Source organism: Heterodontus francisci, unplaced genomic scaffold, assembly GCF_036365525.1.
Source record: "Heterodontus francisci isolate sHetFra1 unplaced genomic scaffold, sHetFra1.hap1 HAP1_SCAFFOLD_43, whole genome shotgun sequence".
In the NCBI taxonomy this organism is placed as follows: domain Eukaryota; kingdom Metazoa; phylum Chordata; class Chondrichthyes; order Heterodontiformes; family Heterodontidae; genus Heterodontus; species Heterodontus francisci.
In genome coordinates this window covers 9,426,579-9,498,667 of record NW_027141852.1, presented here as the reverse complement: position 1 = coordinate 9,498,667, position 72,089 = coordinate 9,426,579, and the positions used below count along the sequence as shown (strand labels likewise).

The window sequence follows — 72,089 nt, the reverse complement described above, 5'->3', positions numbered from 1 at the left end:
CTGGAGGTGTTATACACCTCTATCAATTCTCCACTCAATCTCCTTTGAGAAATGCAGAATAATCCTAGCTTTTCCAACCTAACCTTGTAACTAAAATCCCCCATCCCTGGATCCATTCTGGTAAATCGCCTCTGCGTCCTCTCAAGGACCCTCACATTCTTTCTAAAGTCTGCTGAGCAGAACTGGAAGCCACACTCCAATTGGGGCCTAACCAGAGTTTTATAATGGTTCAGCATAACTTCCCTGCTTTTGTACTCAATGCCTCTATTTATAAAGCCCAAGATCCCATATGCTTTGCGAACCACTCTCGCAATATGACTTGCCTCCTTCAAAGATTGATGCACATGAACCTCAAGTCCCTCTATTCCAGAACACTCTTTCGAACTGTGCCATTAAGTATATATTGCCTCTCCCTATTCCTTATGCCAAAATACATCACCTCACACTTGTCACTATTAAATTCCATCTGCCACCTGTCTGCCCATTCTGCTAGCCTATCACTGTCCTGTTGCAGGCAGTTCATATCATCTTCACTGTTTGCCGCTTCTCCAGGTTTGGTGTCATCGGCATATTTTGAGATTCTACTCTGTATTCCAAGATCCAAGTCAATTACCTTGAGCAAAAAAAGCAGTGGTTCTAGCACTGACCCTTGGGGAACACCACTGTCGACTATCCTCCAGTCTGACAAAGAACCATTTAATAAGACTCGCTGTTTTCTGTCCTTAAATCAATTTTCTATCCAATTGGACACTGACCCTCCTATACCACGAACCTCAATTTTGTTAACCACCCTTTTATGTGGTACCTTGTCAAACGCTTCCTTAAAATCCATATAAACAACATCCACTGCATTCCCTTCATCAAGCTGCTCTGTTAGTTCATCAAAAAATGCAGCTAGATTAGTCAAGCATGAACTCCTATTTATAAATCCATGCTCACTCTCCTTAATTAACTCGAACCTCTCAAAGTGACTGTTGATTTTTTACCCTGATTACTCTTTCTAAAACCTTACCCACCGCTGCTGTTAATCTAACTAGCCTGTAGTTACCCGGACTGTCCTTACACCCTTTCTTGAATAAGGGTGTCGCCTTTGCCACTGTTTAATCCTCTGGCACCTCCCCCGTATCCAGGGAAGATTGGAAGATTATAGCAAGCCCTTCCGTTATCTGCATCCGCATTTCCTTTCGCAACCTGGGATGTGAGCCATCCGGACCAGGTGATTTATCTTCCCTAAGCACAGCCAGCCTTTTTAGTACCTCCCTCTCCGAATTTGTACTCTCTCCATTGCCTCTACTTTCTTCACTTCAACTGATATTTTGTCAAATTCCACTTCCTTAGTGATCACTGATGCAAAGTACTCATTAAGTAGATTAACATTGCCCTGCACCTCTAAGCTTATATTATCCTTTTTGTCCCTAATAGGCCCGACTCAACCTCTTACTACCCACTTATCATTTACATGCTGCTCGAAGATTTTTGGGTTTCCTTTCATGTTGACTGCCAGTCCATTCTCACAGAAATAGAGAATAAGCAAATATAGAAGATGTAAGTATTTCCCATCCTTGATGAGGTGGAATATTTTATGTTGTGGGTGGTAATGTCTTGGCCCACGAGTGTGGTGGAAGCAGAGACAATCAATGATTTGAAAAGGAAATTGGATGGATACTTGAAGGAAAGAAACTTGCAGGAGGAAAGGGATCGAGCTGGTGAGTGGAACTGACTAGATTGCTCCGGGGAGAGCCAGCATGGACATGATCGGCCAAATGACCACCTTCGATGTTGTAAATGACTCTGTGTTGTTTCTCAAATTCAATCCACTGGCGCTTGGGAAATAATCTCAAAGTAAATTGTGCAACTGGAAAATCAGAACCAAGGCAAGGGACGCAAAAGGAAGCGAAATTGCTGAAACCCGGGATTGAACCAGGGACCTTTAGATCTTCAGTCTAACGCTCTCCCAACTGAGCTATTTCAGCCCTACATTAACAACGGCTTGGTGTCCTTGTTTTGGAAGAAAATACATACATTCAAGTTTTCCAAAAAATTAAAGAACACAACATGTGAGTAATATTCCCCATTGCTTTCTCAGTACTGATGGATTGTGAAGCGGGAGACAGCCAGAAGTGCCAATGAGCCGCACAGACCCTGAGCTGAGAATGAAATGAGATCAAATTCAATCTTTCATAGCGAGATGCTGCAGAGAGGTAAGAGTCCTGAATCAAAGCGAGATTTGCTCATTTCAAACACTCCCTGTACTCTCTGCTCATGAAGCCTTACAAAAGGGAAAAACAGAATGGCACTCAAACTCACAACCCTGCCATTAAAAGTCTCATATTCGACTGACAGAACTGTCACTTCTACTCGGTCTCTTATTGGATGGATGCAACTCCAACGCAGGGGTGGCATTCAAATCCTCCCATGGGTCCACATGTCAGACTGAGTTCCATGTTGTAGACTCAAGCAAAGGAAATCTGCTCACTTCCAAAACTATCAGCGAATTGAAGCTGATTACAATCAACATCATCAGAGGTCAGAACTACCTGGTGAAAGAAGACACTCTGAAGAAGGATCCACAATTATTCAAAGGCATCGACAAAGTGAAAAACAAGAAAATCGATGAGTCAATGCAAGCCAAACAACAGAAACACTGAAGAATTCCATTCCATTCCAGTCCAGAACCCAGTCCTGTTGTTTTTGGAGTCAGGTCACAATTACAGCAACAACTTTATATTCCCACTTGGCTATCTGTACATTTAGTTAATTGCAATTTTGTGGACAAGCTCTTTGAATCCAGTTGTCTGGTCCTCAAGCCAGCTCCGTATGGAAGTCAATTCCACCTTCTGCAAGGTTGAAACCATAGATAACCTTAATCTAAAAATGCCGGCAGACCAGGGCTCGTCCGGCACTTGAACCCAGGATCTCTCACATGTTAATTAACCATACTCCCAAAGCGAGAATCATACCCCTAGACCAAAGAGCCATTGACAGGTCAGGCTTTATTAGCTGCTGTGGAATTTCACTGGAACCCCCCAGCCATTCATCCATTTTTTTTCAGATCAAAGCAATATCCTGCAAATGCTGAAATAAAAACAGAAAGTGCTGGAAATGTTCAGCAGCTCTGGCAGCATCTGTGCTGTGAGAAACACAGTTAACGTTTCAGGGCACTCACCTTTTGTTTCAGCCATCCTTTCAGACTGCTTCTGTCCATCCAATCTCACTTTCTATTCTATCCACATTCTAACCATTCACTTCGTTGCTACATTTTTCATGAATTCCTCATTTCTTTTATTAATGACAATTTTGTATTTCTGGCCTTTGCTTCAGACACCACCACAAGTGGAATCATGTCTCCATCTACCCAATCAAACCACTTCGCTGTATCCTCACATTGCAATGTTTCTTTAACCCTGACAGACTGTGGAGATTCTGCTGCTTGATTGCAGTTCTTGCTTCCCGCCACTAGATGTCACCTCACTCCAATACAGTGAAGTTTACAAATCTGAGAGAGACACAACAGGAAATAATTGTTCACATTATAGTGAATGTGTGGGATTTAGAAATACTAGGAGTGGAGACGAGTTATTATTGCACTCTGCTATTACATCTTTTATAATGGACTCCAGCATTTTCCCCACGACTGATGTCAGGCTAACCGGTATATAATTCGCTGTTTTCTTTCTGCCTCTTTTTTTAAATAGTGGAGTTACATTAACTACCGTCCAATCCATTGGAACTGTTCCAGAGTCGATAGAATTTTGAAAAAAGACCAGAAATGCATCTGCTATTTCAAGGGCCACTTCCTTAAGTACTCTGGGATGTAGATTATCAGGCCCTGGGGATTTATCGGCCTTCAATCCCATCAATTTCCCAAACATTCCCTCCTCATACAGATTTCATACAGTTCCTCCTTCTCATTAGACCCAATGTTCCCCAACATTTCTGGGAGGTAATTTGTATCGTCCTTTGTGAAGACAGAACCAAAGTATGTATTTAATTGGTCTGCCATTTCTTTGTTCCCCATTATAAATTCCCCCGTTTCTGACTGGAAGGGACCCACATTTGTCTTCACTAAACTTTTTCTGTACACATATCTATAGAAGCTTTTACAGTCAGTTTTTATGTTCTCTGCGAGCTTACTCTCATACTCTATTTCCCCCTTCTTAATCAATCCTTTTGTCCTCCTCTGCTAAATTCCAAACTGCTCACAATCTTCAGGTTTGCTGCTTGTTCTGACCATTTTATATTTCTCCTCCTTTGATCTAATACTTTCCTTAATTTCTTTTGTCAGCCACAGTTGAGCCACCCTCCCTGTTTTACTTTTGCACAGACAGGAATGAACAATTGTTGTAATTCATCCATGCGCTCTTTAAATGCTAGCCATTGCCTATCCACTGTCAACCCTTTAAGTAACGTTCCCCAATCTATCATCGCCAACTCCCGCCTCATACCTTCATAGTTTCCTTTGTTTAGATTCAGGACCCGAGTCTCGGAATCAACTCTCTCACTCTCCATCTTAATGAAGAATTTTATCATATTATGGGCGCACTTCCCCAAGGGACCCCACACAACAAGATTGTTAACTAATCCTTTCTCATTACACAATACCCAGTCCAGGATGGCCTGTTCTCTAGAGGTGTTATACACCTCTATCAATTCTCCACTCAATCTCCTTTGATATAGGCAGAATAATCCTAGCTTTTCCAACCTAACCTTGTAACTAAAATCTCCCATCCCTGGATCCATTCTGGTAAATCGCCTCTGCATCCTCTCAAGGACTCTCACATTCTTTCTAATGTCTGCTGAGCAGAACTGGAAGCAACACTCCAATTGGGGCCTAACCAGAGTTTTATAATGGTTCAGCATAACAACCCTGCTTTTGTACTCAATGCCTCTATTTATAAAGCCCAAGATCCCATATGCTTTGCTAACCACTCTCGCAATATGTCTTGCCACCTTCAAAGATCGGTGCACATGAACCCCAAGTCCCTCTATTCCAGCACACTCTTTAGAACTGTGCCATTAAGTATATATTGCCTCTCCCTATTCCTTATGCCAAAATACATCACCTCACACTTGTCACTATTAAATTCCATCTGCCACCTGTCTGCCCATTCTGCTAGCCTATCACTGTCCTGTTGCAGGCAGTTCATATCATCCTCACTGTTTGCCACTCCTCCAAGTTTGGTGTCATCGGCATATTTTGAGATTCTACTCTGTATTCCAAGATCCAAGTCACTTACCTTCAGCAAAAAAAGCAGTGGTTCTCGCACTGACCCTTGGGGAACACCACTGTCGACTATCCTCCGGTCTGACCAAGAACCATTTAATATGACTCGCTGTTTTCAGTCTTTAAAACAATTTACTATCCAAATGGACACTGACCCTCCTAATCCATGAACCCCAATTTTGTTAACCACCCTTTTATGTGGTACTTCATAAAATGCTTTCGTAATATCCATATAAACAACATCCACTGCATTCCCTTCATCGGTATTCTCAGATAGTTTATCAACAAATGCAGTTAGATTCGTCAAGCATGAACTAACATTGATAAATCCATGCCCACTCTCCTGAATTAACTCAAACATCTCCAAATGACTTGATTTTTTCCCCTGAGCTGTTGATCTCATGCTGATAGCAAGCTCACCATGGAGCATGTATTTGGCAATGTGACCGTCATCCATTTGGCCCAGTCAACAGAGTCACCGCTGACTCATGAGGGCAAACATGCTGCGGATCCCTGCACGCTGGTGTACTTCCGCATTCGGCACTCTGTCCTGCCAGGAGATGCCCAGTATCCATCTGAGGCAGTGGAGGTGGAAACTGTTCAGCCGCTTTTTTTGGCTTGTATAAGTTGTTGCTGCTTCTCTACTATAAAGGAGGGTGCTGAGAACACAAGCCTGGGACACGTGGAGCTTTGTATTTTCGGTCAGTTTGCTGTCGGTTCACACTTGTCTTCTCAACTTTGACATGACAGCTGCAGCATTGGCAATCCTGGTGCTGATTTCAGCATCAAGGGCCAGATTGCTGGTGATTGTTGATTGAAGGTATGTGAAGCTGTTGACAACCTCCAAAGTGAGGTTGTCGATGTTGATGGAAAGTGGAGTCTCTACGTCCTGGCCCGTAACTTTCATCTTCCTGATGCTGATTGTCAGTCCAAACTCTTTGCAGGCCAGGGAGAACCGATCTACAAGCTGCTGTGACTGAACTTCATTATGGGATGTCAGCACAGCATCATCAGCAAATAGCAACTCACAGACTAGGAATTTACCCACTTTGGTCTTGGCGCACAGTCTTGCCAAGTTGAACAGCTTGTCGTCAGCTCTGATGTGCAGGTGAACACCTATATCTGAGTAATTGAAAGTGTACAATAGCAGCATGGAGAAGTATATGTCAATTATAAAGGATGTGATAACTGGACAGTTCGAAAATGATGACATGATTGGGCAGAGTCAACATAGATTTATGAAAAGGAAAACAGGTTTGAAAAACCTGTTGAGATTTTTGAGGATGTTACCTATAGAACAGATAAAGGAGAACCAGTGGATGTGTGGTATTTGTATTTTCCTTTGGTAAGGTCCCACACAGGAGGTGAGTAAACAAAATTAGAGCACATAGGCTTGGGGATAATATACTGATATGGATTGAGAATTGGTTAACAGACCGAAAACAGAGAGCAGGAATTACGGGTCCTCCTCAGGATGGCAGGCTGTTACTATTGGGGTACTGCAAGGATCAGTGTTGCAGCCACAGCTGTTAACAACCTATATAAATGATTTGGATGTGGGGATTAAATGTAATATTTCCAAGTTTGCAGATGACACAAAGCTCGGTGAAGTGTGAGTTGTGAGGAGGATGCAGAGAGGCTTCCAGGGGACCTGGAGAGACTAAGTGAATGGGCAACAACATGGAATATAATGTGAATTAGTGTGAAGTTATTCACTTTGGTAGAATAAACAGAAAGACAGAGTATTTCTTAAATGGTAAGAGGTTGGGAAGTGTCGATGTCCAAAGGGACCTGGGTGTCCTTGTTCCTGAGACACTAAAAGCTCTTGTGCAGGTGCAGCAATCAATTAGGAAGGCAAATGGTATGTTGTACCCACACGAGGGGTCATGAGTACAGGAGTAAAGATGTCTTGCTGCAATTGTCTAGAGCCTTGGTGAATCCGCACTGGAGTATTGTGTACAGTTTAGTCTCCTCATCTGATGAAGGATACACTTGCCATAGAGGGGGTGAAACAGAGGGTCAACAGACTAATCTTTTTTTTGCATTTATTTCATTTCATCTCAGTTTGTTCAGTTTGCTTACCTACTGTTTTTTTCAGGTTTGTACTTCCTGCTGTTCAATATTCAGTCCATTAACACCTAATCTGTACTAATGCTTTGTCTTTCAACACACCATTAACATATTGTTTGCCTTTGCTGCATGACCTTTTGGTCAGCTATGTGGCCTTGTCCAATCTACACCTTCTCCTTTGTTATCTCTTGCCCCACCCCCACCCCACTTGCTTATCACCTGTGACTTTTCTAATATATGTCAGTTCCAAAGATGGGTCACTGACCTGAAACGTTAACTCTGCTTCTCTTTTCACAGATGCTGCCAGACCTGCTGAGTGGTTCCAGCATTTCTTGTTTTTATGTCACCAGACTAATCCCTGGGATGGTGGGATTGTCTGATGAGGAAACTGGGCCTGTATTCCTTAAAGTTTCGAAGAATGAGAGGTGATCTGATTGAAACTGACAACATTCTTACAGGGCGTGACAGTGTGGATGTAGACAGGATGTTTGCCCTGGTTGGTGAGTCTAAAACCAAAGGACATCGTCTCAGAATAAGGAGTAGGCCATTTAAAACTGAGATGGGTGGAATTTCTTCACTCAGACGGTGGTGAATCATTGGAATACTGTGCCCCAGAGGGCTGTGGCAGCTCAATCATTGAGCATGTTCAAGACAGAAATTGATAGAAATCTTGATACTCATGACATCAAGGGATATGGGGATAGCATGGGAAAGGGGCTTTGAGGTAGGTGATCAACCATGATCGAATTGAATGACAGAGCAGGCTCGACGGGCTGAATAGCTTACTCCTATGTTCCTCTGTTCCTAAGAGAGTTGGCGCCAGCACGCAGCCCTGCTTTACCCCACTGCTGATCTTGAAAGCGTCTGATGTTGCTCCATTGTAACTGATGGAACTGTGCATGTTCTCGTGGAAAGAAGAGATGATGCCCAAGAGGTCAGGAGGGCAGCCTGTGTTCCATTGCAGTTTGAAGAGGCCGTCTCTGCTGACAAGATCAAAGGCCTTAGTGATGTTGATAAAAATGTGTGAGGCTCTGTGGCGCAATGGATAGCGTGTTGGACTTCTAAATAATGATTAAGACGATATTCAAATGTTGTGTGTTCAAATCCCACCAGAGTCAGATTTTGGACCAGAAACAGAGGAGCACAACGGAACAACAAATGAAGAAATGCGCCAAAAGCACAGACTCGGAGACAGAGCGAGAGAGAGAGGAGCAGAGCAGGGGGAAAAAAAAATCGAGGAGTGACGTCACAATGGAGAATGAGAGCAGGGAAACAGAGAGCCGCTGGGGTGAGGATACAGGATTTGGTTCTTTCTTCGGTGCAGTGGAAGGAGCTGTTTGGTGAGGATCTGGGAAGCTGTGACATCCAGGTAGTTGATTGGTTTGGAAGAACCGACCTGCTTGATGCACATCTGGTAAGTGATTAAGATCCATTTTAGTCCTAACGTTTAAAATAGTAAACAAACTAGTGGTAAGTTTAATAAAATATGCAATAAAATGAATAATTGAATAAAATATTTAAGTAGTTAATTGAAACACGTTAAGGATGACAGGACAGGTGATGTGTCACAGCTGCAGCATGTGGGAGTTCCTGGATGCCAGTGTGATCCAGGGCAAACACGTCTGCAGTAAGTGTTTGCGGCTCAAAGAGGGAGAAAAAAGGAATGTAGTGGTAGTAGGGGACAGTATAGTAAGGTGGATTGACTCTGTTCTCTGCAGCAAAAGCAAGAGTCCAGACGGCTGTGTTGCCTGCCGGTGCCAGGATTCAGGACATCTGCTCAGGGCTGGAGCGAAACATACAATGGGAGGGGGAGGATCCAGTCGTCGTGGTCCATGTCGGTACCAAAGACATAGGCAGGACAAGGATAGAGGTTCTGCAAAGTCAGTATGAGGAACTAGGCACCAAATTAAGAAGCAGAACCTCAAAGTTAATCATCTCTGGATTATTACCTGAGCCATGTGCAAATTGGCATAGGACAAATAAGATTAGAGAAAGTAATGTGCGGCTGAAAGACTGGTGTGGTAGTAGTGGGTTCTGGTTCGTGGGGCATTGGCACCAGTACTGGGGAAAGAGGTGGCTGTACCGTTGGGACTGTCTACACCTGAACCATGCTGGTGCCGGTGTTCTAGCGAGCCACATAAGGAGGGAAGTAGAGACGGTTTTAAACTGAATAGTGGGGGCAAGGGATCACATTTGGGAAGATATGGTGAATCAAGGAGGAGAGACAAGGCAAGAGAGAAAGGTATAAATATGGGAAATGATAAACAGACTGTGACAGGAAGGGACAGAATGTACAAATCTAAGAGTAAATCGACAGATAAGGCTAGAGGTGACAAAAATAATAAAAGGACAAAACTAAATGCTCTGTATCTGAATGCATGGAGCATTTGAAACAAAACAGATGAACTGGGAGCACAAATAGAATAAATAAGTACGATCTGATAGTCATTACAGAGACATGGCTGCAGGGCGACATAGATTGGGATGTGAATATTGGAGGTGACATGGCATTTTGGAAGGACAGGAAGATAGGAAAAGGTGGCGGGGTAGCTCTGTTAATTAATGATGGTATTAGCGTAATAGAGAGGGATGACCTGAGTTCTGGAGTTCAGGATGCAGAAGCAGTTTGAGTACAAATGAGAAATCATAAAGGCAAGAAGTCACTTGTGGGAGTGGTGTACAGGCCACCTAACATTAACCACACTGTCGGATGGGATATCAAGGAAGAAATAATGGCAGCTTGTCAGAAAGGTACTGTGATAATTATGGGGGATTTTAATCTACATAAAAATTGGAAAATTCAGATGGGCAGAGGTAGCGTAGATGAGGAATACATAGAATGTTTTGGGGATAATTTCTTGGAACAATACATTCTGGAGCCAACCAGAGAGCAGGCTATACTGGACCTGGCATTGTGCAACGAGATAGGATTAATTAATGACCTCATAGTTAAGGTGCCCCTAGGTAGTAGCGATTATAATATGATTGAATTTTACATTCAGTTTGAGGGAGAGGAGAGTGGGTCCCAGACTAGTATTTTAAATTTAAATAAGGGCAATTATAAGGTCATGAAAGCAGAGCTAGCTAAAGTGAACTGGCAAATTAGGTTAAGGGATAAGTCAATAGAGATGCAGTGGCAGACATTTAAGGGGATATTTCAGAATACACAGAATAGATACATTTCAACGAGAAAGAAAAGTTCCAAAGGTGGGACTCACCATCCATGGTTCACGAAAACAGTTAAAGATACTATCAAACTTAAAGAAAAAGCCTATAATTGTGCAAAGATGGGAGGCAGGTCAGAAGATTGGACAGAATATAAAACAAACAGCAAAGAATGACTAACAGATTGATAAGGAAGGTAAAATTAGAGTATGAGAGAAAGCTCGCAAGAAATTTCAAGACAACTAGTAAGAGTTTCGATAGATATTTTAAAAAGAAAAGAGTTAACAAAGCGACTGTTGGTCCAACAGAAAGTGTGTCTGGGGAATTAATAATGGATAATTAAGAGATGACAGATGAATTGAACAGATACTTTGCATCGGTCTTCACTATTGAGGATACAAATACCATCCCAGTATTAGCCGTATATCAGGAAATTGAAGGGATGGAGGAACTCAAGAAAATTACAATCACCAGGGAAGTGGTACTAAACAAATTGTTGGAGCTGCGGGTTGACAAGTCGCCAGGTCCTGAATTGGCTAGTGAGATAGTTGATGCGCTGGTTTTAATATTCCAAAATTCCCTCGATTCGAGAAGGTTCCGTTAGATTGGAAAAGAGTGAATGTAACTCATTTATTCAAAAAGGGAGGGAGACAGAAAGCAGGAAACGACAGGCCAGTTAGCTTAACATTTGTCTGAGGGAAAATGTTTGGAGCTATTACAGAGGATGTTATAGCAGGGCATTTAGAAAAAATTAAGGTAATCAGGCAGAGTCAACATGGTTTTTTGAAAGGGAAATCATGTTTAACCAATTTATTGGAGTTCTTTGAGGGAGTTACATGTGCTGTGGATAAAGGGGAACCAGTGGATGTATTGTATTTCGATTTCCAGAAGGATAAGGTGCCATATCAAAGGTTATTGCAGAAAATAAAAGCTCATGGTGTCGGGGGTAACATATTGGCATGGATAGAAGATTGGCTAGCTGACAGGAAACAGAGAGTCAGCATAAATGGGTCACTTTCTGGTTGGCAAGAAGTAATGAGTGGTGTGCCACAGGGATCTGTGCTGGGGCCTCAACTTTTTACAATTTATATAAATGACTTAGATGAAGGGACCGAAGGTATTGTTGCTAAATTTGCTGATCACAAAGATAGGTAGGAAAGTAGGTTGTGAAGAGGACATAAGGGGGCTACAAAGGGATATAGATAGGTTAAGTGATTGGGCAAAGACCTGGCAAATGGAGTATAATGTGGGAAAGTCGGAAATTGTCCACTATGGCAGGAAGAATAAAAAAGCATATTATCTAAATGGTGAGAGATTGCAGAGCTCTGAGATGCAGAGGGATCTGGGTGTCCGAGGGCATGAATTGCAAAAGGTTAGTATGCAGGTCCAGCACGTAATTAGGAAAGCTATCGAATGTTATCATTTATCACCATGGGAATTGAATACAATAGTAGGGAGGTTATGCTTCAGCTATACAGGACATTGGTGAGACCTCTTCTGCAGTACTGAGTACTGTACTGGTCTCCTTATTTGCGGAAGGATGTAAATGCATTGGAGGTAGTACAGAGAAAGTTTACGAGACTAATATATGGAATGGGTGGGCTGTCTTACGAGGAAAGATTGGACAAGCTGGGCTTGTCTCCGTCAGAGTTTAGAAGAGAAAGAGGCGACATGATTTGTTATTTAATTTATTAATTAACAAATTAGCTATCCTCCAGTCTTCCGGTACCTCACCCGTGGCTAACGATGATACAAAAATCTCTGCCAGCGCCCCAGCAATCTCCTCCCTGGCTTCCCATAGCATCCTAGGATACATCTGATCAGGCCCTGGGGATTTATCCACCTTAATGCGCTTCAAAACCTCCAACACCTCCTCCTTTGTAATGTTGATATGCTGCAGGATATCGCTGTTCCCTCCCTTGAACTCACTAGCTTCCATGACCTTCTCCACGGTAAATACAGACGAGAAATATTCATTTAAGACCTCGCCCATTTCGCGTGGCTTCACACATAGATTGCCACACTCTCCCTAGACCTACACTCGCCCTAGCTACCCTTTTACTCTTAATACACTTATAGAATCTTTTAGGATTCTCCTTTATCTTATCTGCCAGGGAAATCTCATGGCCCCTTTTCGCCCTCCTAATTTCCTTCTTAAGTATACTCCTATATCCCCTATACTTCTCGAGGGACTCGCTCGATCCCAGCTGCCTATACCTGACGTATGCCTCCTTCTTTGTCCTGACCAGACCCTCAATATCCCTCGTCAACCAAGGTTCCCTAAACTTGCCAGCCTTGCCCTTCCATCGAACAGGAACATGCTGGCCCTGAACTCTTCCTATCTCACTTTTAAAGGCCTCCCAGTTGCCAGACGTCCCTTTACCTGTAAACAGCCTCTCCCATTCAACGTTTGAGAGTTCCTGTCTGATGCCATGGAAATTAGCCTTCCCCCAATTTAGGACTTCAACCTGAGGACCAGTCCTATTCTTTTTCATAACTATCTTGAAGCTAATAGAGTTATGGTCACTGGTCCCAAAGTGCTCCCCCACTGCCATATCAACCACCTGCCCATTCTCATTTCCTAAGAGGAGATCGAGTGTAGCCCCTTCTCTAGTCGGGCCATCCACGTACTGCTTCAGAAAACTATCCTGGACTCACTTAACAAATTCTTCCCCATCTGATCCCTTAGCACTAAGGCAGTCCCAGTCAATATTAGGGAAGTTAAAATCACCTACTATTACAACCCTATAATTCCTATACCTATCTGTGCTTTCCCTACATACATGCTCCTCCACTTCCCTCTGACTATTGGGGGGCCTATAGTATAATCCCATCAAAGGGATCACCCTTTTATTATTTCTAAGTTCTACCAGTATGGCCTCACTGGACATTCACCCCGGGATATCCTCTCTAAGTACTGCCGTGATGTCCTCCCTAATCAATAGTGCAACTCCCCCTCCTCTCTTACCTCCACATCTGTCACGCCGGAAGGATCGGTACCGCGGAACATTGAGCTGCCAGTCCTGCCCATCCCTCAACCACGTTTCCGTATTAGCTACAATACCACAATCCCATGTACCGATCCATGCTCTGAGTTCATCTGCCTTACCTGTAAGGATACTTGCATTAAAGTAAATGCAGTTTAGCCCACCAGACCTTCCACGCTCCCTGTCCTGCCCCTGCCTGGCCTGCCTACTGGACTTGCTTGCTTTAACCTCTCCATTTGCCTCAACTATCTCATCGGAGAGACTACTACTTTGGGTCCCAACCCCGCTGCAAGACTAGTTTAAACCCTCCAGTGTATTACTATAAAATCTCCCAACAAGGATATTGGTCCCCTTCCAGTTCAGATGCAACCCGTCCCTCTTGTACAGGTCACCTCTGCACCAGAAGAGATCCCAATGATCCAAGTACCTGAAGCCCTCCCGCCTTCGCCAGTCTTCAGCAACGCATTCATTTGCCTAATCCTCCTATTCCTACCCGCACTAGCACGTGTCACAGGGAGTAATCCTGAGATTACAACCCTCGAGGTCCTGCTCTTTAACCTTCTGCCTAACTCCCTATATTCACTTTGCAGAACCTCATCTCTCTTCCTGCCATGTCGTTCGTACCAATATGGACCACGATCTCTGGCTGCACACCCTCCCCTTTCAGAATTTCCGGCAGCTGCTCAGAAACATCCTTGACCCTAGTATTAGGGAGGCAACATACCATCCTGGAGTCTCGTTTGCGGCCACAGAAACGCCTATCTGCACCCCTTATGATAGAATCCCCTATCACAATAGCTCTTCCACCCCTTTTCCTCCCCTGCTGTGCGGCAGAACCCTTTGTGGTGCCACGGACCGCGCTGTTGCTCTTTTCCTCTGGGAGGTCATCCCCCCAACAGTAACCAAAGCAGTATCTCCGTTTGAGAGGGGGATGGCCACAGGGGACTCCTGCACTACCTGCCTGCTCCTACTATTCCATCTGGTGGTCACCCATCCCTTTTCTGCCTGTGCATCCATTACCTGCGGTGCGACCACCTCACTAAACATGCTATCCATGACGTCCTCAGCTTCGTGGACGCTCCACAGTGAAACCACCCGCAGTTCCAGCTCCATAATGCGAGTAGCCAGTAGCTGCAGCTGGATACACTTCCTGCACACATGGTCGTCATGGAGACTGGGAGGGTTCCTGAATCCCCACATAGCGCAGGAGGAGCATATCACGGGACTGAGTTCTCCTGCCATGACTTACCCTTAGATTAATTAGTTACTCCCTTAATTAAAAAATGCTAATGACACTCGGGGCCTTGTTCTACCCAGTACAATCTAAAGTCCTTCATAAGTTACACTGAATAAAAAAAACACTTTAGTAGTACTCATCTTATCAGCAGAGGTTTTTTTATCAACTAAAAAACTTTGCCATTTTCTTTATGATATTTAAATACACTAACAGCAGTGACTCACCAACCAATCACCTTGCAGCTCTCCTCTGACGTCACAGTTGGCTTCTTTTTTTTCAAAACTCCAGCACACTGGAAGATCTCCACTCCACTCCTGGAAGGTAAGAGACTGGGCCTCGATCCTCGGATTGGATTTATAGGCTCCGCTGTCGGCGTTCTCCTCATATCGGTCCATATAGGTCTGCTCCGCTCCGCTCCTCTCCGCTCCCGGAAGGTAATTCACCAGCTTTTGCAGAAAAGTCGGTCTTAAGCTGTTGCAGTACCGGTTAGAAAGATAGTCTAAGCTATTCTGAAGTCATCTTCCAATGTCATCTACATGGAAGCAGGATTTTAAAGGATAAGATGTAGTTTTTAAAAGTCACTTCAATCTTACTCGAGTCTTGACAAACAAGCCAAGTAAATCTTGATAAAAAGTCATATATATTTAGAGATCTTTTAAAAACACTTCAATCTTGTTAATAAAAAGTCAGATGTAAATTTAAGAACTCTGATCAGGCCATGCTAAAAACTTACATACAATTAAGAAATAAAATACAACATTTAAAATGTCTGAAATCCTTTCTGAAAGTTGACAACTGCTGCTGCCGGTGTCTTCCTGGAATAGTGGAGCTGTTGTGTCAACAGAAAAGTCCTTCCCGAGCGGCCCCGAGCCTGTTGGTACCGGCTCTAATCCAACCCAGGTAAAAATCAGGGTACATTGTGGGCAATGAGCCCACATTGCTGAACTACAGGTCCCTGTCACTTTAAAGAGTGGGCTGTTGCGATTATGATCAGAAGCTCATTCTAAGCACATTTCTCACCACCACAACTTCCAGATGCTGGTGTTAGTGTGTGCATGTACTGGCAGTTGCAGTGCTGTTCAGACCCTCAACAGCAGTGAAAGTCTCAGAGTTCACCGCTATTGGGGCTGTAAAAGCCAGGCCAATATCTCACAGTCCTGTTAGATTTGCTCTCCCTCTGTACAAAATCAAACTCCACACATTGTCTTTCACTCACTCCTGTTTCCAGCCCTGATGGTGCAGAAATCCCCTCTCAAAGGTACACAATCCAGTTGATTTCTGATCAAATACCTCCTTCCTCATTCAATAGAGGAAACAGAGACATGAACAGGAGTCAGGTGCAAGAAAGTTTCACCAACAGAGCAAAGAAAGGCACCAACAAAAGTCACCCCTACTTTCCAAATCATTTCACTGTAATATTCTTTCACTTGTTTTGTCGGATGACTGCAATAAATCTGAAAATGAGCACCATGAGCTTTGTGTTCACTAGTCACTTGTTCTCCTGTGTTTGTCTGTCAGGTTTGTAATTCAGTTTGTATTGGATATTGAAGAGAATCTCTTTTCAAGATGATTGCACATCGTACTGTGTTCAAAGCAACCAACTTGGAAAATGGCAGAAAATGAATGTTTCAATACCTGTGTGACCAGATTCTTCCAATGCTTTTCAACAGCTAGATTGATGATGCTTGTAATCTGTATCCTGTGGAGAATGGGAGAGGAGAATAAAAACATGGTGCATGAACAGGACAGACTGTGTAAAATGGGAGCACAGAAATACTGCCACCTCATTGAAAGTTAATGAGATTTATTCTAAGTCAGACACCTGTCCACAATCAACAAGTGAATACATTAATTGTCCACTTTCAATCTAAATGGGACTGAGGTTCCAACAGAGAAGTTTTCTGGAAAACACCTGCTGCAGTTTTAACATTGATGAACTGGAACATCTTATACTAACTTTCAAATAACTGTAGTGATTGTATAGTTCTCATAGTGGAAAGAAGGAGTTGTTTATAAATATAAGCAGAAAAACACATTTGTGGATTGGTGAATGAGCTTTATCTTTCTGAAATGTATTTGTCCATTGGTTGCAGGTCACTGGAAATTCTTTTTTACATTTCAATTGTCGCAGCAGCAGTTAGCAGCAAAATGTCTGATTAATCAGAGTAGTGGGTCTGGGAAACACTTAAACAGCCGAGACCCTGTAAAACAGAACTCCAAGTAATAGTTTAAATAAGGCACTGAACTAACAGAGCGGTAAAGGCCTGCTCAGGTCAGGAAAAAAAACCCGACACGAACCTGACAGAACCACATTGGACTCGAGCCCGACCCGGCCCGAGTATCTCCATTTATTCCCACGCCCAAACCGACCCGAGCCTTACCCGACCACCGGAATGTTCACTTTACCTACCTCCCGATTCCGAATCTACAGGAAGCTGCAGCATGAGCGCAGTGACATCATTGAGATGCTCACTTGCTCACTGAGCAGACTCAGAGTTTCCCTCCTTGATGTCCCGGACTCCCAGCTTAGGTTGGCTTTTCAACTTTTGACACTTACTAAACTCAACTTCCCATCAGAGCAAAATGTAATACTTCCTGTGTGTTTCCGACCCGGACACAGCCCGACCTGGACCCAGCCCGACCCGAACCTGGCCCGACCTGACCTGAGCCCGAAAGCCAGACCCGGAAGAGCGACCCGACACGACCCGGACCCGACACAGGTCGCGGGTCTCGTCGGGTTCAGGTCGGGTAGCAGGCCTTCACAGAGTGGAGGTCAGATGAGGATTGAATTAATTTCAATCACTGAATCTAAACAAGAAGTAAATCTGTCAGGAATGAAACACTTTATTTGATTTGTGAGCTAGTGGCATAATGGTAGCGCGTCTGACGACAAATCAGAAGATTGTGTGTTCAAATCACGTTAGGCTCAGTTATGTTTTACAGCAGCTCAGGTTCCTGGATTTTATATCAGAAGAGAGTTCGATCGATTGGAATGTTTAGTGAATGGTTGAATTTCAAGATCAACTTCAATACATTAAAGTCCTGATTTCTGGTACCGTTCCATTTCCATGCTCAGTTCTTATTTCACACTGTTTTATATCAGAACAATGTTTCAGGGATGTGATGTGTCCATTGTTTGTACAATCGCTCTGTCACCCAGTGTGAGAAATAAAACACAAACCGCACAGCGTGCAGCTCAAACCCATACCTGGCTCTGTCTATAGGCCGCTTAGTTCAGTTGGTTAGGACGCAGTGTTGACAACAACAAGGCTGTGGATTTGATCCCCATGTGCGCTGTCACATGGTCAGTCATTAATTTGACACATTTTTGTAACACTTAAAATCCAACTTTTAGATGCAAACAAGTTTACATAAAATGTCAGAGGGAATTTATTTTGAATAACATCCATTGCATCTTTGTCACTGGTCTGGAGTAACACAGAATTCTTTCCAGTTATCTTCCATTTGCTGATAAACATTGAACTCGTGGCCTGTTCTCGTTAATGGTCACGAACAGCAAAAACAGACAGAGCAAGTCTAACCACCCAGAGATGTGGAAAAGGCTTCAGTTTGGGACAAATGCAGCAAATCAAATGTTCTCCCGGCCCCGAAAGATTCAAAAACTGGGGAAAAGGACACAAGGAGATAGAGAATAAGATAAAGCTGACAATGTAAATATTTCCCATCCTTGATATCTCTCTATTCCAATCCAACCTTCAGAGTTGGGGAAATAATTTCAGTGTAAATTGTGCAGCTCAAGAGTCAAAACCAAAGGGCGATGCAGAATAAAGGAGAACTGCCAAAACCCCAGATTGAACCAGGGATCTTCAGTCTAACACACTCCCAACTGAGCTATTTCAGTCTCACAGGCTTGGGATGATAAGTGGCAAGTAACATTCGCACCACACCAGTGCCAGGCAATGACCATCTGCAACAAGAGAGAATCTAACTATCTCCCCTTGACATTCAATAGCATTACAATCACTGAATCCCCCACTATCAACATCATGGGGGTTACCATGGGGAGCCACACAAATAACGTGACTACAAGAGCAGGTCAGAGGCTTGGAATCCTGAGACGAGTAATTACAGTGCAGCTGTTGGCTCCACCCCAGGGGCTGAATTTGTTCTGTAAACCATGAAGCAGCTTCCTCTCAAATCCCAGATTTATCAATAAATCCTCTTACAAAAGCCCCAAAGTGTGATATATTCCTCTCACTCATCCATGACTCCTGACTCCCCAAAGCCTGTCCACCATCTGCAATTCACAAGTCAAGAGTGTGATGGAATACTCTCCACTTGCCTGGATGGGTGCAATTCCAACTCAAGAATCTCAACACCGTCCAGGACAAAGCAGCCCACTTGATTGGCTCCCCATCTACAAACATTCCCTCCCTCCACCATCGGCACACAGTGGCAGCAGTGTGTACCGTCTACAAGATGCACTGCAGCAATGCACCAAGACTCCTTCGACAGCACCTTCCAAACCCAGCAACCTCTACCACCTAGAAGGGCAAGGGCAGCAAATGCAGGGGATACCACCACCTGCAAGTTCCCCTCCAAGCCACACACCATCCTGACTTGGGAACTATATCGCCGTTCCTTCACTGTCGCTGGGTCAAAATCCTGGAACTCCCTTCCTCACAGCACTGTGAGTGTACCTACCCCACATGGACCACAGTGGTTCAAGAATGCAGCCCATCCCACCACCTTCTCATGGGCAATTAGGGATGGGCAATAAATGCTGGCCTGGCCAGCGATGCCCACATCGCATGAATGAATGAATAAAAATGTGAAGTATCCCTTGTGTCATTGTTTTGGTAGAAAATATAACCCTGGTGCAATTGCCCCTCCCAATCACACCTCACTTCATACAACATAGAAAATGGAAAAAATTTATGGCACAGAATGAGACCATTTAGCAATCGTGTCTGTGCCAGCTGAAAAAGAGTGATCCAGCCCAATCCCACTTTCCAGGTCTTGGGAATGGGATTCGAACAGATCTCAGAGCTCACATTATGTGAATGTTCTGTTGAAGTATTGGTGAGCTGATATACCAGGGGAGATTCACACTGTTAGACACAGTGTGAAATACATTCAAGTATTTATAAAACATTACAACATGTGAGTAATATTCCCCATTGATTTCTCAGCACTGATGGATTGTGAAGTGGGAGACAGCCAGAAGTCCCAGTGAACCACACTGACCCTGAGCTGAGAATGAAATGAGATAAAGTTCAGTCTTCAGCAGTGAGATGCTGCAGAGAGGTAAGAGTCCTGAATCAAGGAGAGACTTTCTCATACTGCTGTTGAATCTCATTTCAAACACTCCTTGAACTCCCTGCCGAGGAATTCAGAGCTGGATAACGCCTGTAAAATCAGCCTAAAAAGGAAATAAAAAACACCCACCGTGGGCTCAAACTCAAAAACTTGAGATTCAGAGTTTCATGTTTTCATCGACTGAGCTCACTAGGCCTGAGACAGTGTCCCCGGCCTGTCTGTTATTGGACGGTGCAGCTGTTGGCTCCACCCCAGGGGCTGAATTTGTTCTGTAAACCATGAACCAGCTTCCTCTCAAATCCCAGGTTTATCAGGAAATCCTCTTACAAAATCCCCAAAGTGTGATATATTCCTCTCATTCATCCAGAATAAAAGTTACATCTTTTGCTCTTTTTACCTTTCAAACATTGACTTCTATTTTACTCAGCGTTTATTTCTCTCTCCTTTTTATGTTGTGCATTTCCTAATAAACATTTCATTTCAATTATTTATGAGGGATGAAATGAACAGAAAAGATTTTCTGCAATGGTACCAGGGGTGTGGGACAGAGTGAGTGGTTCGGATCTGGAATACACTGGCTGAGAGTGTGCTGGAGGCAGATTCAATCGTGGCTTTCAAAAGGGAATTGGATAAACACCTGAATAGAGAAAATTTGCAGGGCTACAATGAAAGGGCAGAGGAGTGGAATTCGCTGATCTGCTCTTGCAAAGAGCTGTCATGGACATGATGGACTGAATGGTCTCCTTCTGTACTGTAACCATTTGATTCCTTGATTCTAACTCTGTCAAAGTTGTTCTGAACTTGCTCTGCTCCAAGGAGAACAACCCCTGCTTTTCCAGTGTCTGCACATAACTGAAGTTATGTGGCACCATGGGGAACCCACTGCAAACCAGACAGAAATACAACTGTTCACCACCACACTGTGACCCAGCTGTTCACATGATTTGGATGCGGGGACCAAATGTAGTATTTCCAAGTTTGCAGATGACACAAAACTAGGTGGGAATGTGTGTTGTGAGGAAAATGCAAAGCGGCTTCAAGGGAATTTGGACAGACTTAGTGAGTGGACAAGAAAGTGGCACATGAAATATAATGTGTAAAAATGTGAGGTTATCCACTTTGGTAGGAGAAACAGATGTGCAGATTATTTGTTAAATGGTAAGAGTGTGAATGTACAAAGGGGCCTGGGTGTCCTTGTCAATAAGTGACTGAAAGCTAACATGCAGGTGCAGCAAGCAATTCAGAAGAGGAATGATATGTTCGCCTCTATCACAAGAGGATTTGAGTATAGGAGTAGTGAAGTCTTGCTTCAGTTGTATATAACCTTGGTTGGACTGCACTTTGGAATACTGTGTGAAGTTTTGTTCCCCTTACCTTCGGAAGGATATCATTGCCATCGAAGGAGTGCAACGAAGGTTCACCAGACTTGTTCCCGGGATGGCGGGACTGTCAAATGAAGAGAGATTGGGGAAACTGGGCCTGTATTCTCTAGAGTTTTGAAGAACGAGAGGTGATCTCATTGAAACTTACAAAATATTTAAAGGGATAGACAGGTAGATGAAGCTAAGATGTTTCCCCCGGTTGAGGCGTCTAGAACCAGGGGACACAATTTCAACGTAAGGGGAAAGCCACTTTGGACAGCGATGAGGAGAAATTTCTTTACTCAGTGGGTTGTGAATCTTTGGAATTCTCTACCTCAGAGGGCTGTGGAAGTTCAGTCATTGAGTATGTTTAAAGCAGAGATTGACAGATTTCTAAATACAAATGACATAGGGGAGATGGAGATAGTGTGGGAAAAAGGCATTGAGGTGGACGATCAGTCATCATCATATTGAATGGCAGGGTGGGCTCGATGGGCTAAATGGCCTACTCCTGCTCCTATGTTCCTATCAGTCTGCAAACTTCATATGCATGCTGTCATTGTCCCTTTTATTCCATGGGCTTCAGTTTTACTGGCAGTCTAGTATGTGACATCATCAAGAAGGTCTTCAATAAGTTAAATAAGGAGAAATTGTTTCCAGTGGCAAAAGGGTCAGTAACCAGAGGATGTATTTATCAGGTGATTGAGAAAAGAACCAGAGGCGAAATGAGGAATGATTTTTTATACAGTGATGTGTTGTGATCTGAAATGCACTGTCTGATCAGGACTTGAAAGCAGATTCAGTAGTAACTTTGAAAAGCGATAGGGATAAATACTGGAAGGAAAAATGTACAGATTACAGGAGACAGCACTGACACAATGGACCAAATCGTCTCCTTCTTTGGGTATCATTCCATGGTTTTATGAACATAATGTTGATACAATTCGCTGAGTTGGAAGGGAAGTGAACCCAGATTCCGGGTATTCTAAACACCAGACCCAAACCAAATGAACAAGCCTGTTGTTTAATCTCTGTTTTTCACATCAGCTTCTCCTCACTCTTTCTGTGTTTCCAGCCTGGTCTGTTCCTCTGACCTTCATTCCTGACACTCTATTGAGAATGGCCAACTCACTGCGCCTCTCACTCCCACCGTCACTCCACACCTTCACCCACTTCCAAACCTCTCTGTTCAACAGTACCTCACATCTGCTCCTCTGCTCCATTCATATAACAGGAAAACGTTTTCAAACAGACATCTCCAGACAGTGAACGTTCCAGTAAGACAAGGTAAAGAGCAGATTCATTCACTTTAAACACAGAGAGAGCAGCTCTCCCAGTTCAGTCGAAGGAGCAGATCTGGTTTCACTCCCATTAGTCTTAGAGACATGCGCCAGAATTTTAAGGGACCGTTGGAGACGGGAATGGAGGCCGGGGAGGGGGAGGGGGGGTGTATAAAATAGGGATGGAAGACGTTGGACCGGATTTTTCAGTCGGCGGCTGACATGGAGGGCAGACTTCGCACATCCACATGGCAAGAAGGCATTTAAAGTATTTATGAGTCCAATTGTCAGCAATTTTATTCACTGGATCCAATTGAACTAATAGCACACGGGAACCACGGGGCTTCAGAGCCTCGCCTGGTTAAAGGAGGTGACTGGGAGGTGGGAGCTGAGTGTTGTCTTCACTGGGAAGCTATCGGGTGAGGCAGCAAAACTTGGCAGCAAGGGTGGAGGGGGAAAGGGCATCGGGAAACACTGTCAGGAGTGGGGGCCAATGTGCCAGCTCTGCAGAGGGAACAACACCAGGGTGCCATTGGGGCAGTGCCACTTCATTGAGGGTGACAAGTGAGGTAAATGTGGCTGGGTGTTGTTTACTGTGAAGGACTTGCACTCAGGGAGGGGCAACCTGTCATGGGCCTCATTCGAGGCTCTCATTGGATTCGAGGCTCCCATTGAGGAGGAGTAGAGAGGAAGGGAGGGAGGCGCAGGCACCAGCAGGGGCACCACAGCAGCTTGGGGGCCCACAGGAAGGCCAGCCTCGAACAGGAGGCTGGAGAAGGAGGCAGAGGAACACGTCAGCCGAGGTTCAACTACCACCAGATGTCCGAGTGACAGTGTCTCCGCAGACTGCAACTCTCCACGGAGGTCGTCACTGATCTCTCTGCCATGATGCAGCTTTGCCCCATGCGACTTGGTGGTCACCTGATGCCAGTGTCACTGAAGGTCACCGTGCCACTGAACTTCTTCACCACCAGATCATTGCGGGAATCCACTGGAGATATGTGTGGAATCTCACAGTCTGTAGTGAATCAGTGCATCAAGGAGGTCACCAATGTCCTGTTCAGGAGGGCCGGTGACTATGTGCACATTGATCCAAACAGTCAAGCTGAGAGAGCTACAGGATTCGGGGCCATCGCTGGATTCCACCATGTGTAGGGTGTCATTGACTGCACCCATGTGACCATCAAAGCTCCTGCAGACCAGCCAGCAGCCTTCAACAGGAAGGGCTTCCACTTGCTCAGTGTGCAATTGGTCTGCGACCACTGCAAATGGATCCCATAGGTGTGTGCACAAATCCCGGGAAGCAGCCACAACGCCTGCATACCAAGGCACTCCCAGGTGCCAGAACCTTTCCGCGGCCCCATCCGCTTTCAGAGATGGATCCTTGGAGACAAGGGCTACCCACTGAGGACATGACTACTGACGTCTGTGAGGAACCCACGCACGGATGCAGAGGAGAGGTACAACACCTGCTGCGGGTCAACCCGAGCGACCATCAAGGAGGCCATTGGTCTCCTGAAGATGAGATTCAGGTGCCTAGATCCATCCAGTGGAGCCCTTCAGTATGTCCCGGCGAGGGTCTCGCATATCGTGGTGGTTTGCTGTGCACAGCACAATCTGGCATTACAGAGGGGTGAGGTGTTGACTAGTGAGGATATCGTGGAGTGTGGTGTCTCCTCTGATGATGAGGATGTGGAGGAGGATGCTGCCCAAGCAGTGCCAGATGAAGAACCTCAGGCACAGCAGGAAAGGGGCCATGAGATACACACAAGGGAGACATGAGACACCCTTATACATTCAAGTTTCCTTTGAGCCTTACCACCTTCTGGAACCACAGCAATAAAGTCTTAGCTTTAAGCAGCCCTGTTGTCACCTCCTTCCTTCTGTTCTGCAGCGTCCAGGTACACATCGCACAGTGACAAGGCCGAAGCTATGTAAACTCAGGGCTTGGTCCCTCACTTCCAGCCCCTTGGGAGGAAGGGTTTAAATGAAGTCCCAAAGGGTATCAACAATAAGAAGGAGACATAGTGAGAGAGCATCATTTCTTTATTCCGTGTGACACCAAACACAACCCTATCCATCTGGAATGTACATTCACCCGTGAACCCCTCAGTGAATCTAGGTGCTCTTCTTAAATCTTTTCCGGGTGCTCCTACGTGGTGCTCCCCCTGCTCTGTCAGCTGAGATGGAGACAGGCTGCTGACCTTGCTGCCCCATGGCTTGGAATGACATTGGTGGCCGTCCTCTTGCTGCCTGAGGCCTGGAGGGCCCCGGCACACTGAGGGCCTCCTGCACAGGTACAGGGACACCCCTCTGTCATCGAGGATGATGGAGGCAGGCACTGGCATCACTTGTGTCACTGGCAGAGGGGCTTTGGAGCTACTGTCCACACCAGGAGCACCCTGAGAGGAGACCCCAGATGGAGCAGCCAGCTTCTCCTCCCCCTTATAAGACACACTTGTAACTCGCTGCTGACCTGAGAGGGACGTGGACCTGGTGAAGAGTTCAGGTGGCTCGTCCCCCCTCTCACCTTGTCACCGCTGGATGGATCTCATGGACAAAGCGATGGAGTGCAAGTCTGCGCGCATCTCCGGCAGCCACTGATTGGTCGGCTGGATCTGGCTCTCCATCAGAGTCACCAATCTCTCAAGGAAGGAAGCCAGACACACCCCCATCAGAGACAGTACAGCATGCAAGGCCTGGATGGACTCCTCCATCATCCGAACTTGGGTACACATAACCTCCGGCAACTCTGCCAGATGTTGCCTGACCTCTTGCTGCAGCTGCAGTATTTCCCGTGTTGCTGGTGACACCAGAGGCACATCATCAGCCTGGGACTCAGCATGGGCCTGGCCTCCCACAGACTTCCAACTGCCAGTGGCCTCGGCTGTCACAGCCTCCGTCAGCTGCCCGGGCCTGTCTGTGACGTGCTCACCAGCTTGTGTGCCCAAATCTAACATCAAGTGGATACCCACCGAGTGAGGGTTTCTGTGCTGGTGGAGGGTGCAGGGGAATGAGGTGATGGTGCACCATCTGAGGCTCCCTCCTCCTCCTCAGAGGTGTCTGGCTGTCCCACAGTCTCTCCAGCTCTTCGCTCTTGTCGTTCATCCTAGCCTGCATGTGAAAACAGGGACATTGAAGGGTTAGGGTCTGCCCATCGTGACATTCCAACCACCCCTACTGTGCAGCTCCATTGATGCAGTGGTGAACAGATGAGCAGTATGGCTCCTTTGCAGCGGATGCTCCCTTGTGCCCCAGGAGATGTTCACTCACTCTCTTAGGTAGGTGTCCCTGTCTCTCCATCAGCTATGGAGCAGCTGCTTTGCTGCCCTGCCTGTTCCATGGCCTCCTCCTCCATCGGGATGAGGACATGGAGATAAGGCATCCACTGCCAGTCTTGACATGCTCTTTCCGATTGTGGGATGTCTTCTCCTGCAGCCACTATGATCAACAAAGTTAGTCTCCCAGCGGGGACAAGCCCAATATCTCTGATGGTGATAGTCCAGCAGTCCATGATGTGGACACACATATTCCTCCTGCATGTGGCCCCTCTCGAGGGACTGTGTGAGTTTATACAATGACTGATGTGCACCTCCCACCGAGATGCAGACAAGCCTCAGGCAGCATGTCCTGCTGCCCTTCCCCAATACAAATGACTGGGTGGTCACTCCCTTTCCACCAAACACTCCCTCTCACTCTGCCATGCGCAATGTCCAAAGGGTCCAAAGTGTTTTGAGTTTGCGCCTGAGCAGCCCGGATCCGGTCATTGACCCACTTCGTGCACTGGATCCATGTCTTGGGGGTGACCCCACGGCCGCAGACTTCACCTACTATCTCAAAGCAGCTTTGCTTGGTCAGGTGGACAGGTCTCCACCTCCCATCCCTGGGGAAGAGGATCTTCCACCTATCTGTTGTCACCTGGAGGCGAACCTGCAGGAAGGCATCGCCAAACCATTGGACCATGGTCACTGCAGGCTCGCATTCAGCTCCTTACCTATCAGGTAGCAGAGGCAGCAGAACAGGTCCTGGGGCAGCAGAGGCAGCAGAACAGGTCCTGGGGCAGCAGATGCAGCAGAACAGGTCCTGGGGCAGCAGAGGCAGCAGAACAGGTCCTGGGGCAGCAGATGCAGCAGAACAGGTCCTAGGCCAGCAGATGCAGCAGAACGGGTCCTGGGGCAGCAGATGCAGCAGAACAGGTCCTGGGGCAGCAGATGCAGCAGAACAGGTCCTGGTGCAGCAGATGCAGCAGAACTGGTCCTGGGGCAGCAGATGCAGCAGAACAGGTCCTGGGGCAGCAGATGCAGCAGAACAGGTCCTGGGGCAGCAGATGCAGCAGAACTGGTCCTGGGCCAGCAGAGGCAGCAGAACAGGTCCTGGGGCAGCAGATGCAGCAGAACAGGTCCTGGGGCAGCGGAGGCAGCAGAACAGGTCCTGGGGCAGCAGATGCAGCAGAACGGGTCCTGGAGCAGCAGAGGCAGCAGAACGGGTCCTGGGGCAGCAGAGGCAGCAGAACGGGTCCTGGGGCAGCAGAACGGGTCCTGGAGCAGCAGAGGCAGCAGAACGGGTCCTGGGGCAGCAGAACGGGTCCTGGGGCATCAGAGGCAGCAGAACGGGTCATGGGGCAGCAGAGGCAGCAGAACGGGTCCTGGGGCAGCAGAAAGGGTCCTGGAGCAGCAGAGGCAGCAGAACGGGTCCTGGGGCAGCAGAACGGGTCCTGGGGCATCAGAGGCAGCAGAACGGGTCCTGGGGCAGCAGAACGGGTCCTGGAGCAGCAGAGGCAGCAGAACAGGTCCTGGGGCAGCAGAACGGGTCCTGGGGCATCAGAGGCAGCAGAACGGGTCTTGGGGCAGCAGAACGGATCCTGGGGCAGCAGATGTAGCAGAACGGGTCCTGGAGCAGCAGAGGCAGCAGAACGGGTCCTGGGGCATCAGAGGCAGCAGAACGGGTCTTGGGGCAGCAGAACGGGTCCTGGGACAGCAGAACGGGACCTGGGGCAGCAGAGGCAGCAGAACGGGTTCTGGGACAGCAGAGGCAGCAGAACGGGTTCTGGGACAGCAGAGGCAGCAGAATGGGTCCTGGGGCAGCAGAGGCAACAGAACGGGACCTGGGGCAGCAGAGGGCTCTCAGGAAGACACTCCTTTAAACCAGGCAGCAGTGAATGCAGGTCTGGCAGCCCTTTCAATATGGTGCCAGCACCTGCCGTTGTGTCAGATGTCGGTGCCATCGGTGCCTCGTTCCCTACCTCTGGTCCTTGTTTACATGGGCCCCACGCCTCCCCTTCATTAATTGGTCGGCTGCTCCGTGATCGGGGTCGGTCGGCCACATTTCACTCGTGTGGTGACGACACCCACTTCCGGTGCCTCTGCCGAGAGCCGCACCGTTAGTTTAAAATTCAGCCCATGGGGTCAAGAGTGGAAAATCTCCCCTCTGATTCTCTCTACTTAAAATGAAGGAGACACCAAATTAAAACTGATGAAACCAGGGATTGTATCCTGGTTCTTCAATCTAGTGTTCTCCCAACTGAGCTGTTCCAGCCTCACTGTGAACTCATCTTCATTGGAGACAAATATAACTCCAGGCGGAATTTCCCCACCCGTTCATTCCTCACTTCAGGGGAATGGGACCCGACCAGATCGCGGAACTCAGATTATGTTAATGTTCTGCTCTTGATATCTTAATATTATCTTGCGTTTGAGCCACTTTTAATCAGGTTCACGGACAAATTCTTCCATCATCCCTTCTCCCACATTCTATCTCTCTCATTCATTCTTTATTCCTCACAATCCAGAAAGGGTTAGGAATCAGAGCTCACCCCCAAACCCTCTGCACACAGACCTCTGTCTGTTACCCTGTTTGATCCAAGAGACCAGTCAATAAATTACACTCTTTATAAACACAGAAAGCTGCCTCAGAGTGTTGGACAGAGATAAATACACTGAAGTCTTTTGAAAAAAGTTCATCTTACGGGTTGTTACTGAGCCCACAGAGCAGGGCGGGCCCAGGCTCCAGACCCAGCCCCAGCCTGTGCTGTGTTAGCTGATGCCACCTGGTGTGATATTGAGCCACACGGAGCAGGAAAGGGCCTGGTTGTATTCATGGCCTGTGTTGTGTTAACTGATCCCACTCAGTGTGGTAGGAGCCACACAGAACAGAATGGGCCCAGGCTCCTTCCTCAGCCTGAGGGATGATAGTTCTTCTCACACGTTGTTGTACAGAGCCCCACACAGAACAGGGAAATCTCAGGCTCCATCCCCGGCCTGTGGTATTTTACTTCATCGCACCTGGTATGGTACGGAGTCCCCAGAGCAGGAAAGATCCAGCTTCCATCTCCGGCCTGTGCTGAATTAGCTGATCTGACCTGGTTGGCACTGAACCCCAATCAGGGAAGGATGGGCCGAGGCTCCATGGACTGTGGTGTGTTAGTTATTCTCATTTGGTGAGGTACTGAGCACCATATAGAGCAGGATGGGCCTGTGCTCAGTGAGCTGATCTCACCTTGTGTGGTCCTGAGACCCACACACAAAGCAGGACAGGCCTAGGCCTCATCCCCGGCCTGTGTTCAATTAGCAGATCTCAGCCAAAAGATTTTGATAAGGTTCCACACAAGAGGCTTCTCTATAAGATTAAAGTCCCTGGTATCAGTGGTAATATATTGATCTGGATTGGGAACTGACTGGCAGACGTAGGCAGAAAGTAGTTACAGATGGATCTGGATCTGTTTGGAGACCAGTTACCAGTGGTGTCCCACAGGGATCGGTGTTGGGACTGTTGCTCTTTACTATTTTTATTAATGATCTGGATGTAGGTGTAGGGGGCACCATCTGTAAATTTACAGATGATTTGAAGATCTGTGCGAGTGTTTAGACTGTAGACGATACTCGACTGTTTCAGGCTGATCTTAATGTGTTGGGAGATTGGGTTCATGACTGGTAAATGATGTTTAATTTGGGTAAGTGCAGTGTTATTCATGTGGACAGGGCGAATGTTCAACATTCATACACCCTTCAGGGAAAAACATTAAAGTAGGTGGAAAAAAGAAAATAATTTTGAGCAGAGATCTGGATGTTCTCGTGCACAGATCTCGAAAGTTACAGCAGCAATGATGTGAAGTGATAGTTGGAGCAAATAGAGGGTTGGGCTGCATTCAGAGGACAATTGAGTATCAGATGAGGCATATTCTTTCATGGAATGTGAGCGACACTGACAAGTCCAGAATTTGTTACCCATCCCTAATTGTCCTTGACAAGGTGGCGGTGAGCTCCCTTCTTGAATTGCTGCACTCCATGTGGTGTAGGTACACCCACAGTGCTGTTAGGAAGGGAGATCCAGAATTTTGACCCAGCATCAGTGCATGAACAGCGATATATTTGCAGATCAGATGGTGTGTGACTTGGAGGGGAGCTTGCACATGGTGGTGTTTCCATGCATCTGCAGCCCTTGTCCTTCAAGGTGGTGGAGGTCTTCGGTTTGGAAGGTGCTGTCTGCGGAGCCTTGGTGAGTTGCAGCAGTGCATCTGGTAGATGGTACACACTACTGCCACTGTGCGTCAGTGATGAAGGGAGTGAATGTTTAAGGTGGTGAATGGGGTGACAATCAAGGCGGCTGCTTTGTCCTGGACAGTGTCGAGTTTCTAGAGTATTGTTGGTGCTGCACTCATCCTGGTTTGTGCCTTGTAGATGGTTGACAAGTTTTGGAGAGTCAAAAATCACAAAATTATTGCAGTGCAGAAGGAGGCCATTCGGCCCATTGTGTCTGCATAGAATCATAGAACATAGAAAGTTTACAGCACAGGCAGGCCAAAAAACGAGCCACCCAGCTGAATCCCATTGCCCAGCATTTGGACCGTAGCCCTGCATGTTCAGGTACTTGAGGTGCACATCCAGACTCCTTTTAAATGAGTTGAGGGTTTCTGCCTCAGCTACCCTTCCAGGCAGTGAGTTCCAGACTCCCACAGCCCTCTGGGTGAAAAAACCTTTCCTCATCTCCCCTCTAATTGTTCAACACATCACTTTAAATCTATGCCCCCTCGTCACTGACCTCCCCACTAAGGTAAATAGACCCTTCCCATCCATTCTATCCAGACCCCTCACAATTTTGTACATTTCAATCAAATCTCCCCTCAGCCTCCTCTATTCAACCCCAGCTGATCCAATCTTTCCTCATCGCTGCATTTTTCCAGAGCTGGCAACATCCTCGTAAATCTCCTCTGTAACCTCTCCAGTGCAATTACATCCTTTCTGGAATGAGGTGACGAGAACTGCACACAGAACTCAAGTTGTGGCCTAACTAATGATTGACACTGTTCCAGCATAACCTCCCTGCTCTTATATTCTATACATCGGCTAATAAAGGAAAGGATTCCATAAGCCTTCTCAACCAACTTATCAACCTGTCCTGCTACTTTCAGGGATTTGTGGACATTCACTTCAAGGTCCCTCACTTCCTCTACACCTCTCAGCATTCACCCATTAATTGTGTATTCCTTTGCTGTGTTTGACCTCACCAAAGGCATCACCTCACACTTCTCCAAGTTGAGTTCCATTTGCCACTTTTCTGCCCACCTGACCAGTCCATTTCTCCAGCTCTCCGAATGAGCATTTCACCACGTGCCTTGAGCTGAGTTACTCATCACAGAATTCCCACTATCTGATTTACTCTTGTAGCCAGAGTATGTATATGAATGGTCCAGTTAAGCTTTTGACAATGGTAACCCCCAGGATGTTGATGGTGGGGGGATTCAGCGATGGTAATGCTGTTGATCGTCAAAGGGAGATGGTTACATTCTCTCTTGTTGGAGATGGTCATTGCCTGGTACTTATGTGGTGTGAATGTTACTTGCCACTTAGCAGCCCAAGTCTGAATGTTGTCCAGGTCTTGCTGCTTCTGGACACGGACTCCTTCAGTATCTGAGATGTCCCGAATTTGTCCTTTTATGAAACCTTGGTCAGGACTCACTTGGAATATTGTATCCAGTCTTGGTCTCCTCACATGATGGGTGATATTGAGGCTTTGGAAAGGGTACAGAGGAGAGACATTCGACAAATTCCCAGTATAAGACATCTTGGTTATCAAGTTAGACTAAAAGAGTTGGGACCCTACACCTTAGAGAAACCTAGACTGAGGGGTGATCCGATTGAGGTTCATAAATAATGAAGGGTCCAATTTAGCATGGGAGAGGTGTCATAACTTTATATTGGAAAAGGCCAGATGGCACCCGGATCACATTAAATTTCATTTTCAGCGATGGGTTGATGTACCAGAATGGCCGAGTGGTTAAGGCGTTGTACTTCAGATCCAATAGACATGTGTCTGCGTGGGTTCAAACCCCACTCCTGGTATCTGTGCTTACAAAATGTTACTTATTCTTTCCCTGACTTTTGCCTTGCACCATCATCTCTTCTGTCATTTAATCACTCTTGCCTTCCAACTGATCACAGCTTCCTATTATTTGATCTGCCCCAGCACCGTTCCTTGGCTCTGCGCTTGCTTATAAACTGGTAAATCTTTAACTTAATCTCCTCTGTACCCTGACAATGACCTTCTCATCCTTCCTGGATTGTGGTTCCTCACAGGATCCGCTGCCTCTCCGACTCCCCTCCAGGTAACTGAAGGCCCTGAGCCTTGGTCTCGCTTTATACGCTAGCTGGTAGTTGATTCCTTGCAGGTCTGCCACCGCTCAGGAGAAGCTCAAGACCCAGATCAAGCAAAGTATCAAGAGGAATGTGAACAAAGGCTCCCTGGTGCAGAGCAAGGGACAGGGAGCCTCCGGCTCCTTCAAAACCAGCAAGAAGGAAAACCCAGGGAAAAGTGGGAAAGAAGGTGAAGAAACCAGCAGCCAAGAAATCTTTAGTGAAGAAACCAGCAGACAAGAAATCTTCAGTGAAGAAACCAGCAGACAAGAAATCTTTAGTGAAGAAACCAGCAGACAAGAAAGTTACAACAAAGAAAGTAACAGCCAAGAAAACGAGCAGCAAGGCGGCGGCAACGCCAAATAAGGCGGTGAAGAAAGCAGCGCTTCAGAAAAAGTCTCCTGCGAAGAAGGTCAAAAAAGGCAAGAGTGCGGCGGGCGGAAAGGCGCTGAAGAAAGTGCAGACATGGAAGAGCAAGGTCAAGCCGAAAGCAGCGAAGTCTCAGAAAGCAGGGTCTGGAAAGAAGTGAAAGCGCGGGAAACTTGTAAACATCTGAACACAAAGGCTCTTCTCAGAGCCACCCACATCTCTCAGGAAAGAGCTGATCCCCTGATCAAATGATCCCTGTCCAGGCCCCGCCTGCAGATTCCACATGGAAATGATTTGGAGTAAATCCAGGATCCCTGGTGACTCCCCTCCACCCAGCCCTTTCCCCACTCTCTGTCATGAAACAAAGGGATGTCCGGCCCTCACTCTAACTGGGGATGTGTTCGGTGCAGTCTCAGTTCACAAATTCAGGGGGAGAGTTTGTAAGACAGTAACACTGGCGGAGAAACCCCACCTCACAACTCAAACCCCAACACATGAGTTTCTCCAATTCAGCTGGAGTCGGGTGACAACAGGAGCTGGGATAGGCTGTGATCGGGAATGTTAGGAATGGATTTGTTCAGGGAGGAACGTACCTGGAATCTCCCAAAATAATAGTTCCTTATTTCCCCAGATGACACATTCTGCAGTGAGAATGAAAAGTCTCTTCACTGCTTCACATTTACTAATTGTTTGGTTCGAGATGAATAATGAGTCAGAGAGTAATGACAGGATCTGAAGCTTCTCTCACACCAGCCCTTGAATGACTCAGTGTGAAGTGTCCAATGTGTGAAGCTACTGCCAGGGTTTGTCAATCTGAATAGTTTCAGCTCAGTTACTGGGGGCCTGGAATCCCCGCAGTTTGACTCTGTCTCTGATTGGTCACCCGCTTCTCAATCCAATTCTTAACCAATAGGAGAATCACATATAAGTAAATAGAAGTTCTCATTGACTTATATTTTCCAATTGGAAAAAGCCTGGCAATTCCAGAGCAGGAAGGAATTGAAGTGATGGAAAATTTCAATTTTCAGGCAACAATTTTAAAACCTCTCATTTTATGTTCTGTTTTACTGTATTTACCGTCACAAAATCCTGACGCGATTTTAGGAATCGTTTTCATTTGTCAATCTGTTAACTGTAAGCGGCGGGAGGAAGGTCCAGTTCAGCAATTTAAAACGGGACAAATATCAGCTTCCACTCTGTAAAAGGAACAAATTAGCGACTAACCGCTTCTCACAGGCTTCTCGGGGACTGACAGAAACGAGCGGTTTCTGATCTTTTCTCCTGAAAGAGGCGGATAATGCTGCAGGGAGCAATGAACTGCCCTTCACTTTCTGGCTGCTAATACACCCCTGACTTTAAACAGTTCAAACAGCGACTGATGCTTCTGCCGGAAAATGAGCAGATTCACCAGAATGATCCCGGTCCATCATGGCCAAAGACATCCAGCTGGCCCGCCGCATCCGCGGGGAACGCACCTTAAACCCAGCTTCAGTAACAAGTGTAACAAGGGCTCTTTTCAGAGCCACCAAATCAGCAAAGGAAAGAGCTGCCATCTCTGTTCATCATCAAACCCATTAGATTGGAGGGGCGGCCACATGGTTTCTGTTTTGTCACATCACTTTCCCGAAAGGCCTGTAGGACTGAGAGCTGATCTGGAATTTAGAAAGCAGCATTACCGGAGACTCATTGCTGCTCAGCACAATCTCAACCCCGCTCCTGGGATCCGTTAGCTGGCATTTGGGGAAAAGAAATGGATCCCAGTTTTATTTGGAAGGCATTAATGGAGTCGGGTCCGTTCACATGAGGGTTATTTACAAACATTACCCAATAAGTTCACTAATATTTGAATCCATTGGAGATTAGTACACAGGATATGTAAGGCAGCTCGGTCACTCTGACTGAAACCGCCAGTTCCCCGGGGTTGCAGGCCCTGACACTGCGGGGAGAGAATCCCAGACTCTATCCCGCTGCCGGATGAAACAGACAGCTCTGTGTCCGGAGAATAGGGAGGGCCGGGGGGAAGGCACATATTAAAGCGCTGCAATGGACTCAGCTCCTGTGTGTGAACAACTCTCACTGATTCCGTCCTCTGGGAACAGTGCGTTCTAAACAGATCAGGTTAGGAGAGAAACACACAGCCCGAGAATGGCCTCTTTCTTCCTGCATTTACTCTGTTCTGGGAGCAGATTCTCATTGAGAAGCGTCGCTCAGATCACCAGAGAGAAAAAAAAGACACAATTCAAACTGTCCAAATGAAAAACAGAGAATTAACCCGGACACTTCCATTATTAAATTAATTCATCAGCTCCGAACCAGTTCCCGTTAATGTACCGGGATAATCTCGGGATTTATCAAATCGAAGGCAGCGGAATTGATTAAATTGTTCATTCTGACACCCTGTAGTTCAGTTCTTCACTTAACTAGAGGGGAAGATGTGTGAGCAGAGAAACAGAGCAAAATCCAGAGAGGGAACTGAAAACACACCTGGACAGATGTGAAACAGGTCAATCCACTGTGACAATAACTCCATCTCTGACTCCTTCCTGACAGTAACCAGTCCTTTCACAGAGACTGTGAGTGGCTCTGAAAAGAGCCTTTGGTTTATTAGATGACATTTTGGCCGCTTTACCTTTTCTGGGAGCTCTTGAGTGCTGGTTTTCTTGGGCAGCAGCACGGCCTGCATATTAGGCAGCACCCCGCCATGAGCGATAGTCACCCCTCCCAGCAGCTTGTTGAGCTCCTCGTCGTTGCGGACGGCCAGCTGCAGGTGTCTGGGAATGATGCGGGTCTTCTTGTTGTCCCGGGCCGCGTTACCGGCCAACTCGAGGATTTCAGCGGTCAGATCCTCGAGCACAGCAGCCAGATCGACCGGGGCTCCGGCACCCACACGCTCAGCATAGTTACCCTTTCTCAGGAGCCTGTGAACACTGCCCACCGGGAACTGCAGTCCAGCCCGGGAGGAGCGAGACTTGGCCTTGGCCCGAGCTTTCCCGCCGGTCTTTCCTCTTCCAGCCATTTCCACAATCTCACAAATACTTTCACAAAGAATGAATAATTTCCTTAGCATTAATTGCATATCACCGGCAGTCAGGATGGCCGAGCGGTCTAAGGCGCTGCGTTCAGGTCGCAGTCTCCATTGGAGGCGTGGGTTCGAATCCCACTTCTGACAAGTTGTGTTTTGACTGAACTGGAGGCGTTTGGGAGCAGCGGTAAAAAGCAAAGAAAAAGCAGGAAAGAACATGGGAAAACAAAATAACAATGGACCCAAAGATGTTGCATGAAAACATTAGAGTTCGAGGCAACAAAGCAAATAGCAGGGCACAGAAAAGATCAAAAATGTAACCTTTGTATCGGTTTGGAAGATGTTGCCAATATCCTTCATGAATACTTTACTGTCTTCCCGAATGAGAGGGTGATGCAGATATTGTTATTAAGCTTTAGTTTTAGAGATACAGCACTGAAACAGGCCCTTCAGCCCACCGAGTCTGTGCCGACCATCAACCACCCATTTATACTAATCCTACATTAATCCCATATTCCTATCACATCCCCACCTGTCCCTATATATTTCCCTACCACCTACCTATACTAGGGGCAATTTATAATGGCCAATTAACCTATCAACCTGCAAGTCTTTGGCATGTGGGAGGAAACCGGAGCACCCGGAGGAAACCCACGCAAACACAGGGAGAACTTGCAAACTCCACACAGGCAGTACCCAGAATCGAACCCGGGTCCCTGGAACTGTGAGGCTGCGGTGCTAACCACTGCGCCACTGTGCCGCCCAGTTAAAGAGTAGGAGTGTGAAGTATTGGACGTGATAACTTAAGGAGAGAGGAAGTCTTAATGGGATGAGCATCCTTGAATGTGGATAAATCACCAGGACCAGATGAAATGTACCCCAGGCTGTTGAAAGAAGCCAGGGAAGAAATAGTGGAAGATCTGACTATCATTTTCCAATCCCTCACTGAATACAGGTGTGGTGCCAGAGGACTGGAGGTCTTGTAACGTTGCAATAAAAGCAAAATACGAGGCAGATCAAGCATGGCTGATCCTTTCGAGTAGAGAAACAGGGCTGAATTCCCTGAACCAGTGCTACAGCTTTCAGAATAGAAGGAGCCTATACACACCTGATGGGTTCCACTTAAACAAAAGAGCTGGAGGTGTTGACGGTCAGAACAGATAAAATGTGGAGGAGTGTTTGAAGCAGATGCTGTGTGGTTACTGTAGTTGTACTATGGAGTTATTTCAAGGAGGTGATTCTGAATGTCATGGATCAACGTGGACCCGTCCAAGGCAAAGGTTCCAAGCTTCCCTGTGGTCCAGCCTGGTTGAATGGAACTGAAGCAAACAAATCATACAGAAGTGGAAAAGAAATATAAGGCCATGAAAGCACAGAATTCAGATGGATGCAATACCAGATGGTATGGCAAGAGTGTAAAACAGCAACAGACTGGTGAATAAAACTTTCCCATTGAATGAGACAAGAGAAGAGAAGGGTAATAATAGTGTCAGATGAGTTGTGACACTATTCACATTCCACCTTGATCTGAATAGGACTGTTGAAGGGAGTGATTGAGAAGAATAGAGGAGAAATGAAAAGAAAGGAGAAATAAACAAAAGGTCTTTTGATTTTAGAATGCTTATTTTTGGAAATGACAGGCTGTAAAGTGTGTGTGTCAGAAGATATAGAGCGAAGTTGGGTATGACAAGATCACAGGAAAGTTGTGCCCTGAGACAAGGTGTGTGTTGACAGGAAAGCTGCTTTCTTTTGCACAAAATGTAATTTATTCATATAATTTCTGCAATTACATTGCAAAGCAGTTCAAATTTAATATTACATAAGGTACAATACAGATCAGTGTCCTTCAATAATGTACATGATGTATCTCACTATCCCTGCCTGCACAGGTTATATTTACAGTATTTACATTACACATCAAACATTCTCTGGTGCAAACAGTCCGAGGGGTTTTACACGGGTTCCAGCCCCTCACTGTACTATGGCCTACTAGGGCCTCAGACTGCAGCCTTTCCCCATTGAGTCTCCATGGTGGCTTCCCCAAGCTTTAATGCCGTCCCACAGCACATAGTCTTGGACGTTGCAATGTGCCAGTCTGCAACACTCGGTCATGGACAGCTCTTTGCACTGGAATACCTGTCCCACGGCGGGGCTCGTTCTTAACAGAGATCATTTCAAATGAACATTTCCTAAATCCGTGCTTTCTCTCTCGCAATAAAGAGAACAGGATGTCTAGCAGATTCAGTGTGAGACAATAACACTGCCGGGTAAAGGCCGCTTTCCAACTCCAATCTTAACACAGGAGATTCCCCAAGCAGCTGCAGTCAGGTGCTGTAAACTGCTGGAAGCGGATGTGTGTGGAAATGGTGATGTTACTGAGGAGGTTTCTTGTTATCGAATGGACTGTGTTTAGGTGGGAATATTACTGAGCGTTAATTGCATCGGGACCATATTTAAAAGCTCCGGCTTTCTGGAAAGCCTTGACTATGAAAACCGAGTCTGGAAGGCTTTGTGTGGAGAGCTGGGTTTCGGTTCCACTGTTAATAAAGGGTTTGAAATTGGCAGCCCGGAGGAAACTGGAGGTGGAGCTGAAAGATGAGGAACCGTTCTCTCTCTGTCTGTCACTCTGGGTGTCTCCTCCATCTAGCTCTCTGTTTAATCTTCACTCTTGTCTCCTCCCCTCCCTGCTCTCACTCTGCCTTTCTCAGCCAGGTCCGGGTGGCCTGTAAAAAAAGGAGCCTGACGGAATCAGTCTCTTTTATTGTGCACTGATTTGAGGCAAGAATCAACATGTCTGGCAGTAAACAAGAGTATGCTCCAGGCTGGCAGGATGTTAGAATCCATGAGGAAAGGCATCATCACCCTCATCGACAAGCGGAAGGGGGAGCGGACAGAAATAAGAAATTGGTGGCCCATCTCACTGCTTAATGCTGACGATAAGATTCTGTTAAAAGTCATAGCCAGTCGATTCAAGTCTGCTCTGGAGTTGGTGATTCACCCTGATCAGACCTATACTATACCAGGCAGGACAATCTCTGATAGCATTGCGCTACTCAGGGATATGATCACTTATGTACGGGACAGGAGGGTGGACACCTGCCTCATCAGCCTGGACCAGGAGAAGGCTTTTGACAGGATATCGCACACTTACATGATGGATGTGCATTCCAAAATGGGGTTTGGGGAGGGAATCTGCAATTGGTCAAACTACTCTACACAAACATCAGGAGTGCAGTCTCAATCAATGGGTGGGAATCAGAAAGTTTCCCGATCCAATCTGGAGTCAGATAGGGCTGTCCTCTCTCCCCTGTCTTGTTTGTTTGCAGTATTGAACCCTTTGCTGAGTCTATTAGGAAGAATGCGAGCATCAGAGGGGTGACAATCCCAGGCAGCGGAGGCACTCAGGTTAAAACCTTCCTGTACATGGATGACGTCGCCGTTTTATGCTCGGATCCACTGTCTGTGCGCAGACTGATGAGCATCTGCGACCAGCTCGAACTGGCCTTGGGAGCCAATGTTAAACACGGCAAGAGCAAGGCCATGTTCTTTGGGAACTGGGCTGACCGATCCTTTGTCCCCTTCACCGTTAGGTCAGACTGCCTGAAGGTGCTGGGGATATGGTTTGGAAGGGCTGGGACGTGCACCAAAACCTGGAAGGAGCGAGTAGCCAGGGTACAACATAAGCTGAGCATGTGGGAGCAGCGATCTCTCTCCATTATGGGTAAGAACCTGGTCATCAAGGGCGAGGTGCTCACATTGCTGTACGTGGTGCTGGTCTGGCCCATACCGCATTCCTGCGCTGTGGCGATCACCTGAGCCATTTTCCGCTTCATCTGGGGATCCAAAATGGTCCGAGTCCGGAGGGACACGATGTTCAAACCTCTGGATAAGGGCGGGAAAAATGTACCCAACGTCGCCTTCATCCTTATGGCTACCTTTGTGTGCGGCTGCATCAAGCTGTGTGTAGATCCCCAGTTTGCAAACTTCAAGTGTCACTACGTGCTGAGGTTCTATCTGTCCCCGGTGTTGCAAAGGATGGGCCTGGTCATATTGCCGCGGAATGCTCCATCCAGTTGGACTATGCCATACTGCCTATCCTTCATGGAAAAGTTTCTGTGGAAAAACACCTTTGACCACCAATCCATCAGGCAGTGGTCTGCACGGAATATCCTCAAGGCCCTACGGGAAAAGGAGATGGTGGATCCTGTCGGATGGTCCCCTGAGCAGAAGTCCAAAGTCATTTGGCAGAATGCCTCATCACCAGAACTTTCAAACAAGCACCAAAATGTAGCCTGGCTGATGATGAGAAGAGCCCTCCCCGTCAGATCCTTCCTGCACACCCGAAGTCTCACCCCATCCACAGGCGGCCCTCGAGGTGGCTGTGGTGGAAAAGAGACGTTGCCCACCTCTTTCTGGAATGTGTCTTTGCAAAGCAGGTGTGGAAGAGATGCAGTGGTTTTTGTCGAGGTTCATCCCAAGCAGCTCTGTAGCACAGGAGTCTGTGCTCTGTGGGCTGTTCCCAGGGACGCACACCGAGATAAACATCAACTGTTGCTGGAGGACTATCAATTCGTTGAAAGACGCTCTTTGGTCTGCCCGAAACTTGCTGGTCTTCCAGTGCAAAGAGTTGTCCACGACCGAATGTTGCAGACTGACACATTCCAAGGTCCAGGACTAAGTGCTGAGGGACGCACTAAAGCTTGGGGCAGCTGCAGCAAAGGCTCAATGTGGAAAGACCACTGTGTAAGGTCCCCTCACCAAGCTGAACTGAGGGGCTGGATCCATGGGAAACCACTCGAACTGTAGCCAGAAAATATTTGTTTGCTGTGAAATGTACATGGCATGACAATGAAATGGAAGGGTTGTGAGGCAACTCACTCCTGTATTGAAGGAAACTGATCTCCTTAGCACTCTCTGTATTGTTTGACTTGGTGCTTTTTGGAACTGTTTTGTAATGTATTTTTTTTTACAGATTTTTATGAATAAAGTATATTTTGGAAATTAATAAAAGAAAGTCTGGCAGAGGTAAAGGAGGGAAAGGACTGGGCAAAGGCGGAGCAAAGCGGCACCGCAAAGTGATTCGTGATAATATCCAGGGCATCACCAAACCAGCAATCCGCCGCCTGGCTCGCCGTGGCGGGGTCAAGCGGATCTCGGGTTTGATCGATGAAGAGACTCGCGGGTGGGATAGGCTGTTTGGAACTGTCTGGAATAAATCTGTGCTGTGTTCGAGATGCAAAACTAGAATCCCCCAATTTGACATTTCATTTGTAGCAAGGATATGCAGTGGATTTGATTTTCTGAACGGGCTGTGTAAACAGTGCCCGAGGCTCTGCAGTTAGTTATTTCTCCAGTCGACACATGCCCTCAGTGAAAAGCCACATCACTCCTCCAGAATCACTCATTGTTTTCATAGAATTTCAAAATGATTTCGCTGCAATGAGGGAATCCGGGAGTTTTGCAGCAGCCATCGCTGGAACCAGACCCACTTGTGATGTTATTTCCCCCGAGACAGTGTTTCCTGCACTGAAACTGACAGGGTTTGTGAAACTGATCAGTTTCAGCTCAGTCATTCAGGGACCTGGAATTCCCGCAGTTTGAGCCCGCGCGATCCAGAGCCCACTTCTGATTGGTCACCCTCTTCCCATTCGCATGTCTTAACCAATTGCCGAGCCTCGAATTAGAAAATACAGCAAATCATTGGCTTAAATTGTCGTCCTGGCAGAAAGGTTGAATTCAAAAAAGCCGCCAATTTCAGTGTTGGGCAGAATCGAATTACTCAACGAATCTCAATAACGAAATTGGCGGCACATTTTATACTTCCCCGATTTTCCTTTCCATCGATTGGGGTGCTAATTCACTCGGGTGCGTTTGCTAATACTAACTGTAATCCTCAGATCCATTTAACATTTCAGTAATCCTATTAAATACAAAAGGAATTTGATGATTGAATTTCCATTGGAAGATAGTGAATTAGTACCCCGATCGATGGAAAGGAAAATCGGGCAGAGGATAAAATGTGCTGCCAATTCGTTATTGTGATTTGTTTATATAACTGACCAGGACTGACTTCACCCGAACACAGCTACTAGCTCCCACCCCACTGATCGTTCTCCCCCCTCTGCAACTCGCTTTCTCCCCCTCCTCCCTACTGGTGAAATTCCGCACTCTGGCTGTTCGCTCTCCGCACCCCCACCCCCACCCTGTCCCAGCCCAGCCCACAGCTGCTAGCTCTGGCCGTGACACTCGCTCCCACATTTCTTCACCAGGCGCCACCTGTAGAAGCAGGAGGGCCGCAAGGGGTGACAGGGCGACGGAGGAGTGAGTGGCTGAGAGGAGGGAAGCGGTGCGGCCTGGAGCGAGTGGCCAGAGAGTGGGGTGGTGCGAAGCGAGGAACAACTGGCCAGGGGAGTGGGGGGGGGGTGGGGGAGCAGCGAGGTCTGGAGCGAGCGGCTGAGGGGGGGAATCGTCGAGGCCTGGAGTGAGTTGCCGAGGGGGGAGAGCTACAGCTTCAAAATCTCCCATTTAGCCACTTCCTCCAGCCAAGTGGTGGGGGGATGGGGTGGCTAGATACCCAATGACGCTTTATCACGCATGCACGAAGATGGATTTGTTGCGGAAATGTGATGACGTTGGCGCTGCAAAATGACATCATCCCGTGCACGCGCCACTCAATCCTGGCAAGATGTCAAAAATCATTGTGATTTTTTTGGTTTTTTCAGTGCACTCCTCTTTCTTTAGTTGCCTCTTACCTTAATGTATTGAAGAAACATCTTTGGGTCCATTTTCATTTCACTTGTCAATATTCTTCCATGTTCTCCCTTCACCGCTGCTCCCAAATCCCTCCAGTTCAGTCAAAACACAACTTGGTAGATTTGGGATTTGAACACACGCCTCCAGAAAACACTACGACCTGAACACAGCCCTTTCGACCACTCGGGCATCTTGACTGTTTCAAGCTTATGACAAAAGCTGAGAAATTATCCATTCTTTGTGAAAGTATTTGTGAGATTGTGGAAATGTCTGGAAGAGGAAAGACCGGCAGGAAAGCTCGGTCCAAGGCCAAGTCTCGCTCCTCCCGGGCTGGACTGCAGTTCCCGGTGGGCCGTGTTCACAGGCTCCTGAGAAAGGGCAACTATGCTGAGCATGTGGGTGCTGGAGCCCCGGTCTATCTTGCTGCTGTGCTCGAGTACCTGACCGCTGAAATCCTCGAGCTGGCCGGTAACGCGGCCCGGGACAACAAGAAGACCCGCATCATCCCCAGACACCTGCAGCTGGCCATCCGCAACAACGAGGAGCTCAACAAGCTGCTGGGAGACGTGACCATCGCTCAGGGCGGGGTGCTGCCTAATATCCAGGCCGTGCTGCTGCGCAAGGAAACCAGCGCTCAGAGCTCCCAGAAAAAGTAAAGCGGCCAAAATGACATCTAAAAAACCAAAGGCTCTTATCAGAGCCACCCACAGTCTCTGTGAAAGGGCTGGTTACTGTCAGGAGGGAGTCAGAGATGGAGTTATTGTCACAGTGGATTGACCTGTTGCACATCTGTCCAGCTGTGTTTTCATTTCGCTCTGTTTTTCTGCTCACACATCTCCCCCTCGAGTTAATTGCAGAACTGAACTACAGGGTGTAGAATCAACAATTCCCAGGAGCGTGGGGTGAGATTGTGCTGAGCAGCAATGAGCCTCCAGTAATGCTGATTTCTAAATTCCAGATCAGCTCTCAGTCCAACAGGCCTTTCGTATTTTAAATATCACAACAGAGCTGAGCGGGGGTGAGCGCAGCCTCAGCTGCACCGAGTCTCAGGGGCTCTCAGGACCCCAATCAGAGCCACCAGGCCTGGCGGGCGTGCAGCAAGGACCCGGGGGAGGGAGGGTGCACCATTAAAGTGATGGTGCAGCACCTCCCCCATCCTCGCCGCCACTTCCCGGTTTCTTCTCCCGTTTATCTCAACATTAAGAAGACGCTTTTGATCTGGACTACACTGGTTATAAAGTAAGACCCAACTTTGTCTCTGAAAGTGATGAATAGCAGCAACAACAGCAGAATCCAACCCCTGCAGTTACATGTGAACTTGCTGATGTTGCAGCAGATTGAATGACTGAGTGAATCCCTTCCCACACACATGGCAGGGGAACGGCCTCTCCCCAGAGTGAATGTGTTGGTGTTTCAGCAGATCATTACTGCTTTTCAAGCTCTTCTCACAGTCAGGACATTGAAAAGGTCTCTGATCAGTGTGAACAAGTTGATGTTCAGTGAGGTTGGATGACTGAGTGAACCCCTTCCCACACACGGAGCAGGTAAATGATCTCTCCCCAGTGTGAACTCACTGGTGTTTCAGCAGGTTGACTCTGGCTGGGTTCAGTACTACACTCACTGGTTCCTCTCTCTGTCTTCCCCTGAAGGTGCTGATTCTGACTGTATGTATGTGCTCTCTCCCCCTCCGACCCTCCCTGTCCAATGTAGTATCTCCCAGTTTTGGTGATGTGCTCTCCCTGACCTGCCTCCATTTCTCCTTCTTGTACAGACTTGCCCTGACTGTCACTATTTCATAGAATCATACAGCACAGAAGGAGGCCAATCGGTCTTTTGTGCCTGTGCTGAATCTGTGAAAAAAATGATGCAATTAGTCCAACCCCCTGCCTATTTCCCCATAGTCCTGGAGAAATTCACTTTGAAATATTTGTCCAATTCCTTTATGAAAGTTATAATTGAATCTGTTTCCACCACCCTGTCAGACAATTCATTCCAAATTCGAATCAGTTACTGGGTAAAAAGATCTCTCCTCACCTCCCCTTGACATTTCGGCCAACAATCCCAGCTTCACCACCCTGTCCAGAGAACTGAAACCCCTCATCTCTGGTATCATTCTCGTAAATCTCCTCCAAACTGTCTCAAAAGCTTTGATGTCCTTTCTGAAACCTAGTGCCCAGAACTGGACACATTACTGTAGCTGAGATCTAGCCAGCGACGCCCACATCCCACGAACGGATAAAAAAACGCTCCCTGCTAAATCCCCAATTCTTATCCATTTACAGACGCTCCTTGCCCAGTCCCCAAATCTTATTCATTTAGAGACGCTCCCTGCCCAATCCCCAATTTCTATCCATTTACAGACGCTCTCTAACCAGTTGACCTTGCTGGCGGGCAGTTTCGGGAAGCCTCCCAGGGAAAAGCTTCACCGCCACCCGCAGGGACACAAACGGGATTGTTCCATCCTATTGTGGCCTTGACGCCCTGCTCCAGCTGTGTGCACCCGCTACGGGCGCGGTCTCCCTGCACTTTGTGAATATTCCGCTCCAGCTGCAGATGGAGCTCAGCCACTACCGCGCCTGCTCCTTATCAGAGACAAGGCAAATTCTGGAGCACAGAGCATTCTGGGTACCACAACTGTCATTAATGCCAATGTCTGACATGATAATCAGGTTTTATTTCCTACATTTCATTTCCTGGTATGTTAGTGCGTGTTTTCTTTTGTACCTGTCAGTGCCTGGGAGGAGAGAGTCAGCTTCACTTTGTAGCCGTGAATTTCTGGTGTGAGAATGTGGGTTCTTACTCTGTATGTTTCAGTTTTCGGTTTGTGACTGTTTCTGCTATTGCTATGTGAGTTAACTTTGTGGAAAGAGATGCAGTGGTTTTTGTCGATCTTCATCCCAAGCAGCTCGGTAACACAGGAGTCTGTGCTCTACGGGCTATTCCCAGGGACGCACACCGAGACAAACATCAACTGCTGCTGGAGGACTATCAATTCGGTGAAAGACGCCCTTTGGTCTGCCCGAAACTTGCTGGTCTTCCAGCGAAAAGAGTTGTCCACCACCGAATGTTGCAGACTGGCACATTCCAAGGTCCAGGACTACGTGCTGAGGGACGCACTAAAGCTTGGGGCAGCCGCAGCAAAGGCTCAATGGGGAAAGACCACAGTGTAAGGTTCCCCCACCAAGCTGGACTGAGGGGCTGGATCCATGGGAAATCCCTCGAACTGTATCGGAGAAATTTTGTGTGCTGTAAATGTAAAAATGTATATGGCATGACAATGAAATGGAAGGGTTGTGAGGCAACTCATGATTGTACAGAAGGTAACTGATCACCTTTGCACTGTTTGTATTTTTTGACTTGATGCTGTTTTAAACTGTTTGGGAATGTAATTTTTACAGATTTTTGTGAATAAAGTATATTTTGGAAATAAAAAAAAATGTGAGTTTCACCACATATCTTTCAACAACTTGTATGTGAACATCAGCTTTTGTCCAGATCTATCAGTTTCTGATATAGAGTCATAGAGTTATACAGCACAGAAACAGGCCCTTCAGCCCATTGAGTCTGTGCTGGCCATCAAGCACCTAACTATTCTAATCCCATTTTCCAGTATTTGGCCCGTAGCCTTGTATGCTATAGCATTTCAAGTGCTCATCTAAATACTTCTTAAATGTTGTGAGGGTTCCGGCCTCTACCACCTCTTCAGGGAGTGCGTTCCAGATTCCAACCACCCTCTGGGTAAAATTTTTTTCCTCAAATCCCATCTAAACCTCCTGCCCCTTACCTTAAATCTATGCCACCTGGTTATTGACCCCTCCGCTAAGGTAAAATGTTTCTTCCTATCTAACCCATCAATGCCCCTCATAATTTTGTAAACCTCAATCTTATCTTCCCTCAGCCTTCTCTGCTCTAAGGAAAACAACCCTAGCCTTTTCAGTCTCTCTTCATAGCTGAAATGCTCCAGCCCAGGCAACATCCTGGTGACTCTCTTCTGTACCCTCTCCAGTGCAATCACATCCTTCCTATAGTGTGGTGCCCAGAACAGTACACAGTACTCCAGCTGTGGCCTAACTAGCATTTTATACAGCTCCGTCATAACCTCCCTGCTCTTATATTCTTTGCCTCGGATGATCTATATTGGCCTGTAATCTAAGGCTTTCCTCCTCACTATTTACGACACCACCAATTTTCGTGTCATGTGTGAGAAAGGGTTTGATTCTATCCCTATCAGTATCCGTTACATGCATGTGTTTTTAATCTGCACCCCCTCTATTTTATTCTCTGTACTTGTCAGCCTCTTGTAGGTGAGTCTGTGTTTTGCTCTTTATCTCTCAGTCTTCGAAGTATGAGCCTGGGTTTGTACCTAATTTTCTTTGTACCTTGCAGGACGGATATTGAAGAGAGGTTTTTACACATTAACTGCCAAATCCTGATAAGTGATTTTTGGGTTTCACACAGTATCTGTCAGTTTCTTGTCTAGGACTGTTGGTTTTACTCTGTCCCTGGCATTTGCTGGTTTGTTAGTGTGGGGTTTACACTTTACCTGTCAGTTTCTCATATGTGAGTGTTGGTTTCACTTTGTATAGAATCATAGATCACAGAATACTTACAGCACAAAAGGAGGGATTCAGCTCAGCGTGCTTGTGCTGCCTCTCTGCACAAGCAACTCAGCTCATGCCACATCCTCATGTATTCCATGAAAACCTGAATTTTTTTTCCCTTCAGATAATTATCATATATCCTTTTGAAAGCTATGGTTGAATCTTCCTCCGTCACACTCTCAGGCAGTACATATCAGATCTTAACCATTTGCTGCTTAAAAAAGGTTTTTCCTCATGTTGCCTTTGGTTCTTTTCCCATTCACCTTAAATCGGTGTCCTCTGCTTACTCAGCCATGAGTAATATTTCCCATTGCTTTCTCAGCACTGATGAATTGTGAGGTGGGAGACAGCCAGAAGTCCCACTGAGCTGCACTGACCCCCAGCTGAAAAAGAAATGAGATAAAGTTCAATCTTTAACAGCGAGATGCTGCAGAGAGTTAAGAGTCCCGAATGAAAGAGAGCGTTTCTCATACTGTTGTCGAATTTCATTTCAAACACTCCTTGTACTCTCTGCTAATGAAGCCTAAAAAATGGAAAAACTAAATGGCGCTCAAACTCACAACCCTGAGATTAAAAGTCCCATGATCGACAGACTGAACTGAATATGTCACTTCTACTGTACCTCTGTTTGGATGGATGCAACTGTATGCTCCAATGCAAGGGCAGTTTTCAAATCCTCCCATGGGTCCACACGTCAGACTAAGTTCCATGTTGTGAACTCAAGCAAAGGAAATCTGCTCACTTCCAAAACTATCAGCAAATTGAAGCTGATTACGATCAACATCATCAGAGGTCAGAACTACCTGGTGAAAGAAGACTCCCTGAAGAAGGATCCACAATTATTCAAAGGCATCGACAAAGTGAAAAACAAGAAAATCGATGAGTCAATCCAAGCTAAACAGAAACACTGAAGAATTCCATTCCAGACCAGAACACAATTAGAGGCATTTTTTGTATTCAAAGCTGGGCATCAGTATTTAATAGCTGACATATAATTTTGAATATATTTGAATTTCTTTATTCATTTGGCACTGCTGAACATGAAGCAGTCTTAAATCATTTAATTTTTTTTTGTAAAATCTGACTTACCAGATTAAAATATTAGATCAAGGGAGAAATTTCAAAGATTACTGGACCAGTAATCCAGAGGCCTGGACTCAAGATCCAGTGACAGCCAGGACGTCAAGGCAGGAAACACTCCGCACTAGTCTGCAGTGAGCGATTCCATCGAAGGTAGAGCACAATCTCTTTAATATAAGAATGTATATTTTATAATAATTAGTCACTCAAGACCTTCCTGGTCTCTGCATCTCAGCTGCTCTCTGGATAAACTTGCAGAAAGTATTTCAACCTGTAAAGCAGGAGTCTAGGGAATGTATAATGATATTTTCTCGCCTTCGGGCAATATTTTAATCAATACAGTGTGGGACAACCTGTCTGGGCACAACTCCATGAGTTTCTCTTTAACTAGTGACCTCACAATCACTAACTTCTATGGTAACAATCTTCAGCTCATCACCTCCGGTACGTAGCTCTAATCTTAATGTACATTTAAACAACCTTTCAAGTCCACTTACAGTTTTTGTTGCCTTACCTGCACAAGCTTAAAAAGTGAAAAACTGAAGCAAGTTTAACTGAACATTCTGGTGGTCAGTTCGGGCACGGGGAAAAATGAAAGGACTCGGACCAGGTCGGATGTGGTGCTGTCAGGCTTGGGTCGGGTTTCATTTGCTGACCCGAGCAGGCCTTTAGTTACTGTTGCAACCTTATATTCCCACTTGACAATCTGCATATTTTGTTCATTTCAATGTTGTCGACAAGCTCTTTGAATCCAGTTCCCCGGTCCTCAAGCAGGCTGAGTTTGGAAATCGATTCCGCTTTCTGGAAGGCTGAAAGCAATCGATGACCTTAAACTAAAAATGGCAACAGAGAAGGGCTCGTCGGGGATTTGAACCCAGGACCTCTCACATATTAATCACTTATATACCCAAAGCGAGAATCATACCCCTAGACCAACGAGCCACCGTTGGCATGGTTTTTATTCACTCCTGTGGAATTTCACTGGCACCCACAGCCGATCATGCATTTTTTTCAGATCAAAACAATATCCTACAAAGCTGAAATAAAAACAGAAAGTGCTGGAAATACTCAGCACCTCTGACAGCATCTGTGGAGAGAGAAACAGAGTTAACATTTCAGGGTTTTCACCTTTTGTTTGAGCCATCTTTTCAGACTGCTTCTGTCCATCCAATCTCACTTTTTACTCGATCCACATTCTCAGGGTGGTGCAGTGGTGAGCACTGTAGCTTCACAACTTCAATGACCCCGATTCAGTTCTATATACTGCCTGTGTGGAGTTTGCAAGTTGTTTATGTGGGCTTCCACAAGGTACTCTGGTTTCCTCCCACAACGAAAGACTTGTGGGTTGATAGATAAATTGACTGTTGTAAATTGGCCCTAGGGTAGGTGATAGGAGAAATGTGGGGATGTGGTAGGGTATTCTGGGTTAACATAGGATTAGTATTAATGGGTGGTTGATGGTCAGTGCAGACTCAGTGGGCCAAAGGGCCGATATCAGTGCTGTATATCTCTATAACCATTCTCTAAGCAAATGCATTTTTCATGAATTCCTCATTTCTTTTATTAACGACAATTTTATATTTCCGGCCCTTGCTTCATATGATACCACAAGTGGAATCATGTTTCCATCAGCCCGATCAAACCCCTTCACTATTTCCTCATATTGCAATGTTTCTTTAACCCTGACAGACTGTGGAGTTTCTGCTGCTTGATTGCAGTTCTTGCTTCCCGCCAGTAGATGTCACCTCACTCCAATACAGTGAAGTTTACAAATGTGAGAGAGACACAACAGGAAATAATTGTTCACATTATAGTGAATGTGTGGGATTTAGAAATACTAGGAGTGGAGACGAGTTATTATTGAATTTGTCAAACCAAACATATGTTATAATGTTGTGTTAAATCTGTCACTCTGTTGTCTTGATTCTGAGAGTGACATAGACTCATCGAGTCATTGGGTCATTTGTGGTATCGAAGGAGGCCATTCGCCCCATCGAGTACAGGCCAGCTCTCCATGGAGCGATCCAGTCAGTCCCACTCGTCTGCTCGATCCCCCTAGCCCTGTAAATTTATTTCCTTCAAATGCCCATCGAAATTCCTTTTGTAACCAACGATTGTCTCCACTTCCTCCACCCTCGGGGGCAGCGAGTTACAGATCATTACCAATCACTGTGTAAAAAAGCTCTTCCGCACATTCCCCCTGCATCTCTTGTCCAAAACCTTCAATCTGAATCCCCTAGTCCTTGTACCAATAGTTAATGGGAACAATTTTTCCTTGCCAACTTATCTAAAACTGTCAGAGCCTTCGACACCTCTATCCATTCTCCCCTCAATCTCCTTTGATACAGGCAGAAAAAAACCCTGTTTTTCTAACTTAACCTTGAAACTAAAACCCTCCATCCCTGGAACTATTCTGGTAAATCTCCTCTGCATCCTCTCAAGAATCCGCACATCCTTTCTAAAGATTGGTGAGCAGATCTGGATGCAACACTCCAATTGGGGCCTAACCAGAGTTCAGCATAACAACCCTGCTTTTGTACTCAATGTCTCTATTTATAAAGCCCAAGATCCCACATGCTTTGCTAACCACTCTCGCAATATGTCTTGCCAACTTCAAAGAATGATGGACATGTACTCCAGGTCCCTCTATTCCAGCACACTCTTCAGAACTGTAGCATTGAGTATATATTGCCTCTCCCTATTTCTTCTGCTAAAATGCATCACCTCACACTTGTCACTATTAAATTCCATCTGCCACCTGTCTGCCCATCCTACTAGCCGATAACTATCCTGTTTCAGGCAGTTCATATCATCCTCACTGTTTGCCACTCCTCCAAGTTTGGTGTCATCGGCATATTTTGAGATTCTACTCGATATTCCAAGATCCAAGTCATTAATCTGTAGCAAAAAAAAAGCAATGGTTCTAGCACTGACCCTTGGGGAACACCACTGTTGACTATCCTCCAGTCTGACCAAGAACCATTTCATATGACTCGCTATTTTCTGTCCTTAAACCAATTTCCTATCCAAATGGACACTGACCCTCCTAATGCATGAACCTCAATTTTGTTAACCACCCTTTTCTGTGGTACTTTATAAAATGCTTTTGTAAAATCCATATAAACAACATCCACTTCATTCCCTTCATCAACTTTCTCAGATAGTTTATCAAAAAATGCAGTTAGATTCATCAAGCATGAACTTCCATTTATAAAACCATGCCCACTCTCCTTAATTAACTCAAACCTCTCCAAATGACTTGATTTTTTCCCTGACCTGTTGGTCTTGTGCTTATAGCAAGCTCACCAAAGAGCATGTATTTGGCAATGTGACTGTCATTCATTTGGCCCAGTCAACAGAGCCGCCTCTGATTCAAGAGGGCAAACATGCTGTGGATCCCTGCACGCTGGTGTACTTCCTCATTCGGCACTCTGTGCTGCCAGGAGCTGTCCAATATCCATCTGAGGCAGTGGAGGTGGAAGCTGTTCAGATGCTTTTCTTGGCTTGTATAAGTTGTTGATGCTTCTCTACTATAAAGGAGGGTGCTGAGAACACAAGCCTGGTACACGTGGAGCTTTGTATTTTCGGTCAGTTTGCTGTCGGTTCACACCCGTCTTCTCAACTTTGACATGACAGCTGCAGCATTGGCAATCCTGGTGCTGATTTCAGCATCAAGGGACAGATTGCTGGTGATTGCTGATCCAAGGTATGTGAAGCTGTTGACAACCTCCAAAGTGAGGTTGTCAATGTTGATGGAAAGTGGAGTCTCGACGTCCAAGTCTCTACGTCTTGCCAAGATGAACAGCTTGTCGTCAGCTCTGATATACAGGTGAACACCCCCATCTGAGTCACTGAAAGTGTACAATAGCAGCATGGAGACGAATACACCAATTATAAAGGATGTGATAACTGGACAGTTAGAAAATAATGATATGATTGGGCAGAGTCAACATAAATTTATGAAAAGGAAAACAGGTTTGAAAAAACCCGTTGAGTTTTTTGAGGATGTTACCTGTAGAACAGATAAAGGAGAACCAGTGGATGCTTTGGTAATGTCCCACACAGGAGGTGAGTAAACAAAATTAGAGCACATAGAATTGGGGAGAATATACTGATATGGATTGAAGGTTGGTTAACAGACCGAAAACTGAGAGCAGGAATAACAGGTCCTCCTCAGGATGGCAGGCTGTTACTATTGGGGGACTGCAAGGATCAGTGTTGGAGCCACAGCTGTCAACAACCGAAATAAATGATTTGGATGTCGGGATTAAATGTAATATTTCCAAGTTTGCAGATGACACAAAGCTCGGTGAAATGTGAGTTGTGAGGAGGATGCAGAGAGGCTTCCAGGGAACCTGGAGCAGCTAAGTGAATGAGAAAGAACATGGCAGATGGAATATAATGTGAATAAGTGTGAAGTTCTCCACTTTGGTAGAATAAACAGAAAGACAGAGTATTTCTTAAATTGTGAGAGTTTGGAAATTGTCGATGTCCAAAGGGACCTGGGTGCCCTTGTTCCTGAGACACTAAAAGCTCACATGCAGGTGCAGCAATGAATTAGGAAGGCAAATGGTATGTTGGCCTTCACACGAGGGGTCATGAGTACAGGAGTAAAGATGTCTTGTTGCAAATGTATCGAGCCTTGGTGAAACCGCGCTGGAGTATTGTGCATAGTTTGGTCTCTTCATCTAAGGAAGGATATACTTGCCATAGAGGGAGTGAAACAGAGGTCACCAGACTAATCCCTGGGATGGTGGGATTGTCTTATGAGGAAACTGGGCCTGTATTCCTTAAAGTTTCGAAGAATGAGAGGTGATCTCATTGAAACTGATAAAATTATTACAGGGTGTGCCAGTGTGGATGTTGGCAGGATGTTTGCCCTGGTTGGTGAGTCTAAAATCAGGGGACCAAGTCTCAGAATAAGGAGTAGGCCATTTAAAACTGAGATAGGGTTGAATTTCTACACTCAGACGGTGGTGAATCATTGGAATTCTCTACCCCAGAGAGCTGTGGCAGTTCAATCATTGAGCATGTTCAAGACAGAAATTGTTAGAAATCTTGATACTCATGACATCAAGGGATATGGGGATAGCACGGGAAAGGGGCGTTGAGGTAGATGATCAGCCATGATCGAATTGAATGGCAGAACAGGCTCGACGGGCTGAATGTTCCTCTGCTCCCAAGAGAGTTGGCGCCAGTGCGCAGCCCTGCTTTACCCCACTGCTGATCTTGAAAGTGTCTGATGTTGCTCCATTGTAACTGATGGAACTGTGCATGTTCTCGTGGAAAGAAGAGATGATGCCCAAGAGTTCAGGCGGGCAGCCTGTGTTCCATCGCAGTTTGAAGAGTCCGTCTCTGCTGACAAGATCAAAGGCCTTGGTGATGTCGATCAAAGTCTGTGTGGCGCAATAGATAGCATGTTGGACTTCTAAATAATGATAAAGAAAGCATTCAAAGGTTGTGAGTTTAAATCCCACTGGATTCAGATTTTTGGACCAGAGACAGAAGAGCACAACAGAACAGAAAGTTCACAAGTGTGTCAAAAGCACCGACTCAGAGACAGAGCGAGAGAGAGAGGAGCACGGCAGGAGCGGAGCTGGGGCAAAAAAATCAAGGAGTGACATCACAATGGAGAGTGAGAGCAGGGAAACAGAGAGCCGCTGGGGTGAGTTTACAGGATTTGGTTCTTGCTTCGGTGCAGTGGAAGGAGCTGTCTGGTAGTTGATTGATTTGGAAGAAGCTACATGTTTGATGAGTATCTGGTAAGTGATTAAGGTCCATTTTAGTCCTAATGTTTAAAATAGTAAACAAACTAGTAGTAAGCTTAATAAAATATACAATAAAATAAACAATTGAATAAAATAATGAAGTAGTTAATTGAAACACGTTAAGGATGACAGGACAGGTGATGTGTCACAGCTGCAGCATGTGGGAACTCCTGGATGCCAGTGTGATGCAGGGCAAACACATCTGCAGTAAGTGTTTGCAGAAGGGGGAGAGGGCAGAAATCAGAAATTGGCGGCCCATCTCACTGCTTAATGTTGACGACAAGATTCTGTCCAAAGTCATAGCCAGTCGAGTCAAATCTGCTCTGGAGTTGGTGATTCACCCCGATCAGACCTGGACTGTACCCGACAGGAAGATCTCTGATAGTCTCGCGCTACTCAGGGACACGATCGCCTACGTACGGGACAGGAGGGTGGACACCTGCCTCATCAGCCTGGACCAGGAGAAGACTTTTGACAAGATATCGCACACCTACATGATGGACGTGCTTTCCAAAATGGGGTTTGGGGAGGGAATCTGCAATTGGATCCAACTGCTCTACAAAAACATCAGTAGCACAGTCTCAATCAACGGGTGGGAATCGGAAAGTTTCCCGATCAAATCTGGAGTCAGACAGGGCTGTCCTCTCTCCCCGGTCTTGTTTGTTTGCTGTATTGAACCCTTTGCTGAGTCTATTAGGAAGGATGCGAGCATAAGAGGGGTGACAATCCCAGGCAGCGGAGGCACTCAGGTTAAAATCTCCCTGTACATGGATGACGTCGCCATCTTCTGCTCGGATCCGCTGTCCGTGCGCAGACTGATGAGCATCTGCGACCAGTTCGAACTGGCCTCGGGAGCCAAAGTTAACCATGGCAAGAGCGAGGCCATGTTCTTTGGGAACTGGGCTTACCGATCCTTTGTCCCCTTCACCGTCAGGTCAGATTACCTGAAGGTGCTGGGGATATGGTTTGTAAGGGCCGGGGCGTGCACCAAAACATGGGAGGAGCGAGTATCCAAGGTACGACAAAGGTTGGGCATGTGGGGGCAGCGATCTCTCTCCATTGTGGGTAAGAACCTGGTCATCAGGTGCGAGGCGCTCACGTTGTTGCTGTACGTGGCGCAGGTCTGGCCCATACCCCACTCCTGCGCCGTGGCAGTCACCCGAGCCATTTTCCGCTTCATCTGGGGATCTAAAATGGACCGGGTCCGGAGGGACACGATGTTCAAATCTCTGGACAAGGGCGGGAAAAATGTACCCAACGTGGCCCTCATCCTGATGACCACCTTCGTGTGTGGCTGCATCAAGCTGTGTGTCGACCTCCAGTACGCAAACTCCAAGTGTCACTACGTGCTGAGGTTCTATCTGTCCCCGGTGTTGCGAAGGATGGGCCTGGTCACATTGCCGCGGAACGCTCCATGCAGTTGGGCCATGCCGTACCACCTATCCTTCATGGAACAGTTTCTGGGGGAAAACACCTTTGACCACCGGTCCAACAGGCAGTGGTCTGCATGGAATGTCCTCAAGGCCCTACAGGAAAAGGAGACGGTGGATCCTTTCGGATGGTTCCCCGAGCAGACCGTCAAAGTCATCTGGCAGAATGCCTCATCACCAGAACTTTCAAACAAGCACCAAGACGTAGCTTGGCTGGTGGTGAGAAGGGCCCTCCCCGTCAGATCCTTCATGCACACCCGAAGTCTCGCCCCCTCCGCACAATGCCCCGCGGTGGCTGTGGCGGGGAAGAGACGGTCGCCCACCTCCTCCTGGAATGTGTCTTCGCAAAGTAGTTGTGGAAAGTGATGCAGTGGTTTTTGTCGAGGTTCATCCCAAGCAGCTCTGTAACACAGGAGTCTGTGCTCTACGGGCTGTTCCCAGGGACGCACACCGAGACAAACATCAACTGCTGCTGGAGGACTATCAATTCGGTGAAAGACGCCCTTTGGTCTGCCCGAAACTTGCTGGTCTTCCAGCGGAAAGAGTTGTCCACCACCGAATGTTGCAGACTGGCACATTCCAAGGTCCAGGACTACGTGCTGAGGGACGCACTAAAGCTTGGGGCAGCCGCAGCAAAGGCTCAATGGGGAAAGACCACAGTGTAAGGTCCCCCACCAAGCTGAACTGAGGGGTTGGATCCATGGGAAACCCCTCGAACTGTATCGGAGAATTTTTGCGTGCTGTAAATGTAAAAATGTATATGGCATGACAATGAAATGGAAGGGTTGTGAGGCAACTCATGATTGTACAGAAGGTAACTGATCACCTTTGCACTGTCTGTATTCTTTGACTTGATGCTGTTTTGAAATGTTTGGAATGTAATTTTTACAGATTTTTATGAATAAAGTATATTTTGGAAATAAAAAAAAAGTGTTTGCGGCTCAAAGAGTGAGAAAAATGGAATGTAGTGGTAGTAGGGGACAGTATAGTAAGGTGGATTGACACTGTTCTCTGCAGCAAAGAGCAAGAGCCCAGACGGCTGTGTTGCTTGACGGTGCCAGGACATCTGCTCAGGGCTGGAGAGAAACATACAATGGGAGGGGGAGGATGCAGTCTTCGTGGTCCATGTCGGTACCAACGACATAGGCAGGACAAGGACAGAGGTTCTGCATAGTCAGTATGAGGAACTAGGCACCAAATTAAGTAGGAGAACCTCAAAGGTAATCATCTCTGGATTATTACCTGAGCCATGTGCAAATTGGCATAGGACAAATAAGATTAGAAAAATTAAAGCGTGGCTCAAAGACTGGTGTGGTAGTAGTGGGTTCTGGTTCGTGGGGCATTGGCACCAGTACTGGGGAAAGTGGTGGCTGTAACGTTGGGACGGTCTGCACCTGAACCGTGCTGGTGCCGGTGTTCTCGCGAGCCACATAACTAGGGAACTAGAGACGGTTTTAAACTGAATAGTGGGGGCAAGGGATCAAATTTGGGAAGATATGGTGAATCTAGGAGGAGAGGCAAGGCAAGAGAGAAAGGTATAAATATGGGAAATGATAAACAGACTGTGACAGGAAGGGACAGAGCAGACAAATCTAAGAGTAAATCAACAGATAAGGCTAGAGGTTACAAAAATAATAAAAGGACAAAACTAAATGCTCTGTATCTGAATGCATGGAGCTTTCGAAACAAAACAGATGAACTGAGAGCACAAATAGAATAAATCAGTACGATCTGATAGTCATTACAGAGACATGGCTGCAGGGCGACAGAGATTGGGATGTGAATATTGGAGGTTACATGGCATTTAGGAAGGACAGGAAGCTTGGAAAAGGTGGTGGGGTTACTCTGTTAATTAATGATGGTATTAGCGCAATAGAGAGGGATGACCTAAGTTCAGGAGATCACGATGAAGAAGCAGTTTAAGTTGAGATGAGAAATAATACAGGCAAGAAGTCACTAGTGGGAGTGGTGTACAGGCCACCTAACATTAACCACACTGTAGGATGGGGTATAAAAAAAGAAATAATGGCAGCTTGTCAGAAATGTACAGCAATAATTATGGGGGATTTTGATCTCCATATCGACTGGAAAATTCTGATGGGCAGAGGTAGCCTAGATGAGGAGTACATGGAATGTTTTTGGGATAATTTCTTGGAAAAATAAGTTCTGGAGCCAACCTGAGAGCAGGCTATACTAGACCTGGCATTGTGCAACGAGATAGGATTAATTAATGACCTCATAGTTAAGGTGCCCCAAAGTAGCAGCGATCATAATATGATTGAATTTTACATTCAGTTTGAGGGAGAGAAGAGTGGGTCCCAGACTAGTATTTTAAACTTAAATAAGGGCAATTATAAGGGCATGAAAGCAGAGCTAGCTAAAGTGAACTGGCAAATTAGGGTAAGGGATAAGTCAATAGAGATGCAGTGGCAGACATTTAAGGAAAATTTCAGAATACACAGAATAGATACATTTCAACGAGAAAGAAAAATTCCAAAGGTGGGACTCACCATCATGTTTAATGAAAACAGTTAAAGATACTATCAAACTTAAAGAAAAAGCCTATAATTGTGCAAAGATGGGAGGCAGGTCAGAAGATTGGACAGAATATAAAACAAACAGCAAAGAATGACTAACAGATTGATAAGGAAGGTAAAATTAGAGTACGAGAGAAAGCTAGCAAGAAATATAAAGACAACTAGTAAGAGTTTCGATTATTTTTAAAAGAAAAGAGTTAACAAAGTGAGTGTTGGTCCTATGGAAAGTGTGTCTGGGGAATTAATAATGGATAATTAAGAGATGACAGATGAATTGAACAGATACTTTGGATTGGTCTTCACTATTGAGGATACAAATAACATCCCAGTATTAGCTGCAAGTCAGGAAATGGAAGGGAGGGAGGAACACAAGAAAATTACAATCACCAGGGAAGTGGCACTAAACAAATTGTTGGAGCTGCGGGCTGACAAGTCGCCAGGTCCTGAAGTGGCTAGTGAGATAGTTGATGCGCTGGTTTTAATTTTCCAAAATTCCCTCGCTTCGGGAAGGTTCTGTTAGATTGGAAAGTAGCGAATGTAATTCATTTATTCAAAAAGGGAGGGAGACAGAAAGCAGGAAACGACAGGCCAGTTAGCTTAACATCTGTCTTAGGGAAAATGTTAGGAGCGATTACTGAAGATGTTATAGCAGGGCATTTAGAAAAAAATAAGGTAATCAGGCAGAGTCAACATGGTTTTGTGAAAGGAAAATCATGTTTAACCAATTTATTGGAGTTCTTTGAGGGAGTTACATGTGCTGTGGATAAAGGGGAACCGGTGGATGTATTGTATTTCGATTTCCAGAAGGATAAGGTGACATATCAAAGGTTATTGCAGAAAATAAAAGCACATGGTGTCAGGGGTAACATATTGGCATGGATAGAAGATTGGCTAGCGAACAGGAAACAGAGAGTCAGCATAAATGGGTCATTTTCTGGTTGGCAAGAAGTAACGAGTGGTGTGTCACAAGGATCTGTGCTGGGGCCTCAACCTTCTTCAATTCTCGAAATGACTTTGATGAAGGGACCAAAAGTATGGTTGCTAAATTTGCTGATGACAAAGATAGGTCGGAAAGTAGGTTGTGAAGAGGACATAAGGGGGCTACAAAGGGATATAGATAGGTTAGTGACTGGGCAAAGACCTGGCAAATGGAGTATAATGTGGGAAAGTGGGAAATTGTCCACTTTGGCAGGAAGAATAAAAAAGCATATTCTCTAAATGGTGAGAGATTGCAGAGATCTGAGATGCAGAGGGATCTGGGTGTCCTAGTGCACGAATCGCAAAAGGTTAGTCTGCAGGTACAGCACGTAATTAGGAAAGCTAATAGAATGTTATCATTTATCGCCAGGGGAATTGAATACAATAGTAGGGAGGTTATGCTTCAGCTATATAGGGCATTGGTGAGACCACTTCTGCAGTACTGAGTACAGTACTGGTCTCCTTATTTATGGAAGGATGTAAATGCATTGGAGGTAGTACAGAGAAGGTTTACTGGACTAATACATGGAATGGGTGGGCTGTCTTACGAGGAAAGATTGGACAGGCTAGGTTTGTATCCACTAGAGTTTAGAAGAGAAAGAGGCGACATGATTGAAACATACAAGATCCTGAGGGGTTTTGACAGGGTGGATGTGGAAAGGATGTTTCCCCTTGTGGGAGAATCTAGAGCTAGGGGGTCACTGTTTAAAAATAAGGGGTCACCCATTTAAGACAGAGATGAGGAGCTATTTGCCCCTCAGAGGGTCGTGAGTCTTTGGAATTTTCTTCCTCAAAAGGCGGTGGAAGCAGAGTCTTTGAATATTTTTAAGGGAGCGATGGATGGATTCTTTATCTGCAAGGGGGTGAAAGGTTATCGGAGATAGATGGAAATGTGGAGTAATCAGTTCAGCCATGAGCTTATTGAATGGTGAAGCAGGCTCGAAGGGACGAGTGGCCCACTCCTGCTCCTAATTCGTATGTTCATATGTAAAGACAATGTAGAGTGGTCTGTACTGTTCACAGTACTTCTCCTGTAACTGCCGAAGTGAGACAATCATGTCGACTGTCGATCTACCAGCTCTGAAGCTGCACTGAGACTCAGGATAGATGTGTGATGCCAGGGTCTGCAATCTGGTCAGAGCAATGCGAGCAAAGACCTTCCCCACAATACTTAGCAAGGAGATGCCTCGCTAATTGCTGCAGTCACTGCGATTCCCCCTTATTGTTGTACAAGGTGACAATGTTTGCATCACGCATGTTTTGAGGTGCAGATCTTTCCTTCCAACAGAGACACAGAAGTTCATGGAGATGCTGCAGTAGAGCCACTTTTCCACTTTTGATGATTCCAGGTGGAATACCATCATTTCCCGGGGCTTTACCACTGGCAAGATGGTCAATGGCTTTGTTGAGCTCCACTATGGTGGGGTCACTGTCCAGCTCCTCCATGACAGGGAAGTCTGGAATGGCAGTGAGAGCCACTTCAATGACAATATTCTCCGTTATGTCGAGTTTAAGGTAATGCTCCACTCACCTTTCCATCTGCTTGTTAACAGATGATTCCACTTTGACACCACACTGACACCTTGAGCATTGTTGTCTGAAAGAGCCTGATCGAGGATGTTGAGGAACTCCTGGGTCCTTTCTGGATCAGTGGTTCGTCAAGTGTTGATCTGAGGACGACGTTCTTCTTGGATGGATGAAGCTTCCTTGGCTGAAGCCTGACCTTGTTACACACCAGGGAGTGATCAGTGTCACAGTCAGCGCTGTGGTAGCTGTGAGTGATGAGGACACTGCTGAGGGTGGTATGTCTGGTGATGATAAGGTCTAGCTGGTGCCAGTGGTGTGATCTCAGATGTCTCCAGGACACCTTGTGGCACAGCTTGACCTGGAAGTAGCTGTTCATCACACAGAATCCATGGTGACAGCATAGCTCCAGCAACCTCTGTCCATTTTCATTCATCTTGCCAATCCCTTGGTGCTCTATGCTCGTTGGCCAAGCTGTAGTCAGTACCCAAGCTTGCGTTGAAGTCTCCTAGAAGGTACAGTCCCTCAGTGCTGGGAATTCTACTGATGGCAGTATCCAGTGTCACATAGAATTGATCCTTGACATCTGGGGTGGAGGTGAGTGTCGGGACATAGATGCACATGAGATTAACTGGGCCCACGCTTGTTGACAAGTGAAGAGTAAGAAGTCTCTCTGAGCCTACTGTGGGTGGTTCACTCATCTCAAGTGGCGTGTTTTTTACTGTGAAAACCACTCCATGCTCACGAGTTGCCTCTTGGGCTTTCCCCTGCCAGAAGAAGGTGTAGTGTTTCTCTTTGAGGGATCCACTTTGAACGAGTCTAGTTTCTTGCAGCACAGCAATGTTCACATTGAGTCTTGTGAGTTCTTTGTCCATCAAAGCTGTCTTGTGTGTGTCATCAACCTGCAGAAGGGTGTCAGTAAGGCCAGGACACATGGTCCTCACATTCCAGCTTGCGATGCGAAGGACTGGTGTCTTCTTTGTTGAGCTTGTTTTTCTTGGTGCATAGATTATCAATCCGTCTGTTGAGAGATGACTCTCTAAGCTACAAGCACCCATTGAAGCAAGCAGGTCGTGGCAGGACAGCACCTAACTGACTGGGGGCTACCCAGCTTGGAGTGGGTGGTAGCTATCAATGAGATGCGATGATCTCTTCAACTGTCAGAAGTAACCCCTGGCGCTCATACTCTGCACCAATTGAGTGAGAGCTTATTCCACGGTAACCGTTTCTTCCCGTGTTGTGCTAATGTTTAAGCACAAATAGTGTCCTCTACACGGCACGTTAGTACTGAACACAAAATGGCTCCTTTGGTCATGTGTTAATTATAAAATGGCTTTCTTGACCTTGTTAGTTATTGCAATGGATACATTATAAAAATGGTCAAATTAAACTAAGATCGAACTACCCAAGCTTACCTGCATCCTCCAGTCCTCTGGCAACATTCCCATATTTAAGGAGGATTGAAAGATTGTGGTTCGAGTCTCTGATATTTCCACCCTTACTTCCCTCAGCAACCCAGGCTGCAGCCCATTCAAACTGGGTGACTTTTCTACTGTGAGAGCTGCCAACCTTGTAATTGTCTCCACTTTATCTATTTTCATCCTGTCCAATTTCTTCACTTCCTCCTCCTTTACTGTGACATTTGCAGCATCTGCTTATTTTGTGATACTTAATTAGTGCCTCAGCCACACCCTCTGCCTCCACAGGATCTCCTAATTGACCCACCCTTTCATTGACTGTCCATATGTTGGTAAAAGACTTCAGTGTTCCCAGTTATGTGACCTGCTAATCTTTTGTCATACATTCTCTTGCTGATCTCATTTCCTTTTTCAGCTCTCCTCTGTACTTTCTGTATTCTGCTTGTTTCTCTACTGCATATGAATCCTCACATGATTTCGATGTGAATGATTTTTGAACTATTTTGTAAAAGGATTTAGTTTTGTAAATTTCTCCCTAGCTCCCCTCATGGTCAGGCAGAAAGTTTAACTGCTGTGTTTTCAAACAGCAACAGCTTTATTTGAAAAGCCATTGTGACAGGATTCCGGGTTTTAATCCAGTCACAAATCTGGTTCTGATGTCTTGTGGATCCAGCTGTCACATGACCTGTCAGAGGATGACCTCATAATTGACCCAGTCATGGAGCTGTGGGTTGATGTTTAAATTGTTGCAAAATAATTTTCCAGAAGGACAATCAAAATGAATCGATATATAAAAGGTAGATTTTGTGAATTTGTGCTCCCAGTGGAAATTCCTGCAGAGTCTGCTGGTTTTCATATCCCCAATTCCGCACAGGAAGCTCTGTGCTCAGAGTCTGTATTCATTACATCAACATTATACAGAATCATTTCATGGGAGACGCCAGTGTGAATTGTAAACAGGTGGTTCAGTTTTAACTTTCAAATTAACACAGAAGCAAAATACTGCAGATGCTGGAAATCTGAAATAAAAACAGAAAATGCTGGAAATACTCAGCAGGTCTGGCAGCATCTGTGGAGAGAGAAACAGAGTTAACGTTTGTGGTCTGTGACCTTTCATCAGAACTGGGCTGAAATTGTCTGAGTGCCAAGTGGCCTCTTTCTGTGCCTTAAACTTTCTATGAGTCTAAGATTCTATGAGATTCTGGAATCAATTTCAGGGTCGATGACATTGCACTCTGTAAGGATAGGAAGATGGAGATTATTAAGTACAGTGCAAGAATATAGATGCTTTTACATTATTTTAATCAAAATTGATTGAAATTTTGTGCTCACGAATCCTATCTTTTGATCACAATGACACTGATAACAATGGAAAAAGCAAGACTTGCATTTCACGACCACAGGACGTTGCAAAGTCTTTTACAGCCAATGAAGGACTTTCCAAGTGTAATCACTGTAGTCATGTAGGAAACATGGTGGCCAATGTGCGCACAGCAAGCTCCCAGAAACAACAATGTGATAAAAACAAGATAATCTGTTTTTAAATGATGTTGATTCAGGGTTAAACAATGACCAGCATCCCAGAAATAATTCCCCTTCTATTCTCTGAAATAGTGCCATGGTACCTTTAACATCCACCTGAGAGGGCAGAGGGATCCTCAGTTTTCTGTCTCACCTGAAAAACAGCATTTCTGATAGTGCAGCACTGCCTTAGTACTGTACTGGAGTGTCAGCCATTTTTAAAGGGCTGTTAGTCCTACTGGAAAATATTTAAAGGAAGATTAAATGAAATGAAATAAATACATTGCTTTTGCCTCTCTCCCATCCCCCCAATAACAGTTAAATTAATCATTTGCCCTTCCCTCCGAAAACCTACCTTTACCATCTGACCTTCCGCCCAAAACTGCACAAACTGTAAATTTAACCATTCCCACCATCCCCTACACCCATGACATTAATTTGACTCCTTCCCCCCTCCCCCACACTGAGAAACCTACCTTCTCCCCCCTCCCCACCAGTGTTGCACCTCATTTCCCCGGATGGGGCTCCGAAGGCACGGCAATGCCGGCCACTGGGCTGAAGATCACAGTGGGATATCAGGAAGTGATGGGATAATAATTAATGCAGGTTTGTGGTCCCGTTGCCGAGCGGTGGGGGTCCCCCACAAGGCCTCGCCGTCGCCGGCAATATCGAGCCAGGCCCTGCCGGCGTTGAGGTCCGTGGCGGGCCTCATACGGAGCCATCTTCAGGCGGCTCCCACCCCACCCCCACCAGAGATCTCGACATCGAGGGCTCTATAGAATCCAGCCCATTGTTTCTGTCAATCTCAACTCCACAAGGATTTGTCTGTGAATTGTAGAAAAATTAAAGCTCCATAAGCTTTTGATAAAAGGGGTTTCAAATCCATTTCCAAACAAATGATAGTTCTCATTGTATCTAGAACATGTTTTCTTACATTCAAACATACCAATTAGGAGCAGGAGTAGACCACTCGGCCCCTCGAGCCTGCTCCACCATTCAATAAGATCATGGCTGATCTGATTGTAACCTCAACTCCACATTCCCATCTGCCCCCGATAGCCTTTCACCCCCTTGTTTATCAAGAATCTATCTACCTCTATCTTAAAATATTTCAGAATTTCTGTCGTTCAGCAACTCTCACTTTATTTCCTGGATTTCACCTAAAAAATGTATTTCCACACTTTGGATATCCTGTACTATATTAATGTTTTTTTCTCTCTCGGGATCTCCCTTTAATTATATTCAGTGCTGGTATTTTACTGCCACACACTGACTGAAAGTGTCCCATCTTTCTGCAAGAAAAACTCTCAGCTTCTTTGGCGAGGCAGTTTTCCCACTTGTGTCTCTCTCGGCCACACCTACTGCAATTGATTGCAGCTACCACTAGATGCTCTTCCCGTCTTTCTTGTCTTTTACCACTAATTTTTCCTTTTGCTTTCTTAACAAATTCAATTGAGTCTGCAACTCTCGAGATCAGACTCTCCCTGTCCCCTCGGACAACAGATTGGTTAAACTTTCTAACCTCTGCTTGGCTGCTCAATTGATACTCTTTCGTTAATGTGAGATCAGCCCTGGACTGTAGATGATCTGAAAGGGTGTTGTCTAATACCCCGAACACAATCCTGTCTCCATTCAGCTCTTCTCTTAAGTTGCCGTATTCACAATCCTCCGTGAGATTGTACAAGTCATTGATAAATGAGTGAATACTCTCCCCTTTCTGTTTTGTACGCTTATTAAATTCAAAGTGATTCCTGACAATGCAGCTGCCAGCCGACGTCATCAAAGCGCTCCAAGCTGCGCACATGCACAAACACTCTCCTGCGCTCTGAGATGCTGTGCATGCTCAGCCTACGTCTTCCAGGACGAAGTGGCGCATGCGCGGGAAAACTCTCTACCACCTCTCAGCCACTCACTCCAGGCCGCTCACTGCCCGCTCCTCGCTACCCCGCTCCCCCGCCCTCCGGCCGCTTGCTACCCCCCCACCCCCGCACTGCCCTCTCTCCGTCCACTCACGCCCCGCTTCCCCCCCACGTCACTCCAGACACTAGCTCCAAGCCATGCTGCTTCCCTCCTCTCGGCCTCTCGCTCCAATATTCGATCATTCTTCACCGCACCACCCGATAAAGCAAGGCGAGCCTCGAGGGGTGATGGGGCAATGTTGGAGCGAGTGGCCGAGAGGAGGGAAGTGGCAGAGCCCATGGCCTGGAGTGAGAGCAGCCAGAGAGCAGGATGGGGGTGGTGGCGGGTGATGCGGGGAGTGAGCAGTCAGAGAGTGGGATGGGGGGAAGCGGGGAATGATCGTCTGGAGAATGGGATGGCACTGTTTAGAGGGGATTTGAGGAAAAAATGTATCGCCTCGAGGGTGGTTGGAATCTGGAACACATTGCCTGAAGGAGTGGTAGAGGCAGGAACCCTCACAACATTTAAGAAGTATCTAGATGAGCACTCAAAACGCCACAGAATACAAGGCTACGGCCACGTGCTGGAAAATGGAATGAGAATAGATAGGTACTTGATGGCCGGCACGGACACGATGGCCGAAGGGCCTGTTTCTGTGCTGTATAACTCTATGACTCTATGAAACCTCACTGAATTACAGAGGGTGTGCAGCACTGTCAGAGGTGCTGTCCTTCTGATGAGACTTCAAACAGCGCAACGTTCTCCGAGTATCAACCAAAACATGTCCATTGTGTAGATATGTGCCATATTTGCTTATGAAATGACAGTCACTGCTCCGAAAGTAATTCACTTTAGGTGAATTAAGATGACTTGGTACTATATAACTGGCGAATGCACAAGAAGGAGCGGGGGACTGTTGGGGGTGGGACGGAGGCGGCGATGGCAACCTTTGAGGGGATTTTTGGGTCGAAGTTGTTTTCTGTGATAAATTGAGTAGCTCCATCTTTAAGCCTGGCAGCTGCCTGAATGTCACAGACAGTGACGTTTCAGTGGAAGAGGCTGCATTTGCGCATGTACCAGTACAGCGTCACCTGGTGGTTGCGTTGTCAGCAAATGCAGCGTTTAAACTTTGGCTCCACGATGACATTTTTTTCCTCAATTTAAATATGTCTTGAGTGCCTTAATAACTTCTTCACATGTAGCCTTCTGTTCTTCATGAGGATGTTGCCTGCACACTCCCTTCATTGCAGACAATAGCGTACTGACCTGTTCCATGTCTGGCTTCTGCACGAGACCCGATGCAGTACGATACCTTGCAAACCTCTGGAACCATCTCGGCCAGTCCTCGGCTTGGTCCAGTCCAGTGACCTGTTCAAAGGTACAGGCAAAGATTTCTCCATCTTTGCTTTGGTTTACTGTGGCCCCCAATTAATATTTTGATATCTGTCAAGGCTTAGTACAGAATTTATAAGAATCTGACGGTTAAAATAACCTGAGTTTACTCTGCACATCTTGCATTGAAGGTTTCATCTACAACTCTCCATGAGGTGCCGTACAGATTATATTACAGCACTTCCTGTGATGATGCACATAGTCTATTTATATAATCTGCCCAGTAACAACCCAATGTCCACTCTTATATTATTGTACAGATGTGAGAAAAGCTGAGGATGGGAATGGAATGTCTGAATGAAGATTTCATGATGCTGATGATGGAAATGAGGCTGATCTGTTCCCCATTCCACAATCCCTCTTTATTTCTGTGCATGTTTCTCGATGCTGTTTCAACCAAATTGAAAAAGAATCACAAATCCTCCTCTGGAGCCTCAGGTATCCATTAAGGAAAGGCATGGTGGCCAAGTGGTAAGGCGTCAGTTTCGTAAACTGAAGATCACGGGTTCAATCCCTGTCCGTGCCTTATGATTAGTTTCTAACTTTAAATGTGATGTTTCCAGAAAAGATGGCTGTTGCATTAGTTTCGGCCATCTGGAAATCAGTGTCATGTTATACTTTATTCTGGACACTGGGAAGAACATGAGGTGTTGCCACATGGTTCCTCGAGCCTTCTCTGCCATTGATGGAGTGAAAATAACTGAGGTCCAAGCACAGAACCTTATTACTGTGCATTTGCTTGATATTTAACAGAGCTATTCTATTAATCCCACATCCCGCTCTCCTGTCCTTTCCCCCATTGCCCTGTTAGATTTTCCATGTCAGGTATATATCCAATTCCATTTAGAGTTAACATTGAATCTGCTTCCACTGACCTTTCAGGATTGCATTCCAGACCAGAACAACACACTGCTGAAAAAACAATCTCCTCATCACAACTCGAATTCTTTTGTCAATTCCTTTAAATGTGTTTCCTCTGGTTACTGACCCTTCTGTCACTGGCAACACTTTCTCGTTCTTTACTCTATCAAAACTCTTCAGGATTTGCATTTCCTGCTGCCTTTGCTGATATAACAAGGCTGAGCACACATCACCAAAAGGAATATGATTGGCTCTGAATCACATTTATCCTTCCTGTCAATCTGATGTGGACCTTGTATTTTCCCGGAACCAAACAACCTGAGCAACAAGTGTGGGTTCCAGTGATTCCCACTGCTCTTAGAGAGAGAGGATGTGATAATGAGCCAGATAGAAGAAAGGAGTGAGATAGAGAGTAAAATAGCCCTGGTCTGTTTCTACTAACCCCCGGCCCCCTACTTAAAATGGCATCATTTTCTCCTGCCTCTCCACATTCTCATCCATTGATTAATGCAATCCTTTCATCTGGAACATAGAACATAGAACAGTACAGCACAGTACAAGCCCGTCGGCCCACTATGTTGTGCCGAACCTTTAACCTACCCTAAGATCAAACTACCTACATACCCTTCATTCTATTATCATCCATGTACCTATCCAAGAGTCACTTAAATGTCCCTAATGTATCTGCTTCTACTACCACCGCTGGCAGTGCACCCACCACTCTCTGTGTAAAGAACCTACCTCTGACATCTCCCCGAGACCTTCCTCCATCACCTTAAAATTATGCCCCCTGGTGATAGCCCTTTCTGCCCTGGGAAAATGTCTCTGGCTATCCACTCTATCTATGCCTCTCATATTCTTGTACCCCTCTATCAAGTCACCTCTCATCCTTCTTCGTTCCAATGAGAAAAGCCCTAGCACCCTCAACCTTTCTTCGTAAAACATACCCTCCAGTCCAGGCAGCATCCTGGTAAATCTCCTCTGCACCCTCTCTAAAGCTTCCACATCCTTCCGATAATGAGGCGACCAGAACTGAACACAATATTCCAAGTGTGGTCTAACCAGGGCTTTATAGAGCTGCAGCATAACCTCGCGGCTCTTAAACTCAATCCCCCTGTTAATGAAAGCCAACACACCGTACGCCTTCTTAACAACCCTATCAACTTGGGTGGCAACTTTGAGTGATCTATGGACATGGACCCCAAGATCCCTCTGTTCCTCCACACTCCCAAGCATCCTGTCTTTAAGCCTGTATTCTGCATTCAAATTCGACCTTCCAAAATGAATCACTTCACACTTTTCCAGGTTGAACTCCATCTGTCCCTTTAATTCCTGTTTCCTAATCCATTGATGTTTCACAATGTACTGAACTGTCCCAATCCATTGATATAACTCAGTCTATAGAATTTCCCAATCCACTGATATTTTCCAGTCCATTGACTTTCCCAATCCATTAATGGTTCCTGACCATTGACATTCCCAATCCATTTATATTGCCTGTGATTTCAAAGCAACTGTGGAATACAAATAGTATCAGTATTATCAGATACATCGAGACGAGGTGCAATAGCCAAGTGGACAGATGTTGGGTTTATAAAGAAAAAAGCACTGGCTCGATATTTGTCCAGTCTATCACTGGATCTGAACTCTCAACCGACTGTATTTCTGTGGGTCTGCTGACTTGTATATGTGAAGAACCATTGGATGTTTCTCAATCCTCTGACTTTTCTCATTCTTGTGCCATATTTGTTCCTTTGGGTTCACCAGTGAAGAAAATTATTCCCTTTTACATTTGGTGAAGACTTTCATAACCTCACATCCTTGTGTCTCACCATCTCAGGTCAAACCCCCTACAGAAACTTTAAACATTTAACTATTCTGCTGGAAACATTTTCAAGGGCGCAGCCATTCCTTCATTACGCTTCCTTCTTTGACATGTGATTGACAAATATGTGTGTAATGGAGAGAGAGAGTGAAAAAAAAGAGAGAGAGTGCGATAGAAAGTTAGAGAACCAGCTAAAGACAGATAGAGAGAGAGAGAGGCAGAGAGAGGTAAAGCGATAGACAGAAAGAGAGAGAGAGAGAGAGAGAGAGAAGGAGAGAGAGTCATTGAGTCCTGGAGTTACTACAGTACAGGAAGTCATTTTGCCCATCAAGCCCATGTAAATCAATCCATTCAGTCCCATTCCCCCGCTCTATCCCCATAGCCCTGTAAGTTATCTAAACCTGTCATATTTATTATAATCTTGTACATGTCTATCAAATCTCCCCTCAATCTCCTTTGCTGCAAGGAGAACAACCCCAGCTTCTCCAACCTAACCTTACAGCTAAAATCCCTCATGTCTGGAACCATTCTGTTAAATCTCCTCCACCCTCTCAAGAACACTCACATGCCTCCAAAAGTGTGTTGACTAGAACTGGATGCAATTCTCTGGTTGTGGCCCAACTAGAAATTTATGCAGGTTCAGCATAACTTCCCTACTTTTGTAGTCAGTACCTCTATTGATGAAGCCAAGATCCCATATGCTTTGCTAACTACTTTCTCAATGTGTCCTGCCACCTTCAAAGAACTATGCATATGAATCCCCAGGTTTTTATTCCGAAAAATATGCTTTATTCATATAAATCTGTAAAAAATGCATTCTACAACAGTTCAAAACAGCACCAAGTTGACATTCCAAAAAGTGCAAAGGAAATCAGTTTTCTTCAATACAGGAGTGAGTTGCCTCACAACCCTTCCATTCCATTTTACCTGACATAGACATTTTACAGCAAACCCATATCTGGTGTCTACAGCACAAGGGGTTTCCAATGGGTCCAGCTGCCCAGTTCACTATGGCGGGGGGACCTTACACAGCGGTCTTTCCCCATTGAGCCTTTGCAGTGGCTACCCCAAGCTTTAGTGCGTCCCTCAGCACGTAGTCCTGGACCTTGGAATGTGCCAGTCTGCAACACTCAGTCGTGGACAACATTTTGCGCTGGAAGACCAGCAAGTTTAGGGCAGACCAAAGAGTGTCTATCACCAAATTGATGGTCCTCCAGCAGCAGTTGATGTTTATCTCGGTGTGCATCCCTGGGAACAGCCCGGAGAGCACAGACTCCTGTGTTACAGAGCTACTTGGGATGAACCTCGACAAAAACCACAGCATCTCTTTCCACACCTGCTTTGCAAAGACACATTCCAGAAGGAGGTGGGCAACTGTCTCTTCCCCACCTACTCAGCAGAGATGACATCTGTTATTGAAGCAAAAAGCAGAACCGACCTGATGCACAACATGAAACCAGCAGCCAGAACATTATATGACTTGAAATTAGCCAAGGCAGTTGTGCAAAAGACAGTGAGACACTGCGCAAATAAACACTGGACAAAATCACAAATGTAACAATGCTTTCAAAAGCAAATCTCCCGAGTATGCTCACACTCGTCAAGCAGAGGTGACTTTGCTGGCTCAGGCACGTTTGCAGGATGGAAGATGACACATTCCCAAGGGTATTCTGTATGGGGAGGTAGCCGGAGACAGAAGACCAGTTGGATGCCCAAAGACCCACTTCAAGGATGCCTGCAAGCAGGACATGAAGGCCCGAAACATCGATTTTCACACATGGGAGACATTGGCCAACAACAGAGGGAAATGGTGATATTACCCCTGGATTGGTGTGTGCATCACCATGACGATCAGTGACTACAGCAGCTTGACAGCAGGTGCCAGCATGGAAAACAGCGACACCTGATAATCCCACCTCATATGTGTCACTTGTGGAAGAACCTGCCTCTCACAGATTGACCTCTTCAGCTATCGGACAAAGTGCACCATGGGAAACTATCCCATCACCAATGGATTTGCTGCAAGTCCATCATCTCACGTAGAAGGAAGGATGACGACGACGACATCTACAACCAGGGCGGCCCATCGTGCCTGTGGCAGCTCTTTCATTTCCTTTCAACGATTTATCGAAATTCCCTTTTCAACCTTATGTTTGAGTCTCCTTCCACCATTCTCTCAGGCAATACATTCCAGACCAAAAACAACAACAACTTGTGTGTAAATTTATAGAGCACCTTTAACGTAATACAGCGTCCCATGGCACTTCACAAGAGAGTCGGAAAGCAAATTTGGACCCCAAGCCACACAAGACCGTATTAGAGCAGATGGTCAAAAGCTTGGTCACAGAAGTCGGCTTCCATGAGTGTTTTAAAGGAGGGAAGAGATGTCGAGAGGCGGAGAGTTCAGGGAGGGAAATCTCGGGCTTCGGGCCTGGACAGCTGATGTCACAGCTGCCAGCGGTGGAGCGATAAAAATCAGTGATGCTCAAAAGACCAGAATTGGAGCAGGGCCGGAATCTCGGGGGGAGTGAAGCAAATAAAATCCGGCCCTTTGTACCCCCCTCACAGCTGACATTCCCACCGAGGTTTTTATTATCCATCAATTTCCCTCTTGCAGTTCTATTTCACACCAAGAGATGTCAGTCTCATGCCATTTCACAGCAAGCTGCACACAAGCTTACTTTGCTGCCAGTCTAATACTGTGTTGAGTGGACAAGGATGTGTGTGGTGTGCAGTGTGTGGTATGCAGCAAGGTTAGACTCAAACCAAAGAAGCTGCATCACTCCAAGCGGAAGGGCCGCCCGCGCATCAACACTAGCAGAATTTCTTATCCACAGCTGTTACGTAAGTTTCTAAATTCACTTGATAAAGTCCTTCA

At 46.1% G+C, this 72,089-nt stretch overlaps 4 non-coding genes across 4 annotated transcripts; 3 read left to right on the top strand and 1 right to left on the bottom strand.

Moving 5' to 3' along the window:
- Positions 1 to 1,900: 1,900 nt before the first annotated feature.
- trnaf-gaa (transfer RNA phenylalanine (anticodon GAA)) lies at positions 1,901 to 1,973 on the bottom strand. The gene has a single exon. It is a non-coding gene; the product is annotated as a tRNA-Phe (tRNA).
- Positions 1,974 to 8,321: 6,348 nt separating this feature from the next.
- On the top strand, positions 8,322 to 8,412 carry trnar-ucu (transfer RNA arginine (anticodon UCU)). Its single transcript is given in 2 exon segments — positions 8,322 to 8,358; positions 8,377 to 8,412. It is a non-coding gene; the product is annotated as a tRNA-Arg (tRNA).
- Positions 8,413 to 35,688: 27,276 nt separating this feature from the next.
- On the top strand, positions 35,689 to 35,771 carry trnal-cag (transfer RNA leucine (anticodon CAG)). The gene has a single exon. It is a non-coding gene; the product is annotated as a tRNA-Leu (tRNA).
- Positions 35,772 to 66,979: 31,208 nt separating this feature from the next.
- On the top strand, positions 66,980 to 67,051 carry trnat-cgu (transfer RNA threonine (anticodon CGU)). Its single transcript has one exon. It is a non-coding gene; the product is annotated as a tRNA-Thr (tRNA).
- The last annotated feature ends 5,038 nt before the right edge of the window (positions 67,052 to 72,089 follow it).